Below are 72,089 nucleotides of genomic sequence, written 5' to 3'. Positions count from 1 at the left end.
GGCTAGTACTACATGCATTTATACTCGAATTTGGAATTACGATTGAGAATTTCATTACTTCGTCTAAAAAAAAGATTAATACATGTTGAAAAATGAACCACTCATACTAAAATAAAAGAGTTTGGCTCCTCTCTATTACTGGAGAAGCCAGTAAAACCTACGATGATGACACGTGTCATAAAAAATGGATGGTTTAGATTTAAAATTAGAATTATTTAATATTTAAAAAAATAAAAAACATAAGAAAATAGAGGGTCTCAGTAACATTCATCTATCTTTATCCTATCTGCACTACCCCAAAGAAAAAAAAGCGAAAATACAACCTAGAAATGAAGACAACTTCATCTATCTTTATTTATCTCCAAAAATAATAAACTTCATCTATCTTCAGAAACAATAAATTTCATCTATCTTCCTCTTCACTCCATTCACTCACATGTATGAAAGTCACATTTTCTCAAACACATTGCATTCATAAACCAACTTGTTAATTTACAAAGAATAAAAACATTCAAACTAAACAATATATATATAATACAAACAAGAATTTAATTTAGGGAAAATAAATAAATTCAAACTTAATCAACAAACAAACATAGAAAGATGTGACTCATACCATGAATTATACATGGCAAAATAGGCATTGCCCGCGGGCGCGCTCGCATAGCCCACATTTCTTTGCGGGCAGGACATACATTTTTTGTCCATTTGTCCGCTAAGTTTGCGGGCATTTCCGTTGGGTATGCAGGAGGCCCATAAATATAATTTAAGAAAAAAGTAAGAAACTTTTAAATAAGTTATGATGTAATATGATTTATATTCTCTAAAAAAATTGTAATCTAATGTAATTTGTTAAACTTCATATAAAATATCAAAAATTTGTTAATTTTTTATCTTCAACTACTTTATTTAATTTCATTTCATTTATTATATGTTTTTTTTTTAATTATTCAACAATGCCTGTGGGCCGCCCGTTAGCCCGTTTTAAAATGGGCAGGGCATTGATTTTGTCCGTTAAGCGAACGTGAGCATGCCAGCACCCGCATAAATTTTTGCGGGCACAGGCTAAATGGGTCGGGTGGCCTATTTTGTCATCTCTACCATGAATGGAGGGAGTTGGGTGCATATGGAGGAACATATTGACATTGTTTTTGTTTTCTCTTCATTCCTTGATTGTTCTTATGAAGATGAAATTTATGTTTTCGTTTTCTTTTTTTCATGGGTCATAATGAACGAACAGGGAGAAAATGCGACTCATACATGTGAATGAAGGGAGTGAAGATGAAGATAGATGAAGTTTATTGTTTCTGGAGATAGATGAAGGGAGTGAATATGAAGATAGATAAAGTTGTCTTCATTTCAGGGTTGTGTTTTCGTTTTCTCTCTGTTAGGGGTAGTGCAGATGAAGATAGATAAATGTTACTATTTCTAGAGTAAAACCCTTTATTTTCTTAGGTTTTATTTTTTAAAATATTAAATAATTCTAATATTAAATCTAAATCATTCGTTTTTTTATGACACATGTCATAATCCTAGGCCTCACTAGCCTCTCCACTCCAATAATGGAGAGGAAAACTCAAATAAAATAACAATAGTAACAATCCAATTTAAAATTTGAAGAGGATGGAATTAATGCGCTCTGCTACCCAAAAGCCCAAAACCCTTTGTGATGACAACCTCTTGGGGCTGCCTTTGTATTATGGATCGTTTTAGCTTGAACTTAGGTTTGAGAATGTGTGAATTCGGTTTGGTATTAAATTTGGGATTTTTGGGTAGGTCTTAGGTTAGGTTAGAGGTCTAAGTAGGCTAGGGTTTGTGTATGGATTGTGGGATTTATGGTTTCGCTTTAGGGAAGGTGTTTAGGGTTGGTTTGTTGTAGAGTTTGTGGATGTTTGACTTAGGTATGTGTATGGGGTTGATGATTTCGGTTGGGTATGAGTTCAATGATGGTGATCTCGGTTTTTAAGTGTTGGGAAGTATTTTGGGCAGATTGGTTAAGTGTTATTGAAGAATATGGAAAAGAATGGAAGGTGAGAAGCGCCACAAGCAAGACTGCTTGATAAGTTATGGAGTTCGCGCACAAGGGCTTGATAAGCTATGGAAGTCCGCCACAAGCAAGGATGCTTGATAAGAACAAGTATGGTGGTCACGGCCAACCTAGGTTTAGGAGAAGTGCTCTCAACTAAAACAATTCAAATTTACTCAAAATTCAACTTAACTTTTATTAATCCAATCTGAATGCATAAATAGGCAAAGTTGCCTTGGCTGAAAAGAAAATAGACTAAGTCCTAATTAACTTGAATAATTGAAATCCTAATTAAAACTTAGGCTAAAAATAAATATGAAATAATAATGTAACTCATAATTAAATCAAGTAGATAAGATCTTAAATAATGTAATTTGGATTGAATAGTCTCCACGGTTTAGAAGAAGATGGAGATGAGATGATTTCCTTCATTTAAGGAAGCTTGATTCGACTTTGGTGTTGGTGTTGTTGGCTTGGTTCCTTGCATTTGAGTTTGGCTGAAATTATGTGGAGATCTTGAGAAGATAATGTATAGATTAGGTTGTTGTGGCTGATTTGAAAATATTATATTTGTTGGCAGCAACAAATCTATCTTTTCTCAAATTCAAATTCAAATATATTTTTTCTCAAATTCAAATTCAAATCTATCTTCTTTCAAATTCCAATTCAAATATATCTTCTTTCAAATTCAAATTGCTAAAACAAACATATCTTCTTTTAAATTCATTTTCCCTCCATGCCTTATCTCTTTGTTTGCCTTAGAGATAAAGTGTTAACTGAATTGTCTTATGTCTTTGTTTGTCCTTATAGATAGAGTTCCTTACGTGTCTCCTTCCTTGAAATGATCATGTCTTGACTTCCATTTGCCCTAGCCATGTGAAAGGCTTACCCTTGAGCCTAAGTAAACTACTTGGTCATGAATATGGACCAATGTTACAAATAATTCCCAACTCATATTACATGAATTAAATACTAAAAATACTTGAATGAAAATAAACCTAAGACTATATGCGAATGGAATCTCATTTATTTGAATCAACGCAAATAAAATAAACAAAACTATGCTATAAATTCTTTGCAAGAACATGGCCTCCAAAAATCACATGTTGCCCCCCTTGGTTTACATCACTTTGGCGCTGATAACTTCACACAATCGCCTTGCCAGTTGCCAAAATCATTCATTTTCATAATGGATCAACTACCAAAAACGAGTATCTATTATAAACGTTACTATATCCTAAATTAGGGGTGAGCAAGACTCGACCCTATCCGCTCAACCGGCACGACCCGATCATGATCGGGTCCGAATAGAGTCGGGTCTGATCGGGTCTAGGGCCGAGTTCGGGTTCCAAAAATAGACCCAGTCAATATTTAGGGTCAGGTAGGGACCAAGCATGACGCAACCCGCCCCGCCCTAGGGTCACTCGCTCATCATGTTTGTATGTGTTTCTACTCAAATATGTATAGAGTAATGATACCATTTTGGTCGAAAGTATCATTTATTCTTTAATTTTTTCATAATATATACATGATTAATAATACATATATCATTTTATATATCAAACTACATATTCATAATAATAAATAATACTGAGAATTCTTTATCTAAAATGAGTATGCATTATATTTAATCGGGTCTAGGTCGGGTTTAAAGGCTGACTCAGTCACTATTTAGGGTCGGGTTTAAAGGCTGACTCAGTCGCTATTTAGGGTCGGGTTAGGTTCGGGTCTAGGGCTAAGTCCGGATTCAAAAAAGTGACATGACCAATATTTAGGACCGGATAAGAACAAGCTTTAACCCGTCCCAACCTTACACATGCTCACCCTTATTCTAAATCATGTCTCTTACAAAAAACTTTGAAGCAAAAACAGAAAAGATAGCTAATATTTAATTTTGGCAATGTAGCAATACTAGCAACACGAGCAATAGAGCAAGCATTGAAACAAGCATAAGTAGAATCTTCAGGAGTTTAAACAAAGACAATTACAAACGCACCGCGGTGTGGCTATCGATTGGTTGAGAGTGTGACATGTTTTATAGGGAGGATTTTCCTATCTTTAGAGTGGAACATAAATGTACTGAATTTATGAAGATGAGTGTATTTTCTAAGGGAAACTGAATCTTATTAAATAACTGATTCATATAGCATCAACCAAAATAACTATAATATTTGCTTCAGAGAGCTTTTCTGTTGTCCACAGCCCACAGGGTAGTACTGATTTGAACAGGATTTTTTCTTGGAAGAATATCCGTGATTCAAACCAAAAAAGAGTACCGGACAAAAACTAAGAGGTTATTAAACCAGGCTTGTCTAAACTAGTAAAAAAAGGTAAAAAAAAATTGTTTATAAAAACTACTTGTGTAGTTGTGTATATTTAAAAGTAAAAGTAGTTCTAATTAAAATTTAACATAAGTACTCCATAAATTCTTTAAACAGTGAAGTTTTAATAATTCTAATTTTAAATGATTATATCTCGAACAGTTGTTTCTATAAAATCATTATTTACAATTATTTATATTTTTGAAGTAATTGGTAAGATGGGGCTAAGGGGAGACTCAACTTACACGCATTCAAAATGCTTCACAGTCCATTTTGAGAAAACAGTAAGTTCCAGCTTTATACATATATATCTGGATTCTGGACCCACTGTCACAACTGTTTACCACTCATTTCTAGGCCACACTTCGAACGAAAATTAATATTTTATGCGGATTACACTCCTAGGTTAAAAGTTACAATCAGTGTCAGATTACTGTTAACAACCAATATCAATAAAACGTTAATGAAAATATGTGCAGCCAGGTGCAATTTCTCGATCCAGGAGCAGACCAGAAACTAGTCTTGATGAACATAACAAAAAATAATTGGTATAACTAATATATTAGCATGCAGTAGTTTACTCTACATAGATGGATATCTCTATTTGTTGAGTAAGGATCCATTAATAAAGAGATAAGTATCACATAATAACACATAAAAAGCAATATGTAATAATACTTTTATTCTTTTGTTTATCATGAAATCATATTTTTGTCACTAAAAACAATTATTTGTCTCTCCATTAATGGAGATTATCCTTGTTCCTATTTGTTTAGTAACATACCTCGGAAATTGAAAGAAGTGGAGTACTTGTTTGGTGCATCGGAATGAGATACTGCTGTCACTGCTTTTGGCCTGACTCCATGCTAATTTGCTTCCATATCTCTATACTCAATTAAACATGCAACGACATGATCATATGCTACACATGTTAAAATATGCTGCTTATCATGAATTAGAAGAAGCATGACAGCTGCTACTGCTATGGTATTAATTAATACTTGATATGGTTATTTTGCTTACTTTGTAATGGTATTATCTGTTGTCTCTTAGAGATATTGGTTAAAGAAGCAGTAAAAATAAGCTTTTAATAAAAATACACACATTATTCTCTAATGTATAGTAGTATAATAGAACACATGCTGAAGTATATAAGTTCCTAGTTGTGATTCTTTATCAAAATGGGTGATGCTACTCTTTCTTCTTCATTAGCCCGCTTGATTTTTCCTTGAATTTATTACGCGTTGTTATTTAGTTTGGGTATGACTTTGTGTTCAAACAATGTTATAATGCTCTATCATAAATTATGTTGGTGGGTCTGACTTTGTGTTGATATATATCTAAATGAGTTGGACTATCCTTATACTCATCTCAGTGAAATTGACTTGTAGAAAAAATGATGCTTATGTTCAAATCCACAAAAGTATGATTCGAAGGAGTTAATCAATTATCTGTGGTATCACTCAATCAGGCATGGAAAAGAATAACTTAGTTACTAATTGATGTACATGCAACTAGCCCAATGAGTAATACAAATTAAAAAACAAGTCTGGATAGGGATAAAGAGAGAGGAGAAACTTGTACTTAACCTGAAAGGACAGTAGCCACATTGTTAATCCACTTTCTGAAAAAATATGTTATGTTTAAAGTACTCATCATTTATACTTTTAACAAAATAAATTACTGTGTCCGTCGGATATCACATAAGAAACTGCATGTGTGGTATTAAACATAAGGATCTATGTCATAATGTCAATGTCTTGGAACTCATAATTTCCCTGGCAAGTAAAAAAGTACCAAGTGGGTCACCCAGCTATTAAATTCATATGCAACTATTTCAGATGTTTACTGTATCTAGGGTAAATTGTGGGAAAAGAATTAATACTTACAAAGGACTTGTAACATCAGCTACAGTAGTAGTGTACAGAAGCTTCACCTTTTTGACCCAAGCATGTACAATTAGGCTTTGACATGGATAAAGCAGTTTTGAAACATGGTTACAAATGGAGGCAACAGAAAGAAGGAGCTCCCTTCAGTCCAAGGCACTGAGAAAGAGGGTTTCAAAATTAATATCTCATTCTTCATTCACACAATTAATTAATGTATGAATGAGTCAACAGTTAATTTAGTAACCCCAATCTTTCTCATATGCATAAGTGGGCTGATGGAAGCTCCTTCACTCTCTTTCCTCCTCAATATGAGTAAGAACCCTGTATACTAGAACAATTTAGTAAACAAAAGATGGTCCTATAGATGATTATTTGACTCATACTTTACAAAGAAATGGGTTTGAATCTTGATCTAGATGTGAAAACTTTGTTGATAGAGAATTTATGATAAACTTTATAAAAGCTATCTAAGTTGTAAGATTTGCCAATATTTTGTTTAAAAAATATGCAATTTACACAAAAAATGCATGTCCATATTTGTCCTTCCTGAGATAGGCAGTGATGAGTTGATTGAGAATCAACTAACTAAATCAGTTCATATATAATAATGAAAATCAATCTTTGTATTCACAAATAATTTTGAAAATTCACACAATTTAGTATAGGAAATGTAACTATGTAGATATTTAGTACCGCATCAATTTAATTAAGGGTTTTGAATTTGTCAAAAGGGATGAGAATATTGACTTCAAATCAATGTAAAGAATAGGGGAGATTTTAATTTAAGCATGTTATATAATTTTGTCAAACAGATCAATGAAAACAAACCAGATGAGAAAATAAAGTACTCAAAAGTTAGAATCGTTTAGTCCTGATCTGAACACAAATCCGATGTTATAGCAAACTCAACTGATTAAACACTCATAATATTTAATATGAAAATGGAAATAAAGAGAAATAAACCAGATTCATACCAAACTTCCACAAGGGTAAAAAGTTTAAACAAGAAAAAAAAGGAGGATATGCAAAGGGGGAGAAGGAAATTAAATTAAACAAGGTGCGTCCGAAACCAGATTCATACCAAAGAAGCAAGAAAGAGAAAATATACACATGTCCTAATTTCCATGCATGTTCATGTTTAATTTCTCAGAAGGTATAATATATATATATATATATATATATATATATATTTTAATAAAAATTACCAATATAACCTATTAATTAGGATATAATCTAAAAATCCAACACCTAGAAAAATAAATATAACTTGTTGCTAGCACATATCACTATTAATTTTGAGAAGTATCTAGGGCTAGTGAAAAAGATGAAGAAAAATAGAAAATTGCCATGGTTCCCGCATGAAATAAAATAAAATAAAAAATAAAAAGAAGGAAAGATATATGGGAATGATAAAGCCTTGTATATTAAAGTTGGGATGAGAGAAGAGAAGATGATGTTGAAGTTGAGTAAATAGGAAGACCAAGCCTAGACCTAAATCTCAGAAATCGGGTTCTGCAACTGCCAGAAACCCTAATTGTGGTATGTTTTTATTGATACCTGCGCTGAACAGAAGGAAGACTCGGAGAGTTATAAAGAAATGATGAGAACTGTAAAGACGAAAAAGGACTTCCAGGTAGTAAATAAAGAGTGGGCAAGGAAGGGGAAAAGGAAAAAAAAAATTACTTTTTATGAGGGAGAAAAGCCTATGGAAGTATGGGCTTATATTTTATATCTTACACAATAGAGTGAGTATGAAGAGAATTAGGTATGAAAATACTTGTGTCTTACTCTATTATAAACGTTAATTGGATTATTTTATGAATCTAAATTAGATGTTAAACCTAAAAGTTATTCTAATTCTAATATTAGTTGGGTTAATTTTTGAATTCAAATCGAGTTTATAGCTGATGAAATATAATGTATTCTCATATGAGTAAATAATTTGATATATGAACTCATATATATATATATATAGTGACTTATATGAGAAGAATGCGTTATTATGATAAATGAGAATATTTAATATGGATTATCTTTTAATTCTAACTATTCATGATTGTTTATAAGTACGATCGAGCATAAGTCGGGTAAGGTTTGTCCTTTACCTGATCCTAAATGTTTGTAGGGTCATTTTTTTTTAACCTGGACTCGGTCCTAAACCTGAAGCTAACTCGAACCCAAATATCGACTACGACAACATCTCAACCTGAACCCGACCATAGACTCGATTAAATATAATGCATACCTCGTTTAGATAAAGTCTATCTTCTCAATACGTAACTTATTATTATTGATATCTAATTTGATATATGAAATTATATATGTATATATATTGTTAATCATGTATATATAATGAAAAATAGAGAATCAATGATATTTTTTATCGAAGAGATGTCATTTTTCTATACACTATTGAACATAAACACATACAAACATGATAAGTGAGTGACTATGGCACACATTGGGACGAGTCCTATTTGTCCCCTACCCGATCCTAAATATTGTCTGTGTCTAATTTTTAAATCTGAACTTAGTCCTTAACTCGATCATGGTCAAGCTAAACCGGATGATTAGGTAAGGACAAGTTCTGCTCACCCCTAGTTGTAAGACACATATTTATTGTTCAGACACTTTTATATGATAATTATTCTCACTTTTAAAAATTGTACTACCTTATAATAAAGATTAGGGAAAGTTTTCAAAAAAAAATTTATTTATTTTAAAATTTAACTAGAGTCACGTGAAGTGAGAACTATAAGTGACAAAAATAATATAAATAATTTAATAAAAATGTTAGTTGTAATTATTGAGAGAAAATCACAATAATGTTTTTTAGTAATACAATTTTTTATTCAAGTGTGTGTATATCATTCTCGACAGAAAAAAAATTAGGTTATTTATTCAAGGTTTTCTATTTTGATAAAATTACATTGGACGGACATGATGTCCCATGAGAATTACAGACAAGTGATCCAGATCTATAGTAATATTTTAGTGAAAGCTAGGAGCTAGGGAAAATGATATAAGTACCTATAAAAATAATATAGGAATTATTTTGCATTATTATAACTTATAAGGCAAGTGACGTGTGTTATATGGTATATTTTAATGTTACACTTTGTGATAAGTTATTTTTTTCTCATTTCTGACATATTATTTTTATTGTGATATAAGAGAATATATGAATTAATTTGATAATACATGACTATGTTCTGATAAATTGATGCTCTTTGAATTGAAGCAAGTGTGAGGCCACGGATACAGTTGGTGTACTTTGTGAATTGTGAGCGAAGGAATCTTGCAACAAGTCAATTATGCTTCAACGAAAAAAGTACGAATGACAGTGATGTTTGTAATTGTATCCGACAACTTAACCTCATTCTCCAAACTACTGTTCAAACGTGACATGCTCTCATCAATATCTTCAAACCACATCTTATGTTATTTTACAACAGAAATTATCTATGTAAAATAAATTTATTCTTTTATTCTTAATCAATGTTGGATTTATTCAAGTGTGAAGTCTCACATTGGATATGTAGGGAGGAATGAAAGAGTTTATAAGAAGGAAAGACTCATGAAACTAATGCCTTAAGGTTTTGGTTAAAGATATAGTGTCTCACTTTAATATATATTATCAAAATCTTATTAGTGGTAATGAGTTAGGCATAAAAAATGAAAAAATGAGGTAATATATTAACTATGATTAAATTTAGTTTATGTATTTAGGACATGCCTTAACAAATTTAAATTGAGTTAATGTGTAGACAACGAATTGTATGTGTTAAACTATTATTTTCAATACAGAGTTACTCTTTTTTATTCCTTAAATAATACCCTAAGACCACTTATTAGCATGGATAAGCCTAACTCTCTTTGATCATTTTGATCAGATTTTTTTTGGATGGTTTCACTTAAATTGAGTAATGTGATATAGTTTTTTTATACGTAAAACATTTCTGTTTTTTATTATTTCCGAGGATGAAAAAGGATAGATTTGCTAGGAAATCTAGAATTTTACAACAGAACTTTGATGGCAACCTTATTAGAAAGCAATTATGCAATTGGATGAACTTTCATGTAACTTCTTCAACATCTAATATCATACTAATATAAACTTTTTTACCAATAAAAAAATTAATATCTTTATTGTTTTTGCATCTTTGATCTTAACAACTGAAGTTAACAAATTCTTAATTAAATATGGAATTGTGTTTATCTTAATTGGTCATACTTTTGCATCTCATACAACCTTAAAATTATACTATTTAAATTTTGCTAATTAAAATGGAAATATATTGGAGACTTTTCCTTTATATATACACACGTTGTTGTTTTTGGAACGCAATGAGATGTAACGTGATGATTTGCTTTTTTTAGTATTTGTCTACTTTTGTACAGTAGAATGAAAGTAAACGGCATAATTGGCCTTTATATATAGTTAATTACTTAAAGTTAAAAATCTGGAAGGGAGAACTATTAGTATCATTGACAAATGAGTCATGTTTATACAATAATTTAACGTATATAAAGACAATTTTTTTTGTCTACTAATTGATATTATATTAAAGGTTTTTTTTGTTGGACAAGTAGTTACTCCCACTGTGATTGTTCTTAAGGATGTTCTTAACCGAATAAGAACGTTTTTATTCTGTTCTTCACTGTGTTGTTCTTATTTCTTGTGTTCTGTTCTTAAATAAGAACAAAAGTTGATAAATAATAATAATTTTTTTAGAAGAGAAGTATAATGAAAATGCACAATCAAAGAATAAATACACACAAATATATCTAGAAATATCAAGATATCCACAAACATTAAAAAATTATAACAATTTTTATTTATTAATAAACAAATAAGTAATTAATATTTTGTTATATTTATTATAAAATATAAAAGTGTGGATAGGTTGTGAGACCCAAATAAGAATAATGTTTGACATTGTAGAAAAAAGTAAATGTTATTCTTATTTTATAGAGAATTGTAGTAAATTATAAAATAATGTGTGAGACTCAACTATGGACATAAGTATTATTCTCCACTGTGGATGCTCTAATGATCTTAAAACTCCAACCCATCTTAACTCACCAACCCACCATCATATACCACATAAAAGATAAATAGTAGGTGTGTCTTGTAAATCATGATCCCAAATATATTGATTGATTAACGGGAAATTCAAATAATTTTAACTCATGATCAATGATCAGAATATAAGACTATTAAAACGAAATTGAAATCATGTAATTTCTTCTCAAGGTATTAATACAATAAATTGAGTTTCAGGCGAACAATTTCTTATCAAGCTGGGACTCAACTCAGCGGATTGCAAGCACTAACAAATAATTCCAGAAGATAATAAATAGCATCAAGTATTAAGTGTATATTGGTTGATAAAAAAATATATTTATTGACCAATTCATCATAAGAAAACAAATATGATTTAACACATAAATTATAAAGAATCAAGGGTTTTCCTCTTTTTTCATGCATCCTTTTTATATTATTTTTAATCATTAAGCATTTACTAATTAATCACTAATAAAATGTATAAACTTAAAAGGTGAAGGGTTTAAACCAAAAAAAGCTAACTTTTTTAAATCAATACTTATAAAATATGTATAAAAATAGGAATATATATAAGAGGGTGAAAATTTCATTTTTCATTATCATTATAAAGTTGGTGAGGGAAACCTATAATAATCATTGAGTCTTTGAACATGCATAATGCTATTGGTCATAGAACTAGTGGTTCTAATATGTGGAGGATGATATGGTTTGTTATTGTATAGTTTATCTGGATTATGAAGAATAATACCATTTCTCCGATAAGTCAATGAGTTTTATGCACATAATAATGGATCTCATTCAAGTCAGATGGTGGTCTTGATTTCAATCAAAAGTAGCTTCAACTTCTTTACTTTTTACTAATTGCATTGGTGAAATGACTCAATTGCTTGTATTTCTATATTATCTAAAAATATCAAATTATGATCTATACCTTATATTGAGTTACCACCTCTTATACTTCTCTAGTACATTTTTGCTTCACAAAAAAAATATTAAAACCCTCTTAACTAGTAAAATGAAAAAAAAAACGTTTTAACATATCCATGAGTGATCTTGCGGGACCCAATGCATGATGATATATATGTGGCATAGTGCTCTGGAATCATTCGAGTGCATTTCTACAATGTGTTTCCTTAGCTGGTTTGCATGGAATTTTCTAGTCTTATTCCTCATCATAAATAAAAAATACACTGACTTGTCATTATTAACCAAAGTGCATTGTGCATTGTCATTATTCCTGCCCTGTTCAGATGTAATGTTTATGTACAAATGTTGCTGATCAATCAAAAGAATATATACAAATGTTGTTGAGGATTGTAACTATTTCATCCTTGAATCACTTTCTGGTTCCTAGCAAAACGGTATATAACCATAAGATGCTGCCAATGTAATGAAGTAATGATTTTAAATTATGGTTGTGGTGATGGTTCCAACTGTATTGAGTTTATGTCAATTATTGTGAGCTATATACGCTTCAATTTTCTATACAATTTTACCCATTATAATTTTCTTATAATATTCTTCCGGTAAACCATCTAAATAATTTAGTAAAATAGGCTTAGGTAAAATAACTAATTCTTTATCATAATAGAGTTAATTTTTAATTCTTGTTGACTAAGGGTTAGTTTGAGAGTTGTATTTTGGAAGAGAGTGAAAGGAAGTAGAAGGTTTGTGAGTTATCTCACAAGTGTATTTCTTGTCTTTTCATTTCATTTCCCTTCAAAATCCAACTCTCGGACTAACCCTAAGTGTCTGTTTGTTTGTGAGTTGTGTATTAAAAGGGAAGAAAAAGAAAAGAAAAACTTCAAAATTATCTTATAACTATATTTTATGATTCTAAAGTTTTCCAATTCCCTCCAAAACCCACCTCACAAATGTAAAATTATCAAAACCCAACAACCTAAAACTCTTGGGAGAAATGAAGTAGGAAAAGAAAGAAAGAAAAGAAATAGTTGGGGATTCAAAAGGGTGATGATGGAGATTAGTAAATGAGTCAAGAAGCAGGACAAAAAGCCATAATACAAAAAATGAAATGAAGGTTGGCGCTTTTGGCGGGGGGGGGTCAAAAGTTTCAGTGATTGTAAGAGTTGAAAAAGAAGAGTCACTCAATATCATCTTCCACGTTACAACAACCTTATAGTGCCCAACAGCAGCCAGACCACATATACATATGGCTGCGTCATGCATCATTTTAATCCTCTCCATAATTTAATTAGAGTGTAATATCGATATATACTATAAGTGTAAAAATTTATACACAATCATTTTATTATCTACTATTCATTTATATTATTTTTGTTTTAAAGAGCCAATAATAATTAAAAATGGTCATAAATGATAGACTGATAGTCAGACAGTATAAAAACTCATACATACTTTTTCTCTCATTTAATTATTCATGACTTATTATTTAAACAACAAATTTTGAATATCATTTCACATAAGCAAATTTAAAAACACGTGCCATATTTCTTTTATGCGAATTTCAGCCATTAAGTTTTACAGAAAAGTTACGAGGAGAGAGAGACGTGCTAAAATATCTTTTTATCATTTATATTTTTTTAGAAGAAAAAAAAAGTATTGTTCTATCTTTCTAATATTATTCGAATTTTATTCTTTAGTTATAATGGTGTTAATCTCCATCTTCCATGGTTCTCAAACCTTAGAAGTATATAAGACTAAAATGACTTTTTAGAGGAACAAGATGGCACCTGATAATCATATAAAGGATCACTAGTATTTTTTTATTGAAAAACTTATAAATAAAAAAATTAATAGTTTAGATTCAATATGAAGGTAAAAGTTATATTTGTTTTCATTCTTCCCCTTGTCTTTATCTTAACTTGAGAATTACAATTAATCATTGCCCAATAACATTATTTTCCCCAATAGCGAAAACCATAATTGAAAATGAAAAGGAAAGATGTTATATTGTATCACAAAGTATGCTATTTTGTGTATAATTATTTATGATTGACTGAAAATAAATATATTTAAATTAAAATTTTAATAATTAATTATTTCTCTATAAAATGTTTAAACCTCTTTTAATCCTTTTTGGTGATCTTGCCCTTTGGTGGTGCCTTAGACAAGTTGTGAACAACTACACACTCAATAAGCTTTAACTTCTTCAGAATTTGTCTACACGTTACAATAATGTTTTTTGACATTATATGAATATTTATATATACTAACATGTTGTATACTGTATTTAAACATAAGTGTCATGTTCTATAATGTATTTAAACAATTCTACTTTAAATGTCCTTATCAATGTTAACAAAATGGGAAAAAACCAATGAAGAAAACTAAGAAGTTTAGGAAGCCCCTATGGAATAAAGATCAACTATCCTCATTTATTTTCTATCCAATAAAAAAATGTCACTTAAAAATTATAAAAATTAAATCTATTATTTTAATACTATTCATTAAAATTTTATTGACTAAAAACAGGAAGACAACATCTCTTTAGGACAGATGATCTCTATTTGCCCCCTACATCAGATAGAAGCACTGGCATATTCATTTTTTAAAACAATGTATTATTGATGTAAAATAATTAAAGGACTAAGTGGAGACAGTTAGTTAGAACAAAAATAATTGCTTAAATAAAATTCTGCTTCTTTCCCTCTAGTTTATCATCTTTGTATATATCAAGTTATCAACTACCACAAAAGTATATAATAAGTGTGTGTAATAGCACACAGACAAAACGCATCCAAATCCAAATTATTTGTAATAAGTAGCAATTTCAGCACTTGCAAATTTTAAGGCAAATTTTGAGATGAATTGCAAAAGGATGTAATAATATGAACAAGTTTGTGTTCAACATATTTCCCCAAGACATGAGGAATCTGGTTTGTATATGTGATACAAGAAAATAACTTGTAAGCTATATATGTTAGATGATTTCCTTCAAACTCATTTCTTAGGAACCTATTGATGAAAAATCTTTACCAAATCAGTGAGTACTAAACATGATACTTTTCAGGTAGAGGTTTGGCACAGAACTATGATCAAACCCAAAGAACATGAGTTTAAAACAATTGGAAAAGTAGACTTGTAGATCCATCTCCAAAGGTTTTCAGATCAGCTGGTCTTACCAATGCTCTACATAGTGGGCAAGTCCTTTCTCTCTCAAACCTGAAAGGAAAAAAAAGTGCTTTCTTTGGTCAAATGAGAAGTCATATATAGTAAATATGAAAATGAGCAAATTGGACTACAATATAAATGATACTTGTACAAGTTGAACATATCTCAATCACCTCATGTATACTTCTTTATATTAAACTTATTTAAACATTTCATGATTATCGAAGTCACAAGAATAGGATTTGCCATCTATTAAAAGTTCCACAGCAAGAGGAAACCATTGCTAAGAGTGCATTCTGTAGAAAATTCCATCAAGGCTTTTAACAAATACATGTTCATCCCTCACTAGTTTAAAGCAGAAAAGGGCTTTGATCAAAGAAGCCCGCGCCCACTCTTTCCCCCATACCCATTGTTACATTCCATATAATTATTATTACAGTTAATAATGTAATACTTAAACATGATCAGGTAGATCATAAAGAAAGAAACCAAGAACTATAGAAGGATTTTTTTCCCAGGACAGATTCTGGCACGAACAAGTATTTAAGTGTATAACAAACCAGGGTTTCAACTGTTGAAAGTTGTAAAAACACAAAATATTCATTAATTTTATGTATTCCATGGAAAGTTATTATACATTTAAAAAAAAGCAAAAATGTATTTTCATGTGCAAGAAAGATGCAAACCATTAGCCAAAATCAAAATATTCTTGAGAATTTTATATAACGTATAGGGAATTATTGAAAATTAGTAGTGGAAAGTGGGAACTTATGGGAAATACTCAGCTGATTTCTACTCTAACCGACACAATTATCTGCTGGCTTTCAGTTTACAGTATAAGAATAAAAGTTCTAAAGGAGGAATAAATTAAGAACTCACCATTCTGATACACACTCTTCGCAAAAAATGTGTTTACAGCGCAACAAGATGGGGGCATGCATCTTCTCTTGACATATAGCACATAGGTCACCAGCAGCATTAACCTGCATTTCAATAATTCAGAATCATATTTAATAGGATTTCCCAATGAATATCTTCAATAACAAATTAGCTTTTACATGGTTTTTCATCTTTAAATAGTTAAGACATTCTAAATAACAAAGCATTTTCTCACTGGGTGGGGAATGTAGTCTCCTAAACAGAAAGAAACCCTGTGAAAAAAGAATAGTTGAAAAAAAAGGACAGGACGCAGGATCCAATACAAAGGACAATTACATAGCATAATTAGCCCCATAATTTAAAGGAAAATATAAAGACTCTCAAAAGACCCCAAAAAGCTTAACCCGAAAAAGCATATATATAAATATAGTGGACCAACAAGTAATGGCTATGGATAGTGGAGGAAAAGCTATAAACAAATAAGAGCATACACAAAATTCACAAAAGATCTTATGTCCATCATTCCATTGTCATCTTTCAGGAATTTGAACACTTTGTTAAAATTTCAAGGACAAATATATCTTATAACATGATACCATAGCTTTATTCTCAGACTGACGAAACCTATTACTTGGACGAGAACAGTTAACTACACGCCCTTCTCTTATGCATCTGACATTTACATACCCAATTTCAATATATCTTATAAATACATATGCATTAAAAAAAGAGCACCTTCCAAACAACATAACATCACATAACAGCATCAAAACATTGTTATAAAGCAGAGATTAGTGTTATTTACAAATGTAAGATAATTGTTTTTATACTGAGACTGGAATATTACCTGTTCCATTGTGGCACAAACCCCATAGTTAACATCCTTTCTTGATAATGCTTTCATGGCAGAAAAAAAGCATTTAACCTAACAGGCACATAGAAGGTCAAAGAGAGTAGAATAATTTGGCGGCATAGACAATATCTTTAAATACATAACTAGGAAGGCAAATCTTAAATATAAAAATATACCTTCTCAACAAAAGAGGTTAGCTTGAAAGTTAAATACAACCCAGTTGTCAGTGACGAAAAGAGACTGCCATAATCCTTGTTCAGGAAAAACCGGTACCAAACTGGTGTTGGCAACATGGCACGATACAACAACAATGTGTACTCAATAAGAGTCAACATTTGAGCCTAGAAATAAGTTAGAAAATTTCAGATGCTGAAGCAATAAATGATACTAGAAAATTACATGATTGGTGTTTATGGAAGATATAAATCACCTGCCGACGGTAGTTATGACCTCTGCCATTTTTGTAATATATAAGCAGAAAACACTTGAGAGCCATTGCTGCTTGTCGCACCAATGTATCTGAGTCATTATATATTGTGACCATTAATACCAACAAAAGTTAGAAAGGTTGAAGGCCACAAAAGTAGAATATAAAGGGATAGATCAAGATGGAACATAAAGAACCAATCAAATAAGAGTCTAAGACAATAAAAACATATTGACATAGCTTAAAAGAGATACAGAAAGATACTTCTCATTATCAGCGTCAAACAAATGCTGAATCAAATAACTGGTGTTAAAAAATGTTTCCAAAACAATATTACAAACTACCAAAAAATAATGTTAACAACCAGTTTGGGTAAATATTGAGTATTTTATGGAACACTGAAAGGAACTCAATTATGCACATGCTGGAAGAATCAGATATTGGATCAATGCTGAAAACATAAATAATATCAAAATAGATTTAATTAAGAGAAACATTGAAACTAAACTGGCAACAGATTTTATTCCTCAATTCATGCGAGTATGTGATTTTACCAATTCTACTTAAAGTACGCATAATCACATATCTTTTAGAATAAGCTATTTCAAATTTCTGTAAGTGTGAATCTGAGACTCTCATTTGTGATAGAAGCACTTATTTAAATAGTATATCAGCAGGGCAGGAAGTGAGTGTACATCAGAACTTGATAGTTGAGATCATGGCTCTCAATTGCAATTCTATATCTAAAACACAATTTCAGACAACACCAACTTTTTCCCTTGGTTGTACTGATATGTAGATTACACAGGCGATTAAGAAATGCCAGCTGATATCATGCAAAGGAAACAAACTATTATCTTTATCCTGAAGCAAGTTAAATTCAATTATATCCTGCATTCCTGCCTGGTAATTAATTATAATGAATCCATTTCACAATACCCCATCCACACATTATAAACGATTTAAACGATACTGAGTTATGAAACAATAAAAAGAAAGGCTTCGAACTCATCATTGGTGATCAAACAAACAGCTGCAATATTAAGCATTTCACCTACACTGCATAATTATATTTGTAAGGTGCTTTCTATATTGATCATGTACTGCAGCCACATGTAAATCAGAGCAAACAAAATGTCCAGTTTAAATCCATTGTAACAATGTAATAAATGATCATCCATACATAAAATAAGTCCATACCATTAACCAAAATGATGAATATTGAATGCCAGAAAGGTGTTGCATTTGGAGGAATCATGACAAGCGGGTATAAAAGATCATCATTTCGATACCACCAGTAAATGCACATCACATGAAGCATGAAGGCAACTGAGATACCAGCAAGGATAGATACTCTCCTATCTCCCTGCAAAATAAAACATTAAAACTTGTGTCTGCGTCTATAATTTTTTCCGTATGAATGGGACAATGGGAGGGGTTTACAGAATAGAAACTTGATTTAGGAAAGGAAGTTTTAAAAAATTAGCAAAATCGGGGTAAGACCTTTAAAGCTGTCTGCCTCTTAACAATTTCATTTGACTTGAACATCACAGCTGATATCCAAATTGTGACAAAGAAACCTGCAAGTTCTTGGAAATGAATATCACCCAATAATATGGAAAGAATCAAAAGTACAAATTAAGAGGATACAGAAACTAAATTTAAGAAGCGATTAATCATGCACCTACTCAAGTACCCATAAGTCATAACAGAGATAGCGTTGCAAAAAATAAAAGACACGATCACAACTCACAAGGTGGATAGAAAGCATTGTTTTCTTAACTCCCTAACATAGTCTTTTACCTTTCTTACAATTAGCAAGTCTGCAATTTTCTTGCAAATGTGGAACACCGCCAAATGAAGAAAAAGTAAACAAAATAAAAGCACAACCCACATGATTCTCAAAAAAATAATGACAAAATATTTTCTTTTCCTCTACCCCCTGCCCTTCCCTCATGGATAACATGCAGTATTGTAAGCAGCGCCAACACTGTTTGGTCGGTATTAATGGATAACACTTAGCAAGGTAGCAAAACCAAAATGAATTAAAAATGACGGAAAGTAAATATATTATACTACTTTCATAGTTTTCATCACTCCCAGAAGCAAGCAATCTTTATTTGTCATACCGTTATTCCACCGAGCCCATTCCTTAACAACGAATAGTCAGGGCTCCAAACAAAACAGACAAACAAGTAATATGAATGCAAAGCTATTAAGAACATCATGAATAAAAACATACCAAAAAAATTAGATATGGGCTTGGTATGGTCATATCAACAAAGTCTAGCATATACAATATACATCAGAAACAATTCTCCCACTAATTTGGCAATGAACATACTAATAATAGTAAATAAAAACTAAACAAAGGGAAATGCTAAATGCATATGATTTCATTAGTACCCTGAGAGGAACTTATGAAGCCAAAATAGCCACCATGAACATAATATTACTGATCAGAAACAGCAATGGTTATACCTTGCAAATGCTGACGGATGAAAACAACAAACAGCAAGAGTGAGAAAGGAAGAATCTGCTCAATCCACTTCGCTATCTGCTGAATATCATACCTCTGATAGGATGACGACTCCCTACCGTTACTTTCTAACCCATTCCCAGTAGCATCCCCACCAACTTGTCCACTACCAGCTAATGACGAAGACGAAGAAACCCGAGGAACCCTCTGGGCAGCAGCAATTCCACCATGATCCTCACCACCACCGCTATCAACCAACCCAGGCATTCCATTTCTACCACTAACCACATCATCATAACCACCATAACCAACTTCTCCACGCCGATTCCATGACGACGATGAAGGAGTACGAGACCCTACCACATTGTGATCATTCTCTCCAGCTCCAATGATCCTTATTGCAACTTCACCAGCGCTATTCGTGCAGGGTGTTCCAACACCACCACCACCACCATCAAGTGATTGAGCTTGAAGCCGAGACCGTAACACCGAACCCGTAACTCCATTGTTGACAATTACAGCCTCAGAAGGAGGACCTGAGGTTATGATACCAGAGTGCTCCAACAAATAGGAAAGTGGAGAACGCAAAGTTCTCACAGAAGGCAAATTCACACCATACCAGTTTACAATGCCAGAACTGCTACCACTATTAGCATTGTTATCATTACTATTACTATTAACACCTCCAGAAGATGATGCTGATGATGAATTAGAAGAAATGGTAGCATATTGGTTTGAATTACGATCAAAAGTTTCCATCTTTTTCACAAAACGAAAAAACCCTAACCTTCAATCAATTAACCTTTCCTCTTTTTCTTCTATTTTATAAGTTTGGGTTTGAACACCAAAAAAAACGATTTTTCCCCAAAAAATAAGATTTTTTCGCACCGTGGTATGGGAATGAAGCTAATTGAATGAAGAGGGGATGTAAATAATGGACGGCGTTGAATGAAGAAAAGAAGGGTGCATTAGGTTATTTATCACCTGAGGGATCATACGAATTGGGGAAATTGAAGGAAAATTGAGAGGAATAGAAGAAGAATGAGAAAAGGGAAAAGAGTGAAGAGGGTTTTGAGCAAAATCAGGAACGGTGGAAGAAAATGAGAGGAAGGTGGTGATGATAATGGTGATAATGAATGGTAATGGTGATGGTGACGAAAGGAATATGAGAAAAAAATAAGTACGTGGGTTTTGGTTTATTTAATCTTCTCTCATACACACGGGAATGGTTGTAAGAGGACTTATCTGCTCATTCCATTATGTCTTAATTATGATCAGACTCAAAATAATTTTTACTATACGATGGAGTTTGAGTTTAAAAATTAGACATAATTAATATTTATGATAAGATAAATTCGTTTTATGATTAATTAGTCATGTTTATAAGTATTTCTCTTCAATTTTATACATAGTAATGATATATCTTTGATCGAAAGTATCATTAATTTGTTAATTTTTATTATATATACATAATTAATAATATATATAAATTATTTTATATGTCAATTTAATATTTATAATAATAAATAATATTAATAATTATTTAAAATGAGTATGTATTGTATTTAATCATATATATGGTTGAGTTCGAATTTTAAGATTGACCCAATCGACATTTAGGATCAGATTAGCTTCGAGCACGAGTTCAAAAAAATGACTTGAACAACATTTAAGCTCAATAAGGAAACAAACCTTACTCGGCCAAACATAGTCCATGCTTACCTCTAGGTTGTAATGTGTTCCGTTTAACTCAAACCCAATGGACTAAGTTATATATATAGAATTAATATTATATAATCCTACTAGTAAATGTTCCTAGTATAGAACATATCATTTTCAAATAAAGAAAATGTAGATGTATAAGTCAAAATATTATGTTATGCAAGCACCATAAAGGTTAAAGGATGTTTTAAATTTTAAAAAATAAGAATATAAAATATGAGATTAATAGGTATATATATTGTCACTTAAGAAATATGATTAAACAAATATTAGATTCCTATGTTCCCTCAAGTGACAAAGAAGATACACCAATCATTTTTCACTTTTTTTTAATACTAGTATTGGACCAGTACTTTGTGCATATTGATCCATATTCTTACTAGGGATGACAATAAAAACCACACCCGTGCGTACCTATCCAATCCAAACTCGAATTTTACGGGTTAAACTCGCTGTTATTGGGTTCGGGTTTGACCCGATGTTAATTTTTGGGTTCGGATTTACCCGATGTTAATTTTTGGGTTTGGTACATGTGATATCCTATTCCAAACTCGTCCCGGTTGTTGTTGTTGCAAACTTTCAGTTGCTGCACATGGTATGGTAAAATAGTGTGCTTGAATGATTCAAAGATTGGAAGTTCTATCCATCTTTTAAAAAACAGTGATTTGAACAACATCATTATCCATCACACGTTTCACTTTATCCCTTGTACTATCAAAACCATATTCAATGTTACAAGTCCTAGCATGGTTTTAGAGTCTCAAAAAACTCTGTTTATGATCACCTTGAGCAGCAAGTTAACGGTTCAGAAGTTTCATCTCATCATTGTCACACTATTGATGGGTAATGTAAATAACAACTTCAATCTGAATTTTAACCGGGGATGAATTGGTTAACTCGGGATGAATTGGTAGGTAAAAGAGTCTCTTATTAAGTCAGATTGTTTCAACTTACAAGTAAACATCTGAAGAATATTTACTATATTAAATCTAATCTATGCCATCATCATTGAGGCGTTTTATCCTCCTTCTTTCTGCCATCAGTTCAGTGTGCCAAACGTCAAGTTCTTCTAAACTTTCGGGTTCCCCATCAGGTTTGGGTTACCCGAAACCCGATCCGTCCTGATCCACCCCGATCCACCCCGTTGTCATTCCTAATTCTTACATTATCATGATATCTCAGAAGTTTGTGCAAAATTTTCATCTTGTTCATCTAATAATCATAAGGTGTGATTCAATGCATTTTTGCATGTTATTGTAATTGTCAAATATATTCTATTTGGGTTGAGAGATAAAGCAAATACAAGTAAGAGAATATGTGGAACAACATAACTAATTGATGGAAAAGAATGAAAGAATGTACAAAAGTTTCTTGTAGTTATTAATCAAGTGTTATAAAAATGATAAAATTAGAATATGGAAATTATGTCATAATGATTACCAATAGTTTTGATTTTATATACAACTAGCATGGCGACAGGCACGAAGTGCCTGCCGAACCATATTTTTACTATTTGGTATTAAGTATTTAAATTTTATATATTTATTTTGGTAAATCACAATATTTTTTATATTAAATATACTTTATATTATAATTTTTATTGAGTATACTTTATATTATATTTCTTTATCTTTATTTTAATTGCTAAATTAAGATGAAAGAGTAGTTAATATGTTGGAAGTAGTTACATATGATGATATAATTTTTTTTGTAGAAATTAAATAGTGTTAAGCGCAAAAATGATAAACAAAAATCACACCATGGTGATAGTTATATTATGTTTTCTCTTTATATATAGCATAAAAGCATAGATATAGATATATAGTTATATACAATATGAATACTATTTATACTTCTATACTAATATATAAAGCAAAAATATAAAATAACTATAAAATAATATCACAACTGTTCTTTAAATTTACATGTCTCTCAATATAAGTATATACTACTTTTTAACTGCATATCAATTCTTCAACCACTCTTTCATGTTTTATAAAATAATACCACTACTATGCATATAAATCGAAAATATGTTGTAACTAGCACCATGATGTAATTTATATATTCCTAGTTTATTTTTGTTATTTTTTAATTTATACAAAAAACTATATAATTATAAGTAGTCACTACAAAAAACATTAATTGTAAGTTAAAACTACATTTTTCATATTAAATTGGACATTCTAATAAAAAATTACAATTTAAGGTATATCTAATGAAAAATTATAATAAAAATGCACCAAATTCAAAAAAAAATCCAGACTATACAAAATAAAATGTATACAAATTGAATATTTAGTTGTATAAGATAAAAATATTGGTCAACAAGAAGTGTCTCTCAATATACTATGAAATTGGTCTTCCATAAAATAATGTTACAAGATATTATAACACGTGTATTTTGTTTTAATTTTGATTGTTGGGTAAATTTTAATTAATTTTATTTTTTATATTCGAATTATAATGTATATTTCATTTTAACTCTAATTTTTCTTTTCTTAAATATTTTGTATTTGACAGAAATTTCAATGCATTGCTACCATTTTCAGTATTATGGATGTGATTTATTTATTTGTCAATTAGTAATTTAACATTATATATACTAGCGTGTTGACATGCACTGTCGTGCCTGTCAACCCGCTTTCCTATCGTTTGTAATGTATAGTTTGTATTTTATAAATTCAAATATGATTTTTTGTGCTAAATTTACGGTTGAATTTGTTCAATTGATCTAATATTTAATTTTTAAATACACTTTTAAAATAAGAAGATAATAAAAATAAAATAAGAAAATAATATTATATGATTTTTTGGTAAAAATAAAAAGATATTGAGGGTAAATTAGGAAAACACAAATTACACCATGATGAGTGGTTATTTTGTGTTTTCCCTTTATTAATAGTATAGAAGTATAGATTAATAGTATAGATATAGATATAAACTTATTTCAGTAATTGATAAAGTTTAAGAGATAATTAAAAATAAAAAATAATATATGGTAACTACACATAAAAGATAGAAAGTTTATCAATTTTTATGCATTTTCCCATAAAAAAATCATCACGGGTTTCTTTCATTTATTTGAGTAGTGAATACTTGTTTATTTTCATTGTCAAGTTTAGATTGTTCACGTAACAAGATTTAAATTAAAAAGTATAAAGTTGAAGTTAATTTTAGTTACTACTTGAGTAATGTAAAATATAAATGATATTCATGTCTATTTGTAAGTTGAGTTTTAAAGAAAAAATATATGAAATATATAAAATATTTCATAGTCATCTAACATTATATTTTAATATTTCAAATTGTCTTTCTCCTTTTTTTAAAAACCAACTCATAAAAAGAGCATGAGTTGTTAGAACAAAAGTAGTAAGTGTAATTTTTTTCCTTCTCCTTTTATCCTTACATAGTATATATTATATATACATACGTGTATGATTTTAATCACACCACGATATTTTGAAGCACAAAGTCCATGTATTATCATCTAGGGCCTGCGAAATAGGACCTTATGGTTACAAATAATATTTGATCTTTTGGAACACAAAATCCATAAATTATGTAGGGCCTACAAAATACAATCTTATGGTTACAAATAATATTTGATTATCGTGGACTTCTAAATCAAGTAGCTGGTGACTAAGATATTCATTTTGCCTATCATGTATATGTTGGACAAAGCCAAACAATTAAAAAAAAATATCTTCATATAAATACAGCTATACCACCATAAGAAAAATAATACATGACAAAAGGTAAGAAATTTTGTTTGTTAGTAGTTAATTTATAAATGACATATGTCATTTCTTATAGTGTATGAGGATTGTTAGAAAGATTTTAAAGGAGAATATATAATTACTTTATTTCATTTATACATCACAAAATAAACATAAAATAGTAAAATTAAATAACAAAAAATATAAATAAAGAGGTCCATAACTTTCTATCATTTTCCATTCCGATCATAATCACAAAAGGAAACAAAGTAATGAGGGGCACATGCCATTATCTTTTTTCTTTATATAATTACTATTAAATCTAAAGGGAGAAAGCTACTTTTGTGAACAAAAAAAAAGAAGGAGAAAAATTGATTTAAAGTTGTGAAGTAAATGACATGAATGAAGTGGAACATCTTAGTATTTGGACTAACCAACATACATAGGCGACAGTGCAAATCACAATCCACATTTCACGCTCCTAACATGATAAGCCCCATAGGCTTTGACACTGCCATTTCAATTTCAGCAAAATAAAATCTCAGTGTATTTCATAAATGGCCTTCTTCATGTGATGGAAGTCAAGGAAAATAGGAACGGATTCTAGGATAATGCCACTGTTACAGCTAATTGCAAGTAATTCACTATTGCCTAATAAATAGGGGATCACCGGTGTGTCCCAAATCACTATCCCACCGATTAAAAAACAATATATAAATAAATAAATAAAATTTAAAAACAAAATATTATATTTTTATATTATTACTGGAAGCCTACTAGATGGAAACAAAATTTGAGAACAGGCCAAGGGACAGAGTATCAGCCTCCAATAAACAGTACTAGGAACATGTCCTAAATACTTTTTTAATTGTCTTCAAGGTTGCAGGAGACAGAATAAAAAAGAGTAGTTAATGTACTTTTGCGTTTAAATTAATGATTACCAACAAAATATTAGTTTAATAGTATAATATCTTATTATATAAAAAAAAACTAAAAAATTAGTTTCTTACTCATAAGTGAAAAATATTATATCTTAAAAAATAATATTTTATTTTTCTATTTTATCCTTCACTACATCTATATAATAATAGTGTCACTCATCATGTTTTTCGTCTTTTTTGTATATGTTGTATCCTATTGCAATCCTTTACATCCAACACCAATGTCACGACACTATTATCAACATTACAACTACATTCATGTCATCATTTTTTTTTATCAGCAATGTATTATATTAAATAAAGAAAGAATTAGGAGAACAAGTGGTGCTCCTATCCACAAACAACTTTACATATGCCAGTTCAAACAATTTGAAGGGTTCCACACCCAATCCATGAACGAGTAAGGGAATGGAGAAAATCTAGCAGAGAGAATGTTCCAAGAATGAAGTAGAATAACAAAAATTACCTCGTGAAGATGACAAGGGGAATGATAAAAAATAGCCTTATTCCTTGCCAACCAAAGAGACCACAAAGAGACAAACCAGATAGACATCCACTGATTATGATATGGTTTTCCTAATCGCATATAAGACCAATGAGATAGGAAGTTATTCCTAATTCCAGCTGGGAAGACAGAATTAAGTCCGAATCAGGAGAAAATAGATTGCCATACATCATAAGCGAAAGAGCAGGAAAAGAACAAATGATCAACAGATTCTTCCACCATTCCACATAATACACATCATGTTTGTACTTCATCCATCATAATACCTCTCCTAACCAAATTTAGGCGGGTTGGAACACCATCTACAGAGAACCTCCAAACAAAACATCTCAATTTTAGCGGAACATTGGATCCCCATACTTTTTTATAGAACCACGAATCGAAGTTATTATCCTCATTCAGCAGGGCCTTGTAACCACTTCTAACCGAGTAAGTTCCACCTTTTTCATGCACCCAAAGCTACCCATCAGCACTATCCTGCAGAATCCTGACATCCTTTAAAGAATTAAGAAGGGTACCAGCTAATAGAATATTCGAATAGAATATTCTGATACGATATTATTATGTTACGATTCACATAATAAGCAGTCATTATTTGTTGTAATCAGTTATTATTAGGTTGTAACTAGTCATTATTAACCTCTCACAATCCAGTATATTTATACCTATTTGATATGAATAAAATCTCAACGATTCCATTATCTTACATGGTATCAGCCTTTACCGATCCCTCTCTCTAAATGAATTTTTTTTTTCTTCCTTGAAGCACCATTGTTACCGTGTTGCTCACCGCCGCCGCCGATCACGAGAACTACAGTGTTCCTCGTCTTCTTTTGTATCGTGTCGCCGCCGTCGCACACCACACCACCATTCTCTGTTCGTGATCATATTTCCGCCTCCATTTCAAGACTCTGACACCACTCTCTATCTTTTCTCTGCAACCATGTCTGATTCAGAACGTACAACCAACGCTGCTACTAGTAATTCCAGCCAGCACACAGTTAACATGCTCTGAGGTTCGAAAACGGAGTTTCATCCCGCCCTTGCCGTCTCCAATATTAGGAATCACATTCCTATTATTCTTGAGATGGAGAAAGATCAATATGGTACTTGGGCTGAGCTTTTCCGCCTTCATGCTCGCTCACATCAAGTCCTACATCACATCATTCCATCTCCCGGAAAAGAACCACCAACTCCTACCGACGCCGACCATGAACAATGGGTCACTCTTGATGCAAGCGTTCTTCAATGGATTTATTCTACTATTTCTACCTATCTGTTGACAACTATTCTGGAACCTAATTCCACTGCCATGGAGGCATGGAATCTTTTGACAGATATTTTTCAGGATAATCAAAATGCTCGTGCTGTCACTCTTGAGCAAGAATTCTCCAACACCCGCATGGAAGATTTTCCCAACGTCTCTGCTTACTGTCAGCGTCTTAAGATGCTCTCTGACCAGTTGAGAAATGTTGGCTCTCCTGTTAACAATCATCGTCTGGTTCTTCAGCTGATATCAGGCCTTCCACAAGCATATCGTAGTGTTGCCACCTTGATTCGCCAGAGTAATCTTCTTCCTACATTTTATCAGGCTCGCTCCATGCTCACTTTGGAAGAAGCCGGTATGGCTAAAATGGCAAGCACAGGCTCTCATGCGGCTATGCACACTACTCATCAGCGACCTTCTGAAGACATCTCTCACCGTGGCAACCGTCGTCCTGACAACCACTCTCGTTCTCGTGGGAGGTAAGGCTGCGGAGGAGGGCGTGGTAACCGTAGTGGACCTCAGTCTGGAGCTCCCAATGCTCCTCCATCGTGGTCCTCTCCTCCTTGGCAGCAACAACAACAGTACCCAGCCTGGCAGCCATGGGGTTGGGCTCCACCACCATGGGCTTTGCCGCCGTGTCCGTATCCCACGTCCTAGTGGACACGTCCTACTGGTCCCCCGAAGCAGCCAGAAATTTTAGGACAACATCCTCAGGCATACGCAGCCACTACATCATCTCGGACACCGACAGACATTGAGGCGGCTATGCACACCATGTCTTTACACACTCCTGACAATCAGTGGTACATGGATACTGGTGCAACATCTCACACGGCAGCATCGCGAGGTAATCTCTCGTCTTATTTTCCTTTTAGTAATTCAAATCAGAAGGTTATTGTTGGCAGTGGTCATGGAATTCCAATTCACAGCACCGGACACACACAAATTACCATATCTCACCAACCCCTCAACCTAAACCATGTCCTGCATGCCCCGAAAATTATTAAAAATTTAATTTCTGTGAGACGACTCACCACTGACAACAATGTTTCTATTTCCTTTGACCCTTTTGGTTTTACTGTATCTGATTTTCAGACGGGGATCCCTCTCATGAGATGTGACAGTCATGGTGATTTATATCCAGTTACCACTCCTTCCACTTTTGTCGGTCTTACATCCAGTCTTTGGCATGGTCGCCTTGGTCATCCTGGCGTATCTGTTTTCAACTCCCTTCGCAATAATAAGTTCATATTATGTGAACCTTTTTCTGTTACTTGTGACTCTTGTGTTTTAGGAAAACAAGTTAAATTGCCATTTTTTAATTCTCAAACTACAACTTTGATGCCATTTGATATTTTGCATAGTGATGTGTGGACATCTCCAATTTTAAGTTCTGCTGGTCATAAATATTATGTCATATTTTTGGATGATTTTACAAATTTCTTGTGGTCTTTCCCAATTAGTAGAAAATCGCAAGTATTTGACATATTCAAATCACTTACAAAACTTATTCAAACACAATTTTTGCAGAACGTAAAATCTTTTCAATGTGACAATGGTGGTGAGTATAATAACGAGCTATTTCAACAATATTGCACTAATTATGGCCTTGTTTTTCGCTTCTCTTGTCCTCACACATCTTCTCAAAATGGGAAAGCGGAACGAAAAATAAGAACCATTAACAATATGATACGCACTATGCTAGCTCATTCTTCTGTTCCCACAACATTTTGGCATCATGCTCTTAATATGGCAACTTATCTCTTAAACATTCTTCCCTCTAAAACACTTCAAAATCAGTCACCAACACAGCTCTTATATCATCGTGATCCCATCTACACACATTTACGAGTTTTTGGTTGTCTGTGTTATCCCTTATCCCGTCACCTACCATACATAAGTTACAACCTCAACTCTACTCCGTGTGTCTTTTTGGGCTATCCACCGAATCATAGAGGTTACAAATGTTTTGATTTGTTGAATAGAAAATTAATAATTTCGAGGCATGTTATCTTTCATGAAACTCAATTTCCTTTCACCAAGATACACTCACCTTCACCTCACTCTTATAACTTTCTAGACAATGACCTACACCCGTACCTTATACATCAGTGGCAAAACCAAACCTCACCACCTGTTCCACATAACCAACCATCACCAACAACCACAAGTGACCAACCACTTTCCTCAATAAACCAACAACCCTCACCACCACTAATCCACCCACATTCTCCACCACCTACACGAACTATCACCACCCGTAGCATGAAAGGCATTGTCAAACCCCGTAAAATATTTAACTTATCAGTCTCACACTCCAACCACATCATCTCTCCCATACCCAAAAATCACAAACTGGCCTTATTAGACGCGAATTGGAAATCCGCAATGCAATCTGAATTTGATGCACTTATTAAAAATAAGACGTGGGATTTAGTTCCTCGTCCTTCTGATGCTAACCTTATTCGATGCATGTGGATTTTTAAACATAAGAAAAATTCTGATGGCTCCTTTGAGCGCTATAAGGCTCGTCTTGTATGTGATGGCAGGTCACAGGTTGCAGGTGTGGACTATGATGAGACTTTCAGTCCGGTGGTCAAACCCGCTACAATTAGAACGGTACTCACCATTGCTCTCTCTAAATCATGGCCCATTCATCAGTTGGATGTTCAAAATGCCTTTTTACATGGTGATCTTCATGGGACTGTTTACATGCATCAGCCATTGGGTTTCCGTAACTTACATCATCCAAATTACGTTTGTCGTTTGAAGAAGTCACTATATGGTCTCAAACAAGCACCTAGAGCATGGTACCAACGCTTTGCTGACTATGTAAAAACCATTGGTTTTCAACATAGCACATCAGACCACTCTCTCTTCATATATCGACAACACTCTGACATGGCTTACATTCTTCTTTATGTGGATGACATCATACTTATTAGCTCGACTCATGCCCTTCGCAAATCAATCATGTCACTCTTAGCATCAGAATTTGCAATGAAAGATCTGGGTCCCCTAAGTTATTTTTTGGGCATTGCTGTCTCTCGTCATCCTGGTGGCATTTTTCTCAGTCAAAGCACATATGCTTCTGAAATCATTGAACGTGCTGGAATGGCGGCCTGTAAATCATCTGCCACACCTATTGACACCAAGCAGAAACTCAGTACTTCATCTGCCACTCCTTATGAGAATCCCTCTCTTTATCGTAGTCTTGCAGGAGCCTTACAATATCTCACTTTCACTAGACCAGACATATCTTATGCAGTTCAACAAGTTTGCCTTCATATGCACAACCCTAACACAACACACATGCTTGCTCTCAAGCGCATTCTTCGATACGTTCAGGGTACCATACACTTTGGATTGCATTTATCACCATCCCCCATCACAAAGCTTGTCTCCTACACTGATGCTGATTGGGGTGGATGTCCCGACACCAGACGTTCCACATCTGGGTACTGTGTTTTTCTTGGCAACAATCTTATCTCTTGGTCTTCCAAAAGGCAACGCACTCTCTCTCGTTCTAGTGCTGAAGCCGAATATAGAGGTGTTGCTAATGTTGTCTCTGAGTCATGTTGGATTCGTAATCTATTACTAGAGCTTCATTTTCCTATTCCTAATGCAACTTTGTTGTATTGCGATAATGTTAGTGCCATTTATCTTTCTGGTAATCCTGTACAACACCAAAGTACCAAGCATATTGAAATGGACATTCATTTTGTACGGGAAAAAGTAGCCCGTGGTCAGGCACGCGTATTCCACGTTCCCTCTCGACAGCAGATCGCAGACATCTTCACGAAAGGACTTCCTCGTATTCTCTTTGATAAATTTCGGACCAGTCTCAGCGTCAGTGAACCTCCCGCTTCGACTGTGGGGGTGTGATAGAATATTCGAATAGAATATTCTGATACAATATTATTATGTTATGATTCACATAATAATCAGTCATTATTTGTTGTAATCAATTATTATTAGGTTGTAATTAGACATGATTAACCTCTCACAATCCTGTATATTTATACCTATTTGATATGAATAAAATCTCAACGATTCCATTATCTTACACCAGCTTCCTCTTTTTCCCAAGAAAACAAAAGTCTACACCATTCCAGATTCCAGCACCAAACATTATTCCTCCATTCTCCCAAAGAGCTAATATAAGCATTTTTGCCCAGAGCAACCTGAAATAACCTAGGGTAAATACTGTTAAAACTCACACCCCCAAACCACTTATCTTTCCAAAACGAAGTAAAGGAACCCGATCCGACTCTTCTGGTGACCCCCCATAAAACCAACATTTTTGAATCCCATTCTCTCTACTCTGCAGACTCCCCAGGTCTCTCCACCACACCGACCCCTTCCTGAAACACTCGTCCCTGTGAAAGTCCCCACTCGCCTCCACACCATATTTGGATCTCACTACTCTCACCCAAAAAGACTCGATTTCATGCAATAATCTCCACCTCCACTTTCCTAACAAAGCTAAATTAAACAGACACAAATTTTTTACCCCGAGGCCCCCTCTCTCCTTAGAACTACACACATTTTTCCAACTCGCCCAATGAATTCCTTTACTCACCTCACTCCTACCCCAAAGAAATATTCTCTGGATTTTATCAAGTTCGTGAATAACATAGATAAGAGCTTTATAAAAAGAGAATAAATGGATGGGTAAAGATGAAAGAACCGACTTCAGAAGAGTAACACGTCCAACAAAAGAAATAAGCTTTTGTTGCCAAAAAGAAAGCTTCTTCTTAAAGACTTCAATAACAGGACCCCAAGTAGAAATTCTTCTAGGATTAGCGCCAACAGGAATTCCATGGAACTTGAACGGCAAAGCACCAACACCACATAATAACTTATTAGCCGCCAACTGAACAATAACATTATCAGCTGTAATACCAATAAAGCTGCTCTTATGGAAGTTAATTTTTAAACCCGAAGTTAGCTCAAAACATTTCAAAATACAATTGGGTGCCAGAATATTATCCTCAGAAATTTCCCTAATAAGAAGGGTATCATCAACATACTGAAGGTGAGACACAATTACCTCATCCCTACCAACCGAGTACCCTTTGAAAATCCTCTGCGAAACCGTCGATCTCATAATGCCAGCGAGACCCTCGGCCACAATCAAGAATAAGAAAGGAGCAATTGGATCGCCTTGTCTAAGGCCTCGAGTCATGTTGAACTCAGCAGTTGGGCTCCCATTAACCAGAATAGTAGTGAAATTTGACTGAAGGCAACTTTTAATCCAAGTCCTCCACTTTAAACAAAAACCTATCCTCTCCATCATGTAAAGAAGAAAACTCCAATTAACACAGTCATAAGCCTTCTCAAAGTCCACTTTGAAAATAAAGCAATCACCATAATTTTTCTTTTTAGCCTGATCAATGACCTCATTAGCAATAACAACACCATCCATGATACATCTTCATTTAATAAAAGCAGATTGACAATCTGATATTATCAAGTGCATGACCTTTTTAATCCAATCTGTCAGCAATTTAGAAATAATCTTGTAGATACAACCAACCAAAGAGATGGGTCGATAATCACCAACACCCAGCAGACTTCCCATTTTTTGGATTAAAACAATGAAGGAAGAATTGCATCCTTTCGCAAGATTGCCAGAAATGAAGAAATCGTCCACCATAGCAAATACATCATTCTTCACACAATCCCAGAATTTTTTAATAAAGGTAAAATTATAACCATCAGGCCCAGGACTTTTCTCACCTTCACAACTCCAGACAGCTTCTTTAATCTCATCTTCCTTGAACCGGGCTATAAGATGGTTATTATCCTCCTCAGAAATTCGGTTGAATACAATCCCATCAAGAGGCGGCCTATTCCAATGATGTTCAGAAAATCTATCTTGAAAAAATGACCGAATATAATCTTTTACCTTTGTAGGTTCTTCAACCCACACCCCATCAATTAACATCCCAAGCATTTCATTGGATCTTCGTCTTCTATTAATAGATGCATGAAAATATTGAGTATTAAAGTCACCATCCCGAAGCCACCTCTGTCTAGATTTTTGTAACAAGAGACTATCTTTTTGGCTTGACAGCCGCCATATGTCCGCAGAAGCAATCCTCCTAGCCGCAATATCCTCACTGCTAAGAGCACAAGTGCTCCCTTTCCCATCAATAAAATTAATGATAGAGACTTTATTAGATATCTTCCTATTCAACGAACCAAACACATCTATATTCCAAATCTTCAAGGATCTCTTTAGACTCTTCAGTTTTTCTTTAAGGATATAAGAACCCCTACCAAATATCTCCAGACTACTCCATTCCTCTTCAATGAACTTACTAAATCTTGAATCTGATAACCAGCAGTAATTTGTTCTAAACAGTGAAGGACCCAAATCAGGCATGTCATTTTTTAGAAGGATAAGACAATGATCTGAGAAGGAGCGTTGTAAGCCTAGTTGGATAAGCTGACCCCAACAGTTCAACCAATTATTATTGACCAGAAACCTATCAAGCCTACTCATCGTCGAGCCATTTGAAAGAAACCAAGTGAATTTTGACCCAGCAAGAGGAAGATCAAATAATTCCAAGTCCTCGATAAACTTAGAGAACTCGGAACACTCCCTAGCAGCAAAATGAGCAGTAGAACCCACTCTTTCATCATTATTCACAATTGCATTGAAATACCCCACCACACACCACATGTCCCCCGAATGGTGCATCCAATCATTCTTTGCTTCTTCCCAAAAAGTCTCTTCCTAACCAGATCACAAGGACTATAAACATTCATAATATTAGCAATTTCACTATAAGAAGTCCACTTCCCTCTAACCGTCACAAAATTTGACCCAATCCGCACCTCATCTGATTCAAATTTAGCCTTATTCCAAAGAGAGATGATACCGCTCGAGAGACCAACCGCTGGTAAGAAAGCTCAACCAACATCATTGCTACCCCACAAAGACGCACAAAATTTAGAGTCCACACACTGCATTTTAGTTTCTTGAATACACACAAAATCAGGATTATGTTTGTGCACAAGAGACCTTATCTCCTTCTTTTTGAGCCGCCCACCCAATCCCCTAATATTAATGGAGATTATTAACATCAACTACTAAAGATCTCCGTCTAGATATTTGAAATTGCTTTTTATCCCTTTCCTCCATATCAACCAAAGATTTAATAATTTCTTCAGAATTTCCTTTCCCACATAAACCAATTTGTTGACCAATCTTCCAAACTTCCTCAGCTTCATCTCTGATACAGGACGGGCCAGCCACAGATCCATCCTTTCGACCATCCAGCGAGCCAGAATAATGGACGTCCTGAGATTCCATAGTATCAGGAAGGACTTTGGGCTCATTCATTGAACTTGGATCCAAGGGATTAATAATGGGGATGTCCCCAAGGTCAATGCAAAAACTGTTCCAATCAACAAGGGCTTGTTTATTTTTTTGTTTCTTGGAAATCTTCTGTTGTCAACTTTTTTTTAACGTCCAAAAACCCCTCTGCCACCTCTTCTATTTAATGGTGAAGCCGGATGTAGATCATCCTGAAAATCAGAATGCAGAAAAGGAGCATTACTAGAGGGGATATCCTTGCTTACCTGGTCTGCATCCACGCCTGACCCAATTACCTCAGCAGTTGTCACCAGTCCAGGGCTTCTCGGCTCAACCAGAACAGGGGCACAAGGATCCAACGAATTATCCATGGGATGGGGGGAATCATGCAGGTTGAAAATTGGTTCAGGTCCCACATCCAGCCCAATCTCAGGGGTATTAAATTAAGTGGCAGAACATGACTAGGCCCATGGTTTTTAGGATCTGAAACCATAAATGCATTGAGCATTCCCCCACATGAATTGGCACGTGAATCATGTCCATGAGGCAAAAAACATGCTTCACAATAATTACCATTCATAGTGCCATCACCTTGAGATTCCTCCACATCATTCAACCATTTTCCAATACTTCTCGGCCCACACCTAGCATTAATCTCAGCCGAAATCCCTTCTCTCTCCTTCTAGTCCCCACCACACCTATTAACTGCTTCAACCCCCTCACCCAATAACCTTTGGCATAGGGAAGGATTTAGTCAATAATGCATTAAATTCCCCTTTCTCCTCCACTGCGTCCCTTTCTTCTTCATCCTGCCTGAACTGATGGTCTTCTACCTCTAGTGAATCGGAAATCCACTCCGATGCAATCTCTGACATTCCATCTTCCTTCACTACCGACGAGTCCGAGACGAAAGAACTGTCCCAATATTATTTCTTACCAGGTGAGATCCCCACAAATCCTCCCAATTCTTCCCATACATTGACAACAAATTCCTTACCATCAATGATTACCTGGATAGGCTCCTCTATTTTGTGAGTTACCGAAGTTCTAATGCGGATTCTACAAGCCTCCATACTGACCTTCTGAGAAGTATTAACATCCACTGAAACTAGGTAGCCAAACTCCTTAGCAATGAGGTCGAAGAATTCCACTGACCAAGCATTAACCGGTATCCCGAAATACCTAATCCATACATCTCTACTAATCACCTTCGAATCAACAGCCCAAGGAGAGATGGATCGGAAAATAGATTGGAACCACTCTTCAACATCATTCAAAACTTCTTGGACACATTCACCATCAACATGGGCCAAAAGGATCCAGTCTGCCCCTAAAGGATGGGCAGTAATAGAAAAAATTCCTTCCTTCCTAAGAAGTTTAGGCACAGTGCAGGGATCAACATCTTCCACAGTTCTTCCAACCATACACTTCAGCGACCTCTCCATGTCCTCAGTGGACACTGAGAACTGAAGGACTTTCCTATTTTCCGAACACTACAAAGTTTTAGAAGGCCCAACTTTGGACACCCCTTGCTGAACATCCACTTTGATAGCGTCTATAGAGTGACCACCACGAACAACATCCACAAAGCTCCTGTCATCCTGAACATTCTGAGTAGATTTCACCTAGACAGTTTTCTGAGTCATGTTACGGCCACAAGAGCGACCACGATTCCTCTCAAACCTTGGCAAATTCGCAAATAGTTTCAGATTGCCAATCCATAATTTGTCCAAAGTTTTAGCCAATTGCTGGATATCTGTATTCCTCTCAAACTGGATGAACGCAAACCTCTGACCAGAGCTATTCCTCTTGAAAGGAATGTACACATCCCTTACACGACCCCATTTTAGAAAGAAATGTCATAGGTCAGAGGTCCTAATTAATGTAGATAGTGATGAGGTTTTCTTTACTCCTTCCCTCAAAAGTCGAGTGATAAGGTCGAGGTCTATTAGAAACAATGTTGTTGGCGTGAGGCCGGGGTCTATCAGAAGCGTTGTTGTTGGCGTGAGACCGAACAACTCGCATGAGAGCTCTCTTGGAAGTAGACGGAGACCTCCAGAGTTTACTCCCACTCACTCTCTCTCTCTGACTCTCCCTCTCCCTCTCTCTCTAGCATTTTTGTGTACAAATTAACACCGCCAATTGATACATTCATGTCATCATTATATGTTGTAAATATATTAAATATTGTTAGTTATTATTTCAATTATGAGGATGAAGTCTTACATTATGCAAAAAATGATCTAGTTAAATAACATATAAATAGTTTCACTCATATGCCTTAACCTTTTGGTAAAAAAATTATAAATATTACATTAGTAAAAACTGTAAATAATTCCAACTAATTAATTTCCCACTTCTAAGTATTAGACAAATAACATGTATGAACTTGTTGCAGACGAGGCTAGCTACTAACCTATTATCCTTTACCTACTTGGTACAACATGATATCTATAAATTAATATGAGAAAAAATATTTACTACACTTCTTCAGCTGTTTTTCTTCTCAGTTTGTTCCCATTTACCTTCATTTGAATTAGGGAATAGTGGTTCAATACTATTATTACTACTACCCCAATTAAACATAGCATCAGCCAAATCAGCCACAAGATAATCACCATCATATTTTGAGGCAAAGGGATCGGAGTTGGTAGTAACACCGCCACCACCGCGGAGGGTGCTCGGAATTGAAGTTGAGGATGGAGATAAGTGAGGGGACATGGTACTTTGAGTCATGTCCTTTGAGATATTCACTAATAGTGGATATGATGATGGTGCTGTTGAGGACATGTGACATGTATGTTCACCTCGGTATGTTACTTCAAATATGTTAGGATTGTGATCAACTCTTTGTATTAGTTTCTTCGCCTTGCAATCATATAGTTTATGGTGAGTGCACCTGTAGTAACCTCTGAAATAAAAGGAATAGAACATTTTAGGAAATTAACATATGTATTAATAGTATAGTTTTTATATTATTATTATGAGTTTTGAATTTAAGTAATACAAATGAATGTTAAAGTATTACTCCATAAATTTTAAACTCATTTTTGAGCTATACTTATCTGGATTATTACATGTTTGATTTGTAAGACATGACACACAAAGAAGAAAATGGATTATCTCAGTACCACATTAGATTATGACATGGGGCTTTAAAAAGATTTGAATGGTGTAGATTTTAAAACATTTTTAAACAAAAAATATTATAAATTATGAAATTAAATCTAGGTCTCACATTCTAGTATTGGATCCTCCAATATCAGAGAGGATCCCAGCCCACAAAGAAACATACACATTAGTTAATAGTCAACTACTGAATTTTCAGACTTGACCAAGAAATTAAATCACAGAAGAAAGGTCAATGATCTTCTCGATGGTTTCATTTTCAGATGGAAGACAAAGACAAAGGTATTCTACTTGCTTTGAACATTTCTTATCTTATTTTATATGCAACCTATATTATGATGCATATATGTATCTTAATTTGTTTCAATACTATATATTAAGTAGTATGCTTTTAAAGAGTCAAATTAGGATCATGCATCTATGGGTCCGTTTTAGTTGTTTCAATTGATTATGGCGAGTTGAGTTCATTAAATAAAAAAATTCTTACTAGAAAATTGTTAATTAAGTAATGACATGCACCTTGGGTACATGGAGCCAAGTATCTCTTTTTGGCCATATTTTCTCCAAGTGAAGCCATCTTCTGGTGGTAGCTCTGTATTTCCAACCTGTGGTGCTGGAACCATTATTGTTTTCTTCACTGAATCATTCTTCCTGCTGCTAATTAATGTAATAATAGATCCAATCATTAGGTCAATGTCCAAGAAATATAATGCTTTAAATTTGTAAAGAGAATTATATTAATGAATGGAATTGTGAAAAATATATAAGAGTACAACTTATCATAGTATAATTAATAGGAATCTAGTTTTGAGTCCTTCCTTTTTCGGTTACATTACTTGCATACCAATATTATTAATTAGTCGTCTACAAATAGTAAACTAAAGCTACCAAAAATCCAAAACACATAAAGCTTTTCACTTTTGTTTTCTTCTTTCTTTCAATTATTGTAAGAGAAATGAAGGGTATTAAGCCATGCATCTAGTCCAGAATTCATACTAGCTAGAGACAAAAAACAAGACAATCTCTTTTACATGTTTTTTCTGGCACTACCAAGATCATTTTCTCATTTTTTTGGATGAGAAACTAATTCTTTTAGTATGTAGTTGTCCCCCAACAAGAGTGGCGTCTAAGAATCAAACTTTTAATATTTTCATATTATTGAAATATAGCGGAGTCTTACACTAATAGATAAACAATTTGTTCATAGTATCTTTTACATTTGCATAAAACATCACATCATCACCCATTACCGTAAATGTTGTCATCATCACCGTCATGCCAAAAAATGCATACTATAAGATATATGTAATTCCAACAAATTTTTGTCATTTACATATCATATTTCCATATGGTGCATATCAAATATATATAAGATAAGAGTTTATGATGCTTTTATTTAATTCAACTTTCTTATTCTATTTGTCTGTAGACTATTAAATTAGTTACGTTAACCCATATAATCATCAACGAAAATCCATATAATCATCAACCAACTTAAGATTTTAGGAGTGTAAAGTTTGAAGAATTGGATATCCAATAACCCAACATCACAATAGGCTTTGATACTAAACTAGAAATAATTGAATCTATCTGCGTTTCAAAAGTAGCTTTTCTTGGGAGGGTTACAAATATTGTTGTGACTGGTTCTTTAGTTGTATATTTAACCAACATGCAACTTTATATTACTTCAGAATATACATGTCCACATTGTGAGTCTCAGATAAGCTCATTCAAGCTACATTACATTGTGAATCAATTAATGAAAATTATCCAAGTGAAAATTATATCAAAATAACGTGATACCTTTTTCGAGGTCGTGGTGTTGATGATGCTTCTATTCTCTGCACGTTTCCTTCAGACTTCGATCTCACATAACATTCCACATCCCTCTCACCTTTTTCACCAATCTTCAAGGTACCCTTATAACTTAACTTCTGAATATCAACACCACCTATGATCTTATTTTCATGCAAAGCCCTAACATGATCGAAAGATAATTGCTGCATTTGAAACATGTGATCCATATAACTTGTCAGCATTGAAGTTGTTGCATCATGAGTACTCAGCATTGGAACAAAGGAAGATGCTGTTTTTGTTCGGTCTTGTTGAGACATCATCATCAATAATAGCCTCTCTTTGGCACCATTGAATGCTTTCATTACATCATCAATGGACAAACATAGAATATGAAGAGGTTGGTTGGACATGTTTGGTAGTTCTAGTTCTAGGTTTCGTGCTAATCCAAAAGCATGTTTGATAGAATTTATGAACTCTTCCATGGTTACTAATTCTTCTTGCTTTGTGTTGCTTCCAATAGATTTGAATAAAATATAAATAATATCATATAAAAGGTTGTTAAGAACGAGTTTATTGGTAAGGTTCTAGTTGGTGGTGCTATCTTTTATAGGGAAGAAAGCACATACATGTTTCCATTTACACAGTACAATAGCGTGTAAGTTTTATAAAGTGATAGTATAATATTCACTATTTATATTTAATTATTATTGATTTTGAAAAATAAAAAATCAAATAAATGATAAATAATATAATAATTATGTATAAATTTTTAAATGGATATTGGACTAAAAAATTAATAACAATTGGAATTAATGTGAACTTCGATTGAAAATGAAGACTTAGTCTTTGGTATAAGCTAATTGGTAATTGGAATTTCAATTTAAGGAGACCCTTTTGCCCCATTGAAACCGTTTCTATTTTGGACCCCATATGATGACTTTTCAAGGTTTGACAAGGTTTGAAGTAGTGACCCATGTAGGAATTTTTCTTCTTCTGGTGCAAATGGGGATATATAATCTGGACGTAAAATAAGTGGTTAACACTACGTTCTGGAAATAATCTTTAAGTGAGGTTTGAAAGTAAGAATGTTTCTCCTCATAATTTAATATTAAAAGTGAGTCCAATATTATTACATTTTTCACAATTTTACATTATTGAATATGTTATTTTTTAAAACTTCAAAGAATATCACGTTTCTCATTTCAAATTCAGGAAAATATAAAAATATTCCTTCTTTAGTACTAGAGAAAAGTTGTTATTTCTCATATTGTTTTAAATAACAAAAATATTATTTTATTGTAATTAAAATAATAAATACATCATAACATATTATATATTTATTTCTCTAATATCAAAAATGATCTTTACTCATTTTATGTAAGGTAGAAGAGAAAATATTTCAACAAGATATATGGTGAAGAGTAATGACATTGAATAAGTTTTGTATATGGTCTTTATATTATCTATCATTCATATTTAATTATTATGCAATGTGGATGATATAATGGCCGTTTATAAATCTTTACAACTAGTCCAAAATTTATTTATTTTGTAAATGTCATGTTTCGTGAAAAATAAAATAACTATCATTGTGTTGAATAATTTATAATATTATGGATATGCAACTTAAAAGAACTACATGATTATTTCTCTAAGATAAATATTCAGCTGTTTATTTGAATATATTGTTTAAGTTTAGTCGATTTATTCTCTAGTTTTGATATGACCAAAATGATTGAGTTTGCAAAGTTTTATCTACCTGATTTTTTGTTTAACAAAATTGATGGTATTTGATAATTAACTTGAGACTTACATCATTGATATACATAGCAATATTGAATTTTCTTATTTGAAATGAATCAATTTATGGTAAGTTGGTTGAAAATGGAAGATACATTATTTATCTATTAGTTTATCTTCTTTTGAAGTTAGCAATACAACCATAAAAAGAATTCTTTTTTCAACTATGAAAATTGTAAAAATAGGTTGCATAATTGAATGAAATATAAATGTATGAATGATTGTCTAGTGACTTATATTTAGCGAATATTGCTCAACAACATTAACACTGAATTGATCATTAAATGATTTCAAAATTTGAAATCACATAGAAATTAATTATTTTAATTTTTGACATATATTGCATAAGTTGCCTCTGGGTCCTATATCTGATCTTGTCTATGATAGTAAAGTAGTATACACATAATATTAGTAACATAATGTGTTTGATATGTAATCATCTAGCTTTGACCATAATATTAAGAGTAAATTACACTGACAACCCCTGAGTTTTAGCAAAATTATACAAATCACTCCTCAATTTTTTACACCTGCACAACCCCTCCTCATTTTTATAATTTTATTACACTGACCACCCCTGAACGTGAAATAAGTGTAATCTTTTAAACAAAAAATATGATAAATACAATTTAGTTAATACTTATTTATCATTTTTGGTTCGTTACGATATAGTATAAGATCAATTTAAATAATATATCTTTGGAATTGTTGATGCATTTTGTAACAAACAATAATAAAGATACATTGATTTGTATATTATTTGGATTTATCTCCACATTATATCATGTTTTGTTTAACTTAATTACATTTATCACATTTTTTTGTTTAAAAGATTACATTTATTTCGTATGCATGGGGAATAATTTACTGGAATGATGCACCTTGAACGAAAAATTACGGTCTTAGTGCACCTTTTTGAAATATCACCAAATATGTTGCCAATTCCTGTAGGATTAATTTTCTTTTATCCCCCAAAATCGGCAATGGGATATTATTTTTTATTCGGGGGGGGGGAGTTTTAGTTTTTTTTTTTTTAATCCTCCCCCCTAAATCGGCAATGGGGGGTTTCATTTTTCTAATCATCCCCCAAAATCGGCAATGGAGGGGTAGTTTTACAAAGTTTAATTTTTTTTAATCACTCCCCCAAAGTCGGCAATTGGGGGAGTTTTATGTATTTTATTTATTTTCATCCTTCCCTAAGTTTGCAATGGGAGGTTCCTGTAATATTTTTGTTTAAAATATTGTAAAACTGCAACTCTAAAAACACACAAACTATCAATTTAAGACAATAATATATTACACTTGAATTTATTAAATCTCATAAAAGTTTAATGACGTCTGTGTGATGACGTGCCACATGGAGGTGGTTTTCTCCTTCTTGGCGGTTGAACTCTTAATTGTTGTTCATTCCGCTGCGAGATTCTCGCTCTTCCACGTGTCTCCAATTGTGGCTCCTCCTCATCTGAATCATCTTCATCTTCGTCAACATCCTCAACCACAACTTCATCAGCAGTATGTTGTATACCAAAAATGTTTGTAGACGGCATAGTAGGACGATAATATTGTTGAGAATCATATACCGAGAATGGTGTAGTTGAAGTAGTAGCAATTACTACCTTCTGAGCCGGTGTTACAAGTTATCCGCAATACTACCTTTGATAACTTGTTGACACTTGAAGCAACAATATTTTCTACTTTATGTATTAGAATTTGAAAATAATGATACTTTTTACTACAACAGCACTAAAAATACAAATAATTATAAAATTTGATTAAATCATTTAACTAAAAATATACATTCTCTTATTAAATCAATTTATGACTAGTGTATATTTGTACTACTTGTTCTAAAATGGTACTTTCTTATAATGTACATTCATAATTAATTTATATATATATATATAAATATAAAGATTTGGAGATGGATTTGATGAAAGAATTTATGAGCACCCTACCCTACTTTACATTTAACTCTATTTCCGATTGCTATGACTCACACATTAATGGTTTCATACTTTCTTTGTTCATTATGGTACGACATATATTCACATATCAGCTTTCTCCTTTTTATACTTCGTGTCATTAATCTTACATTCATTGCAAACTCTGATTTTCTTTTCACTGTCTTAACAGTTTTCCACCTTCCACGCCATTTTTCATTCATTCAACACCCAACAAACACGTTAGAGAAAGAGAGAGAAAAAAATACCGATGACCGGTGACGGTGGCGGCGGCGTTAGGCTCTGGTTCCGGTTCCGTCATTCTTTACTTGATCTGCATTCAAATGGGTCTTATAATTTGTTCACCATTTTCGTGATCTTATACCTCACGTGTTCAACCTCAATGACCCACGTGCATGCTTCGATTCATGATTATGAAAACGAAACCTTTATCCACCGTTCTAACTCTTTCTTCTTCCATGGCGGTAGTGAAGGTCTCTATGCTTCTCGTGTCCCATCCTTCAATGATACAGAAGACAATTCCCTTAATGGCAAATCCTTCATCAGGTATAGTTCACTTCTTTTAAAAATGGGTTCGTTTTCTTTTTCTTTTTTCTCATCTTTTTCCATGGAAAAAAATCGTTTTTTTATTTAGTTAGATGCCTCAATCGACTCATTTTTGTAATGGCATAGATATTTTTATTTGTTTCTAAGAATTCAAGAAGAAAACCTTAATCTCATTGTGCTCCACCAAAAATAAATGCACTAGCCAAGCGGCATGGTGGTGCATGTGTAGTAATCATGTGGTGTGCATCTCCCTCGACACAAAATGAAAATTGTAGAAAGAATTGCCACTTAGGAAGATAGAGACATGTTTTAAATTTGAATCTACAACCATCATAAAAGACATTATATAAAGTTTTGGTAGCCTCCAAAATCATGTTATGTAATTGTAGTTACATCAGTCACATTTGTTCTCATAATTGTTAAAAATATCAAGATTTTAAGAGTTTCTGAAATTGCAACGACTATTTAAAACCTTGTGGAATATGGAGATAAAAATTAACATCACATTAATCAATTCATAGTTTTGGGAAGGTTGCTTTTGAAATATGAATTAATTGTTTTATTTTTGTAAATCTATAAAACATTGAAACACAAAGGAATTAAAGAAAGGGAACCTATAGAAATGTAATTAAAGAAATATTATAAATGTTTGTTTTCATATTGTGCTATCGAAGATATTGATTTAAATAATCCATTTTTAACACTTGAATTGACAATCTTTTAAGTAAAGGAATGAACCACATTCTCTATATCTCTTGCACAATATTATGTGACAAGCAAGTAAAAAGTATTGAAACATTAGATTGATTACTATGCAAGTCTTACTCGAGAAACATATAGATGAAAATGATAGAATAAAAAGTATTGAAGTATGTGATACACTTATGACAATTATGATTATATCTGTTTTATCATAAAGTGTGTCACAACTAGTGCTATAATTATGTTTGGTCAATCGATTTAACCATCTCGATAGATTATTAGAGTTATGTTTCTTAACCATTCATAACGGATGACATGAGTGAGTGTAACACATTTGGTGGGACGTTAGATGTTATCAGACCATAGTCATTTTGAAGTATTGTTGCTACATAGACGATCACCTCTCTTTAGTTTATGAAATTTGATATTCATGGTTTCCATATGTAAGAAACAAGATGAAAAAAGTTATGCAATGTGTTCAACTAGGTTTGAGTCTATCACCTTTCGAAGAACAAAAAAATCTGCTGAAAACAAGAATACAATGCAGCAAAAGACAGGGTTGGTTGAAGCTATAATAGTTCAGGTGAAAGATAGGAATAACATTGGGGGAGCTTATCTGAACTCTGATGCTATATGCTGCACTCCTGAACATGCTGATAGTGGTTCTTGCAAAGTAGGAGAAGTTATTATTCGCCAAAACCCCGATGATCCGGGCGGGCCTAAACGCTTACAAACATTCTTTGAAGGAAAAAATGAAGAGACTAAAATGGTTCTTCAAACAGTTGATATAAGCAGTACTGGAATGTATTACCTCTATTTTATGTTTTGCGATCCTGAACTGAAAGACACCACTATCTCGGGAAGAACCGTATGGCGAAATCCAGATGGTTATCTACCAGGAAAGATGATGCCATTAATGACATTTTATGGCTTGATGTCTTTGGCATATCTTTTTCTTGGTCTGTTCTGGTTTCTCAGGTTTGTTCAATATTGGAAAGATATAATACATTTGCATTACCACATTACTGCTGTTATTGGCCTTGGCATGTGTGAAATGGCCTTATGGTATTTCGAGTATTCGAATTTCAACTCAACTGGAAGCAGGCCGATCGTGATCACGCTATGGGCCGTTACCTTCACCGCTGTCAAGAAGACAGTCTCGCGACTACTTATTCTGGTTGTTTCGATGGGTTATGGTGTCGTGCGCCCAACGCTTGGTGGTATAACCTCGAGAGTATATTTTCTTGGCGTTGCATATTTTGTGGCCTCAGAAGCACTTGAGCTAGTGGAACATCTGGGTAATATTAATGACTTCTCTGGAAAAGCAAGGCTTTTTCTGGTTCTGCCTGTTGCTCTGTTGGATGCATCCTTTATTCTTTGGACCTTTTCTTCATTATCTAAGACCCTGGAGAAGCTTCAGGTAACTTTGCATAAAATAATTCCCTCCATGATTGATATTATAGTTCATGCACGAGCATAAATATTGTCTTACTTGTTAGCTTGTGAGGAAGGTAACATTTCAATTTTCTATTATAAATGATTATGTCCATTTGCTTATTTTGTGCACAGATTCGGAAAAGTATGGCAAAACTTGAATTGTACAGGAAATTTACGAATTCTCTTGCAGTGACAGTGCTGCTTTCGGTTTTATGGATTGGCTATGAGGTAGTCTTGTTTCTTTATCACTTTCTTGCTACTAAATGAAGATATCAAGCCTACTTTCACTCTAGCTATCTGATTTATTTTATTTCAGTTGTACTTCAATGCATCTGACCCTTTAAGTGAACTGTGGAGAAGAGCTTGGATCATCCCAGCTTTCTGGACTTTGCTTGCTTACGTTATCCTGCTAGTGATATGCATTCTTTGGGCCCCTTCTCAAAATCCAACCAGGTATAGGCTACCTTTGTCAATGAAAATGATTTATGATAGAGTATTATGATGTCGTTCAATCTGTGTAGCCGACCCCACCTAATGAGATAAAGGCTTGGTTATTGTTGTTGTATAGGTAGCTTTGTTTTTTGTATGGACAGCTAAAACAAATGGGTGAAAGAAGAGAAAACATACAAAAGGATATATGCATTACTTGAGGAACGTTATAACTTAACCTTGAAGTTCTACCGAGCATTGATACTTCAAAATGGTTGTCATGTCAGTATCTGATGCGTATTATGTTGGATACTTGATACTTCTTAGATACCTTTCGTCTACATTTGTTTTAGTTATTTTACGATTTTTTATGTATCAATGTATATATCGAGTCGTATCCGTATCTGTGCTTCCTAGCTTGAAGTTCATTTTACTTGGAGTTTTTGCAGATATGCATACTCAGAGGAGACAGGGGATGACTTTGATGAAGAGGTTGTCAAACTGGCTGGAAGTGGAATTAAGGTGTCCGGGGATATGTCGATAATGCTCGAAAGGAAGGATAGAAAGGCATTAGTTGCTGCAGATCATCATGTATTTGGTGGACATGGAGAAGATAAAGAGGAGGACAAAAGAGAGTAATGGTCCTAGTTTCTCTATGTCACAATTCTTACACTTTTCACCTTCTATTCTTTGCAAAATTCACCTTCTAGTTTACTTTGGAGGGCATAGAATAAGGGTAAGTGTCTTAATGGAGAAGCAACAAAAGAGAGGAAAAGAAAGAGGCATAATTTGTTAAGATCATTCATTCAATTGCCTTTAACATCTAAGTTGAAGGTGATTCTATCAGTTTCCCAAGACTTTGATGTTCATAGCAACTAAAAAAACTAATTGGTTGACACAAATGCTTTGTAATAAGGGAACAGTTCATTGCCTTGGAGTTATATCTCATAATATGGTACAAGGAACTTGGACTAGTTTTGCTTACATTTTAATTTTTGATGTTCTATTGGGCATTGTTAAGGGAATATAGAAGCAAGAAAGAAAATGTTATCAGGACATTTTTTATTAACAAGTCTTTATGGAGAATAATATGTACCTGCAGTTAGTGAATGACATCTTATTAAACAAACAAATTAACCACAACAACCAACCCCTCCCGGAAAAAGATTTATATATAATCGTAAAGATTTATATATAATCAATATATTATTTATTATTTATTTGTATTATTTTTTTTGAAGAGTTAATAATAATATAATAGTAGTAAGTAAAATTCATATATATAATATTTTTGGTTCCATTCTTTATCCAACTTAGCCAAATTAATGAAAAGACATTTTTTTTCATTATTTATTCACATTTATTTTATTTGGTGAAAACGCTTGGTTGTCGTTAGTTCATTGTTGCCATCTTATGCAAAAATTGTACTAAATTTCAGTTTTAAACAGTATTTTTATTATGTCTGTGTCTATGAATACTATTATTCTATAAAAATATGAATTTAAATAGAAGCATGGACTTGGCCACTTGAGTAACTGGCATAACAATACACTACAAAATAATCCAAAGAAAAGGAATCTTTCTATTTCTAATTTGTGTCCCCTTGAAAGAGGTTGTTCAGTGTATATGTATCACATATTTTATTTTATTAATTAAAATTGATTTATAATAATATATATTACATTCATGTGATATAAAAGAATTTAAAAGAAAATTTTGTAGGAATAATCTCTAATACTATAAAGCAAAAGAGAAAGGTGCTAGCACAGTGAGTCTCAGCTAATAAAGATCTTCTAATCAGTGAAGCATTTTCTAAGAAATTGTTATTACTTATTAGCCCTCAAAGAATAGAAAAGGTTAACCGACACTGCCCTACCTATTGCCTTTTTTTTATCATAGCCTTATGTGATACCCTACCTGTCCTTATTAGGTCTAATAATTAACCTAAACTTACTATTTTTATTTATATAAAACGTATTTAATTAAACACATTTTCATCCATTTCTCTTGTCGTTTTACTCAGATGTCAATACCAAATTGAAGTAGTGCTGTATTCTGATGCACTGGATTGCAGTCCCCACAGCACTCAACCCATATAATAGAAGCTGTTATTCATTTAAAAAAGATAATAATATCATGTAAAACTTATATATAGTTAATACATTATTTTTTATTCATATTATTTATTATTTTTTAGAAAAATCAATAATGATTAAACATGAATAATAAATAATGTGTGAGTAACATATTTAAATATCATAGGGAAAAAATCTTCATACATTTTACTAAAACATATAACAAGTTTTATTCCTATTAATCTTATCCAAAATAATATTTATATATGACATGGAATCACCATAAAATCATAGAGAAAACAAAGATATAATATATGTGTACGACACATAATCATTAATATATGCCAAAAAAGATTTACACTCATCCACAAACTTCATTCTCATAAAAATATCACATGAAAATGAAACCTACCTCTTTTGGTGCATAGTTTATTTAATATACATGACTCTACACTATTGAACATCATAAGTGATTTAAAGTTATCATACTTGATCAATTGAAAATCAAAATAGGGTAAAGTGTGTGGTTTAGTAAATAAAACACCTAAGTTTTGCCTAAAATGTCAATGACAGGTGAGAGGGGAAGTTATGTGAAACTTTTGTTGTACATTGCCTTTTTTTCTTGTACATTGAAATGTGCAAGTATAAATTTGATACCTTATCACATAAAAGTTAGACTCTAAATAATTCTGGACAAATAAAATGGCAATTTAGTAAATAAAACCCAGACTGAGGTCAAGAGAAGGAATCACACTGGTCACTACGAACAACCCCTCCCACCAAGTTTCCTTAAGCTGCACTTTAGTATCAAACCACCCACTCTGTCTCCCTCTCTTCCACCTTCTCTATCCTCATAACCGTTTCAGACACTCTCCAACAAACTAGAGAGAGAGAGAGAGAAAATCTAGAGAGAGAAAAACAACTGACCTGCCTATGCCGAACCCCGAGTCTCACCGTAACCGCCCCCGGTCCAACTCCCGTCCCTCAACTTCACGAACCCCGGTCCAAAACCCGGTTCGAAATCCGGTTCGACCAAGAATTCCACTTCGACAGTTACTTCGTGTAGCATCAGTCGCAAGTGGAATCCAATTCGGTTGGGCCTTACAACTCTCTCTATTAACCCCATACGTTCAGCAACTTGGGATCCCTCACCAATGGGCTAGCATCATCTGGCTCTGTGGTCCGGTCTCTGGTCTATTTGTTCAACCTTTGGTGGGTCATATGAGTGATAAGTGTACTAGCCGGTTCGGTCGTCGTAGACCGTTTATTTTGGTTGGTGCTGTGTCAATCATTGTTGCTGTTGTTATTATCGGTTATGCTGCTGATATTGGGTGGTTGCTCGGTGATACTGAAGCTTTTCGACCGTGGGCGATAACTGTGTTTGTGATTGGGTTTTGGATTTTGGATGTTGCTAATAACGTTACTCAGGGTCCTTGTAGAGCTTTGCTCAGTGATCTAACTAGTGAGTGATTCTTGTTCTCGTTTTTTCTTTCTGGTTAAAATTGTTTTCTGTTTCGGAAAATTTGAAAACCTTTCAGGTGTGGACAGATCGTTGTGGCTATAGTTATTGTCGCGATAGAGTTTTGGCGACTCCCGGAACCTTTATCTGTGTGCGGATCCAGATTTAAAACCTTGTTTGTGGTTGTTAATTTGGAATCCCTACGTGCACTTTTCACTGTTTTTCTGGTGAAGTTATGAAACACAACTTTTGTTTCCTTTTTGAAAATTAGATTTGTTGTGTTTTTGAATTTTTTATAATTGCATTACAATTTTTGGTATAGACAACGATATCCTCAAAATAAGGAACTATCCCCTTTCAGTGTGTGGTTGACCTTCTTAACAAGTGTTGTTACTAGAATCGAACCTCCTATGATACCTATGGAACAACTAGATCAAGGTTTTGGTATAATTTCATTACATTGATGCAACTAATATGGTTTAACTACATGAGTTGACTTTGATCGTGGTGATACATCTTAATGTTATAGCATTAATTTTGCATATTTGTCGAGGAGTTGAATGGTTTACTGAACTATGACTACTATAAATTCATGAACATTTAATGTTGACCAGAATTTACTAAACTTGCTCCGGTGAAATGTTTACTAATTTGGAAAAGGTATTGTGTGCTTCTGGAATGGTGTACTTGTAGTCAACATAAAATAAAACTTGATAGCTCTTCCATTTAGGAAAGGAGCCCTTGTAAGTCCAAATTAATCTACAGAAGATCTCTTCTTGGCTGGGGTTCTGCATACTGAAGAGGCCTGACTCTGATACATACACTAATTCTCATGCCGCACATGCTGCATTGATACACCAACTAACATATTAGGTACATAGAATGTGCTGTCAGTTGACTCCATAAATTGTGAAATAAAGGAATGAAGAATCCAGCGTCAAATATTGGAGGATGTGAGGAAACACATTGATTGTATAGGGTTTTGGGCAATGGGCAGAAGACTTTCTTCAATCCCTTGTCTTTTAGATGGTAGGATGGGATAAAAGCACGAGGTGATGAAATTTTTTCTCTAAAAAAACTGAGTAAAAAGAGCCCATTTAAAAGGTGGGATTGAACCAGGTTAGTTTTTGCTTCCAATGTTACCAGAGGTCCTCAATCCAGAATCCAGATGATCTTCTGCTTGATATTCACTGCTGAATAAAGATCTAACTTAAATTATAAGGACACAGTAATTATCATCTATTTTCGTCATATCTTGCTTAAAATGCTCTGCCAAGATAACGTAAATGTGTGGATAAATTTTATGAGACATATATGCCTTTGTATGCCTCAATAATTGTATTTCTTACCTTAGACATGTAGCATGCTCATTTGGAAGAGATAGAGAAACTATGTTGCTCTGTGTGAACTCCGTCAACCCTCTGCCCACCCGAAAAAGAAAATGCACTATAAGAATAATGTTTTTATGTATGCTGTAATTCTTATGAAAATGAAAGTGCTCAATTTGGAAAGCAAAGTATACTTTTTTATTGATACCCCCCCTGTTCACTATTTTATGTAACTTTTTCTTCTTTGGAATGTTAGGCAGTGATCCTCGAAGGACACGTGTTGCAAATTCTTATTTCTCCTTGTGTATGGCTATTGGTAATATTCTTGGCTATGCAACTGGATCATACAGTGGTTGGTACAAGATTTTTACTTTCACACTTTCCCCTGCATGTACTATTAGTTGTGCAAATCTCAAGTCTGCTTTCTTTCTCGACATTGGTTTCATTGCGGTCACCACATATGTCAGCATCATGGCAGCTAATGAAGTGCCTCTAAATTCGGGTGGGGCTGCCCCTGCTGAAGAAGGGGGAGGGGAGTCCGGTGAAGCTTTCATGTGGGAGTTATTCGGGACAGTCAAATATTTTTCAACCCCTGTATGGATAATACTGTCTGTTACTGCTCTAACATGGCTTGGGTGGTTCCCATTTATCCTCTTTGATACCGATTGGATGGGTCGAGAGATTTATGGTGGTGATCCAAATGAAGGAGGCCTTAATTATGATACTGGGGTTAGATGGGGAGCGCTTGGTTTATTGCTTAATTCAGTTGTTCTTGGAATAACATCATTGTTCATGGAGAGGCTATGCAGGAAGCGGGGGGCTGGTTTTGTGTGGGGAATTGCAAATATCGTAATGACAGTATGTTTTCTTGCAATACTTGTAGTAACCTATGTGGCAAATAGCATTGGCTACGTAGGCAAAGATCTACCACCAGTTGGCATTGTGATAGCTGCATTGACAATCTTTACCATTCTTGGGTTTCCATTGGCGGTAAGTTGCTCTAACCTACTACTATAAGCATTCTGTTCCTTCCCTGCCAATATTGAAGGAAGCATTTGTTCTTATATCCATTAAGACATACTCAAATTTTCTATTGTTCTTAATTTCTTTTTGAAATCTTAGTGGCTCATAGATGTGAACTGTATTGATTGACTTGCTTTTGGCTTCGTATTCTCCTTAGCTTAAACTGACCTACATTGTATAACCTTTTTTTTTGTTTTGCCACAATCCTTGTGATACCTTTCAATTTGAGTAACATGATGTGTCTGAAATGTAAATTGGGAAATGTTACCATAAAAAGCAAAGCATTGAATTAATATATACTATTTGATAAAACTGCAGATCACTTACAGTGTTCCATATGCCTTAATTTCCACGCATATTGAGTCATTGGGACTTGGCCAAGGTGGGTTCTACTCATGCCCTTGTTTATTCTGTATTGGAGACGTCACTGTACAACTGTTTATATGAATCGTTGGTACTTGCAGGATTATCTATGGGTGTTCTAAATCTGGCAATAGTGTTCCCTCAGGTATTTCTTCTATAGAATTCTTTTTATTTATAATAAAATTTGAATCACCTTTATTTCATAGCCACCTAGTTGGTAGCATAATTTTAGATGTCCATTTGAACTCATTCAACTTCTATGATTTAAATATGTTATTTTTAATTGAAAGTAATTAGATATCTGGGTCTTGAGGTGAGTATGTGCAGGAACTCTATATAAAACGATTAATGTAATAAATAATTAGTTTATGCATAAATAAATTGTCATAAGCACATCAATTATAACATCTAGAATTTCACACTGTTCACATAATTTATAAAAGAGAGTATATAGTATTCCATAGGTTTGAGTGAAGAAACAACCCTTGTAACATGAATAGAATACTGTAGAACATTGATTTTGCCCTCTTAGGTTTGAGTGTCATGTACGTGGGTGCCTCCATGGGCATGTCACAGTTTTTGTAGAGGCTGGGCTTCATAGTTTTCATTTCTTCAACTTAATCTTCTCGCCTTTCATCATTTCGTTGCCACACAATTAAGAGTTGCCCAGTTTTATTTGATAATAGACATATTATTAGATAGGAGACTTCCTTCGAGAAACCTCAAGGGTGAGCACTAGATTTAGGCCATGAGCATATTTGTATGTCATGGAATATCTTAAGGAATATACCAGAAAAATGAGCACAAGCTAGCAGAGTCTTCCCTTCTTCACTCCTGATTAGAGCCTTTAAAATTAATCAAAAGGAATTGTTCCAAACATACTCTTAAGTCTTAAGTATATGTACATATCCAAAATGTATTTTTCCCAACATACTCTATGTATTTCTGAGGTAATGATGACTTGTGTAATATAAATAAAAAAACTTTTAAAAAGGAGTCTTCCTTGTGAACAGGATTTGTGTTTTTGGAGCTACTGACTTGTATATTTATCATTTTTTTACAGATGTTGGTGTCTGTAGGAAGTGGACCATGGGATCAGCTATTTGGTGGAGGAAACTCCCCGGCCTTTGCTGTGGCAGCTGTTGCAGCCCTTGTCAGCGGACTCCTAGCTCTCCTGGCTATTCCACAATCTGGTGGACGCAAGCCCCGAACCCATGCATGAGGTATCATGTTCTTTATGCTTTTGGCACTTATTTCTTTCACAGAGGGATTGTGAAAATGAGCAGGTGGCAATAATGTATAGATATTTGTTGTCCACGCATTTGATCGTACTGTTTTTCTTCCAAGCCTTCCTCTCCTCAATATTCCACATTCCCAAATTTTTTCTAATGAGTAAATGATTGTTTGGTTTTGCTTTAACTTTATTGGTCATTATTTAAAGTCAGTGACCTGATCTTTGAGTGGCTATTATTTTCTGAAGCATAAAAGCTTTGGGAACCTATTTCTTGTATATGATGATCCTGATAAGTGAGTGGTCTCTTTTAAAACAGCTAGAATGGTTGGCTACATAAACCATGAGAGACCTCTACAGGCAGTATAAAAGGGTGAATACTCTGATGTCTAAGGAACAAGTGTATAGCAGGCAATTCATATAGCATTTCATTTCCAACCATCCCAGATTTTCCGATGTAATCATAAAAGTTGTCGTCGCCAAATACAGATTGACACTATGTGCAATCTGTGGAGACATTTGTTATTGTAATTCAGTCTCATCTATGATGTTCCTTTATGGCTTAAATGCTGTGGGAAAGTAGTTGGGGCATCTTCTATAGGTTCTAAAGTTATTCTTGGGCAACATCCTTTTTCTTACCAGGAGGATGTGCTGCTGTTTATTGGGGAGCTATTCCACGTGAAAAAAATTTATTTTGAGGGAATGCTGATTGTGCATTAGTGCTTCAATAATGATGTACTGTGTAACCTTCTACATTTTTGTGATTTGTTTTAATGAAGTCAATGTTTTTGGTGGCAAACACTGAATTGTGAATTATGCATTTATGCTGATGGGAACCTTGAAGACAACTTGGCTTAATTAAATGTTCCTTTTTTAGGTTCACCATTTTTCTTTAAAAACAAAATCCTGAATGACACAGATTTGATTTAGAATGATTATTTAATACTTACAATTCATTTTTATACCTTATCCATTTTCATTAAATATCTGTTTTGCAAATTGAGTTTTGGAGAAATTTTTTTTGTATTGGGGTAAAGAATGCTTCAAAGTCATGAAATATATTTCTAAAAAACCTTTGAATTCTTCATCTTCACTTCATTTTCCTTCAAAATCCAATTTCTTTTTGCTCAATTGTATCACTCAATGACGATGTGTTTGATTTGATAGGAAGGGAGAGAAGAGAAGAGGAGGGGAAGGATTTTAATAAGCTCCCGTTTGATTAAAAAATTGGAGGGTGGAGAGGAAAAATAATGGAATCAAAATTCTTCATCTCCCATTTTGGTCTTATGATCTTGAAATGGGATATAAGAAAGAGGGGAAAATTACTAAAATAGTTTTCATCTTTCATGCCTCCTAGTCCTCACTATTTTCCTCTCCTCTCTTTAAAGAAAATATGAAAATATATTGTTAAGTGCATTTGAAAATGTCAACCTTTACAAAATAATGATATTTGGAGGGGGGAAGGTATGAGAAGATCAACTTTCATGTCACTTACACATACCTTAACACATATTACCTCACATTATTTTGATTAATTAAGACAGAGATGAATGTTATTTGTAACGAGGGAATATTCTGTACAAAATTTAGTTGCAAAAAAATATTAGTGTAATATCTGAGCTGACTGTGCGTAGTCAGTGCAAAGATTTATACACAATAATTATAACATCTGCAATTCATTTATATTATTTTTTTTTAAATTAATGATAATTGAAAATAAATTATGGATAATGACTTAACAATATATCAAATTCTTATACTATCAAATATATATCTTTTATTCAAAAATATATACACAAAGAGATGAAGACATTATAGTGGGATAGTGACTTAACCCATGATATGATATTCAGACAATGTAGTCCATGAATTTGTCATGAAAATTGTGGCAAACACGTACCCTGGAATCCTAGAAGCAAATATCTACCACATACACAGGCCCATACCTTTTTCACCTTATCCTTACCCCCTCAGGATCATATCTCTTTACCCCCTCAGGATCATATCTGCACTCTTAACTATATAAGTTACATAAGAACTGTGACTGAATTTGTAACTTTTTACACTAATGCACCCAATTAATCTCTTTTATTAAATGTTTTTTATAATTTTTATGAACTTTATGTTGGATCTATTCTATAAGAACTATAGTAACAGAAAAAGAAAAAAAAAATGTATGTATGAGTTTTATACACTGTCATTGTATCGTCACCATTGATTTTTTATTATTGTTGATTTTTCAGAAAGGTAACTCAAATGAACGGTAGATGATGAAATATATGTGTATAAATTTTTACATTGTCAGTGTATACATTTTACACTCCTATAGTAAATCCACCCAATAATAATAAAAACTCGGAGAGCAATGTTTAAAAAATATTTGGACTAGTGTTTCTTGGCCTTTAACAGTAAGCCCAATCTGTTAATTTGTGATTTTGTGAGACGCGTTCTAAGTGTGTGACTTCAAGTTTATGTGGTGTATTCATTTTCATTTTCTCCTTTTTTTTAAAGATCTCTAGTCTCATATTGAAAAATATTATTATTTATTTTTATATGAATAATTTATTAACTTTTGAATTCATTTAAATAAAGACTATCCATACACACCATGAAGGGTTAAATGACATGACTTTTAGACAAATTGAATAAATTAAATACCTCTGACGTATAATTTTCATTTACAGCTTTATTCCATGCCATTGCTGCTAAGGGTCGAAAGTCAGATCATAACATACCATATTTTGTCTTAAATAGACTCAGCCAATATAATATATAAGAGTCTGAGAGACTGATCTATTAGCTTACTTAAAAAAAATCAAAGTCTAGGTCTAACTTGTTTAAAACCTAGTGTGGTCTGTTAGTCTATTTAAAAGTCTATTATATTATATACTCTTGAAATATATTATCATGTCTACATTTAAATATGCTAATATTCTTACTTTTAATTATATTTTATAACCCTAACAATTAAATTATATTCTTATATACATTTATTAAAATTTGACATATATTATAATATTTATTATATTAAAATTGTATAATGTAAACATATTGCATAATATAACTAAATAGGTCGGTCTTTTGGATGGTATAAAGTCTGACCTATTAAAATAAATAAGTTTTTCAAAAAAACATAAATCTGATCTATTCACGAAAAAAACATAGTTTGACCTAACTTCTTATAAGTCAGATAATAGACTCCTGATAGACGGTCTGACTTGTTGCCTTAGACGTGTTGGAAGTGTATTCTGAATAGTTGATTGGGACAATTTGTGGGATGTGTAGTTTTCTTTGTTTTCATCAATTGTGTTTGGAGCTAATATTTAATCTCTTTTAAAATTGCTATTAAAATAAAGCTAGTATTTATGAACAAAATAAGTTTAATAAATTTGAATATTTGTGTGGTAAATGTCAGATCTCTGACCAGTAGTTATTTACTGACTGTGTTGAGGTGAGCCATTGTATATTTTTTTTGGGGTACAATAGAACCATTTTATATTTCCTTGGTACATAGAGATATGTAAAGTTCTTATTTATATAAGATAGATAACAAAATAAGTATATAAATAAAAACGTGGTTATTCTGCTTCATTTGATTGAGAGAAAAAAATAAGAAGAGAAAAATTAGTGAGAAAGAGAGTAAAAGAGAGAAAGATATGGATTTTAGTATTGTTTGGTTGCATAAAAAAAGAAGAGAAAGAAGTGATTTTTCTCACCAACTTTTGACTGGATAAAGATTTTTGTCCCAAATTATGTTTCAATCCATGTCAAGGATCAAATAAAATATTTTATGTCAATTAAAAAATTAAAAAATTATTATTTTTTGTTTTTGTTTCAATATTATTAGTGCAGGATTTAAATAATAGATATGAGTCTTTCTTCCTCTCCCATTTTCTCCTCACTTGGGAGAGAAGGAGTTGAGACCCTCTCCTTTTTTTTTTTCTCTCCCCTTAAACTTTCCTAAACCAAATGAGATAAAAATATATTTTTCCTCAACTTTTTTCCTCTCACTCTTTTTCTCTTCCATTTCTACTATTCTAAATGAAGGCTAATAAAAGTCTCTATTAAAGTGATGTACAATTTCACAAAAGATGGAGAAAATAGTCTTCATAGTCACATTTAAATAAATTACATGGCCTTTTAATTATATTTTTGGGTACATAAAACCGTTTTATATTTCCTTGGTACATAGAACCATTTTATATGATATGTAAAGTTCTTATTTATTTAACATAAATAACAAAAGTATATAAATAAAAGCGTCGTTGTTGTCAATACCTTAAGTCTTTATTAAAGTGATGCACAATTTCCTAAAAGATGGAAAAAATAGTTTTCATAGTCACATTTAAAAAAAATTACATGGCCTTTTAATTATTATTTTTAAAACCTTAATACTAATGTTTGACCTCTTTATAATAACTATGTTACAATGAGAGAGTAGAGATCATCTATCCATTCTCAGGAATATATTCATTCTCTATCCTAATAAATTATATTTTAACAAGTAATATAAAAATGTTATTTTTTATTTTTGAAAGTTTTCTTTTTCTTTTATTTATTTATTGCATTTCAAAAAGGAAATAAATATAGGTAAGTTATGTTCATAATGAATAGCTTATTGCATTTGACTGTGATTTTATGATGGTTATCCTCAAAGATTCTATTTTCCAAAATTTTCATCTCTAAATCTCAAACTAATCATATCCACTAAGTAGCGGAAAAGTATTATTTTATTTTTCTTTTCAAATATATAACAACTTTCCATTAAATTAAGATATAATATGACATAAAAAGTGAGAGCTGATCCTCATAAGTTATCCTCACCTCCCCAATTGGGTAGTACATATAGATAGGAATAACAACGATGTGGTCGGGGCTGAGTTTGTACATTCCCAAACCAAACTCGACATTCAAAAAGCTAAATTCAACAGAGTTGAAAATAAAGATATCATCCCCGAAAGTATGATATCATTTTCGTTTCATTTTTTTTCCTAGTATTTTTATTTTCTCTTGTATTATTTCATTTCTTTTATGTTTGAAGATCCAATAGTATATAAAATAAAATAAAAAATTAAAAAAATGGACACGTCATATAAATTTTAATTTTAAATTGAATTACATCACTTCAGGACACGAGTTCATATTATGGTTTTTGCTCTACCAAACTTGATCCCGAAAATTAAACTCGGATAAAACCTGAATCCGAACCCGAACCTAATCACATCAAATTTTCCATATTAATTTCGGATTCGGTTCGGACAGATACACACAAAGTTCGGTTTTCATTATCATCCATAAGTATTGATTCCAAATTAATTAATCTCTATTATGTCTATTGTGGTCCATAAAAGGATCAGAAATTAGAAGAGAGTAAGGATACTTAGATTTGGAATAAAAGGAGTGTGGATAAAACGTTTTCTCTATCAACCAATCAATACTCAAAGAAATCACAATATCTTTCAAATTCATCCAAACACCTTTCTTTTATTTCCCTTCTGCCACATCTCTTCTACCATTTCCACAACACCCAAACACTACACACAGAAAGAGAAAAAAAGTGTCAACTTTTCCCTCTCCTATTTCAATTCCATTTCCCTTCAATTATTTTACATTTACCAAATTCTAGGGTTACGATCATGGCTGTTTCAACCAGTTTCTCAGGTGCAAAGTTGGAAACTTTGTTGCTGAACAAATGTTATCCCTCTTCTTCAGCACGTTCAAATGCTACCCATTTATCGGTTTTTGGTAAAAACAGAAGGACAGTATCAGTGATTCAGAAAGGGGGAATTCGGTGTGATGCTTCTGGTTCTGATGTGTTGGGTGATTCAAGTAGTAATGCTACAACTGTCTCTGCTATTGAACAGCTTAAGACTTCTGCAGCTGATAGTAACTCCTTTTCTTACCTTACTTTTTTCATTTAATCATTCCATTAGTATCAAGCATGTGATTTTTTATTTAATTCCATTAGTATCAAGTGTATGCTTCATTTGCTTTGGTAGTTATGTTTTCTCATTCCCTTAATTGCATTGAAGTTTGCTGTTTTTTGATACAAAATGAGTAGTTAAAATGAATGAGGATGATGATCTACATTTAAGTGGTTGGGTTTTTCAGTACTTGTAGCAAAGTACTATACTTTTTCATGATGGTATTGTCATTCATACTCCAAATTACCAATCAATAGTAATTTTAGTTTTTTTTTATAATTTTACAAAACTGTTCTTGATTGATTAGTAGGAGCGTGAATAGGCATTTAGGAGTGGTAATAGTTTCGCTCTTTAACGATTGCTATTTTGAACTGTAAATTTGTAGTTCTAGAATGAAAACAGCATCTTGCATGTCAATAGTAAGGAGTGTTGTTATTCACAAAATTTTGATCGATAAACAATGATTTTGATCTATAAAATTTGTCTGTCACTTCTCATTAAATTAACTTACTTTTAAATACTTTATGCAATTCTTTTTAACAGGGTATACAAAGGAAAGGAGCAGTATTGTGGTTATTGGTCTCAGTGTGCATACTACACCTGTGGAAATGCGTGAAAAACTTGCCATTCCAGAAGCAGATTGGCCTAGAGCCATCGGAGAGCTTTGTGGTCTGAATCATATTGAAGAAGCAGCTGTCCTAAGCACCTGCAACCGAATGGAGATATATGTTGTTGCTCTGTCCCAGCACCGTGGTGTCAAAGAAGTCACGGAATGGATGTCAAAGGTAAGTTTACTCTCAAGTTCACTGCATGTTTGGACTGGTTTAATTTGTAGGGTTTTTTTAAAGCTGTTTGTAAAATTTGATTATAATGTATTTTAAATACAAAATAAGCTAATTCAAGCACACACTTCTCATATGATGTATTGATAGATATTGGAAACTTCTATTTTTCTTCACAGACAAGTGGAATCCCTGTTTCAGAACTTTGTCAGCATCGGTTTTTGCTTTACAACAAAGATGCCACACAGCATATTTTTGAAGTATCTGCAGGACTCGACTCTCTTGTATTGGGAGAAGGTCAAATCCTTGCCCAGGTTAGGCAAGTTGTTAAAGTTGGACAAGGAGTTAGTGGCTTTGGGAGGAACATCAGTGGGCTATTCAAGCATGCGATTACTGTCGGAAAGAGGGTTAGAGCTGAGACTAATATTGCTGCTGGGGCAGTTTCTGTCAGCTCAGCTGCTGTTGAATTGGCCTTGATGAAGCTACCTGAAACTTCAGATGGTAGTGCTAGGATGTTGGTTATTGGAGCTGGAAAGATGGGAAAGCTTGTTATCAAACATTTGGTGGCAAAGGGCTGTACAAAGATGGTGGTTGTCAATAGAACTGAAGAGAGAGTTGCTGCAATTCGTGAAGAACTAAAAGATGTTGAGATAATCTACAAACCCCTGTCTGAAATGCTCAACTGTGTTGGTGAGGCCGATGTAGTATTCACCGGTACAGCATCAGAAAACCCATTATTCTTGAAAGATCATGTTAAGGACCTTCCTCCTGCGAGTCAAGGTGTTGGAGGCCACCGCCTTTTCATTGATATCTCAGTTCCACGCAATGTAGGTTCATGTGTCTCAGATCTCGAGTCTGTGCGAGTTTACAATGTTGATGACCTTAAAGAGGTTGTAGCTGCTAATAAAGAGGACCGGTTAAGAAAAGCAATGGAAGCTCAAGCAATCATTGGTGAAGAATCAAAACAATTCGAAGCTTGGAGGGACTCGCTGGAAACTGTTCCTACCATTAAGAAACTGAGGGCCTATGCTGAAAGAGTCAGGGTTGCTGAGTTTGAAAAATGCTTAGGTAAAATGGGTGACGATATTCCAAAGAAGACGCACAGAGCTGTTGATGATCTTAGCCGAGGCATTGTGAATAAGATGCTTCATGGTCCAATGCAACACTTAAGGTGTGATGGGAGTGATAGCAGGACTCTAACTGAGACCCTTGAAAACATGCATGCTTTGAATAGAATGTTCAGCCTTGAGACTGAAATATCTGTTTTGGAGCAGAAGGTTCGAGCCAAGGTGGAACAAAATCGTAGTGAGGCTTGACATCAACTTCATTCATAGCACTCATTCATTACTCTGTTCAGGAAAGAGGGAAAACTTCCACCCTCTTAGAATTAAGAGTCATGTAATCTTCAGTTGCATGGTTGAAACAGTAGAAGTCTTCAGAAGGAGCTTCAAAAGATTGTTATGTTTCATTGTTTTTGCCCAACTCTTTCATTTGGCCTTTCTGGTCAGGTATATTTACACCATGTTCTTCCATGATTATTTGGGTTTGTAGTTTCTACAATACATGATAGAGGCATTATGGTCATCTTTGTATTTATAATAACGAATAATCTATGCCTAAAATTTGTTCCCTGTATGGCAAAGGTTAATTGTATATTTCATTGAGTTTCTAATTTGAGTATACTGAAGCTGCTCACTTATTTATCTTTATTCATTCTACAAAAACAGCAATGATGTTTGAAAGTGATCACCTCTTACAAATTACTCAAATTCTATAACAGCTCTTTGCCAACATCCAAGCCCAGTAAAACCTTCTGGTTCTCTCACAAACTCAAGTGATACAACTAAGTAAAAGTGTGATCTTGATTCCATGTTCTAGAATCTCAATAGTCAATTGAGATTCCTAGGCCCACAAGTGTAATAGAATCGTAGTTCAATCACACCCTCCAACTATAATTATAAGGCAAGGGGAGACACAGGTAAAAAGTTTCTAATTTCCTACTATATACCATCTATATGAAAGGAACTAATACCTTTTCGGGTTGTGTGACTGCCTCTCCCAATAAGTGTCGCTCTCAAGAATCAAATCATTGACTATTTGATCATCTAAGATCTAGCAGAGTATACCACTCGACCAACACATTGTTAGTTCTATATGAATGTCTTATTCTCTTATACTCACGCACCGAGCTGATCTTTTTTATCATCTTTATATGAATGACTGACATTGGGCTCAAAGGGATTTACTATACAAGGTATTTAGACAGGACATAGTATAGAGAAAACAGTGGTCCTGATGGGATACTAAATCTCTCATTCCATCATTATGGTTGTTTTCTCTTGTGGGGTTTTGGTGTTATTTTCAGTTGGATTCGTTTCTAGTGGGAGCTATCACCCAACAATATTATTTAAACACCAAAGTGGGACACTTGGTCATTCTATATTTATATGATGATATACATTGACTAGGAATGACAATATAAAATATGAAATCATGGTACCCACCCGAAATTAAATGGAATCTCTGCTTTGAGTTTACATGCCTCATATCCTAAAGTAACTTACGTGAGAACAATTGTTATTATGAGAAATGAGAACACTTAATATAAATTATTAGATCTTATTTGAATGATTAAAATTAAAAGAACTGATCATGCGACTAATAAGTAATAACTAACTTTTAATCTTAACCATCTACATATGGTTCTAAGGCCCAAATTTATTGTCTCCAATTTTTAGCTTTACATTTAAATCTTTTTTGGAGTCTCCAGCTAGAATAGTATTAGCTGTAAAAAACATCCACTCTGATCATCTCTTAAATTTGCTTGATAAACACACCCAAGATCAACATGTAAACAAGGATAGACTCAATATTAACCATTTGTATTACCTTATCATGGTGTAACTCCTCAACATAAATTATATCAGAGGGATGTAGAATGATGGGTTCAAGGTAATGACATCAGTCTTGGTTTCTTAGATTTAAAAGGAACAAATAAAAGTGTCCTTGCACTAGGGAGGGGTAAAAAAAGAAGGGAAAAAAAGGAAGGTTGATACTTCAAACATTTTCTTCCAATTCTTGCACACAAAAAAATGGGCTCTAGATTTTGCACATTCTGGCACCTTGAGTGAACTTGGTAGATCATTTCACTTAGCACAAAGCTATCAAAGACCTGTTATATGTATATATGTGAACTACCCTATATTGTGAAAAAGCTTTGGCTTCAAATCACAAACTCTCTTTAATTGCCACTACAAAAATCACTTGGTGCTTCCTTCTGCACATGGATTGTGATGCTTTCATCTCTTGGTGGCTGACGTGGACATGCCATGGCTATGAATTTTGGGACCTCATCCCCTGGCATTAGCACAGGCAAGCTCTGAGCATGTTCCTGCTTCATTACCTGTTTACCAAAAACACCATACAAATCAATTTTATTAACATTTTATATACTTTATGATAATTTAATTTTCATTTCCATTCAAAATCTCACACTAGCGTCTAATCATATTTTATCAAATTATTATAAAAATGACAATTTAAGAGTTTTTATAGTGTTTTTGTATAATCAATCATTCATATTTAATAATTATTAACTTTTAAATATAAGTAATACAAATGAATGATAGATAATACATCAACTATGTATAAATTTTTAGACTAACATTGCATATATAATATACTCTTCAAAAATAGTTTGACTACCACAATTACTGCCATATTTCAAATTTTTTAATGATGTTCAACACATGACCAAATGAAACCTTATTCAGTGTCTGAATTCTCTCTCTATATATACATGCATGTATATATAACTATAATTTCCTTCTGAATTCTAAAACATAAATAATTGGCCTTTTGGTATTGAACAAAAGAAGTGATTACCTTAACAGGGAAATCTAGTTTTTGGTGATAGGAAGTTAAGTCTTGCTGCATCAGTTGAACCTGAGAGTTGTTAAATGTAGAAAATCCAAAGAAATATTGTAGCTTGTTCCAATGTAAGCAACAACAGAAGAAACCAACAAGGAATATAAAAGAGGCAAAAAGAAGGGCCAATCCCAGTGGAAAACTAATAGATATCCTGCTTGCTGCAGTGTCTTGAAGCTCCATTTCTCTTCTCTTCTTTAGTGTAATTTGTCTTCTTCTTTTTTCAAATTAATGAATGAATGAAACCATAGAGTATTTAAATAAGAAATACATGGGGTACCTTAAAGTTTAAATTGCTTAATTTGATGGCTGATAATGCCTCTTACTTAATGCTGTGTGGGATGTGGATGGTGACATATTAATCATTGAGGTTGATGTGAGTCAGTGTTGGCCTAGTTGAAGCCATGTTATGAATACTTTCCCCATGTTGAAATGGTGAATCCATTCTCTTACTAGTATAATATGATAATTATACTATACATGTAAATAAATCGGTTAAAAATGATTAAAATTGGAAGAAAAAAATACATATCAAAATAAGTCAAATTGTACTGTACATACTAATCAAAATTAGTTTGTCTCTGAAAAACTTATATTTTTCAAAATGATATATTAAAAATTCAAATTTTGAACTTGTTTATTTGTAATATGGTGAAACATTAAATCATTTCAATAATTAAATTATATATTTGCAAGTAATAATATTTATATTTATAAATTTAGTATTTTTTTTTTTAGTGAACTAGTTAATCACCAAATCATACTCTTATGTGTATGATAATGGTAGTGAACTATCGATAAAGGGGACTTTACATTTTGTACGGATAGAAAACGGTTTTACACTACTACTTATGGAAAATGCAATGAAGTCCCTTGTGTACTTATAGAATCTGTCAATATTTCATGATTGTAATTAGTTCAGTTATATACATTCCATTATTATGTTCTTGAAAAGTTAAGACTTTTAACAGCTGAGAAAAAGTATCAATATTATTACCATCATTGTTGAAGTTCCACTTAGTAACAACACCATTGCAAGTGCTTAATATTTTCCTCCTGAGGCCAAGTATCTTAACAATATGGGCAAGCTTTCCTTAATGTTGAAGTTTCTAGAATATGCGGATCTACATGAAAGCAAAACACTTTTGAATGATTAAGTTTGCCTCCTAAATGGGACACTCATGGTCAAACAAAGAGATTCAAATCCACTAGTAGTTAAAGAAAAGCAATAAAGAAGAAATAAAAGTTGAATCTAATATTTATGTAATATTAGTGGGTGTATATTTATATACTCACTATATCATCCATCATTTATTTGTATTATTTTTATCTAAGAGTCAATAATAATTAAATATAAATGTTAAATGATACAATTACAATATAAAATATTCTTATACTATTAGTAGATACATCAATTTCTCATGAAGTTTATTATAGATACATGACTCGGATTGCATTTTAGTATTTGATGTAAAGTGTTGTTGTTTTTTTGTAAAAAGAATGAGAGGAATAATTCAACTCCAATTTAAATTTAAACTATGTTTAAGAAAATGTGGTAAAAGATGTGAGATTTACTTTGGAATAAAAGGTTCTCAAGTCATGAGGGTAGTAGCACACAAATGTGGATGGAGAATAAACGGTTTTGTATTATGTAGGTATTTTAAAGATTTGCTTCAACGTTCTGGGTAATAATAGATTTACCCTATGTTAGTCCAGTGTTACTATGCGATTTTGATTCAAATACGTTTTGAAGTTTTTCAAATTTTAATTAAATAATTTCTCAAGTTTCCTGTAAATAAAGTGGCACGGAATATAGCTCATTAATTAAATTGTAAAGATGAACTTTGGGTGAGAAGAATACGTGAATACAGCAGTGGATGAATAAGTTTGATTGGACAGGAAGTCTGGGTAAGATTTTATGAGTATATGAGTTGGAGTTCGGATGAAGGTAGGTCTGGACTTGCTAGTGGAGACATCTGAAAAGGTTCTCGAGATGATCAAGTCAGTAACACTAAAGAGGTAGTGCCCATGAGCAACAAATATGATATGAGAAGTAAGTAGAGAATAATAATGACAAGTGATGAGTTCTAAATGATACTTCCTGTTGGAGGGAGACTCCTATTTATAGTGGTTGATATGGATGATGTGGTTTTGGATGGTACCGTTGGCATGCCCGACCATCTAGGTTTGTCGGGGACTGCTTTCCCTGTAACGCGGCTTTGGCAGGGCCGTACTCTATGCACAGTTAACTGCATGTGTGACATGACAGTACATTGTTGGCAGCGTGTCAAACGGGAAGTGATCCCAACTTCAACCTGAGATGTCTGGTGTAAGGAGAACGACTCTGACCAAGCCCTTTAATTAGTTATGTCTAGTCTTTACTCAACTAAATAGGAGACCATCCCGACCAGTTAGGTCGACCGGATAATCAAGATGGAACAATCAGCATATGAGAAATGCAAGAACCCGTAACATCAGCAGAATTCTGCATCTCATGATCCAAACAACAGAATCGAATTCCAATTCTTTATATCATCCAAATATAGAACCACAATTTCAAATCAATTCCTATTTGACGAAATTGGAACAATTCCAATTACACAGGTCAAATAGACATTGATTAATAGATGTTACCCAAATTTTTTTACTAATGTATTTATAATTTATATTCTCGTCAATACTACTATTTTTCATCAAAATTCTTGTTTTTTTATCACACGATGCTTACTCTCAAAGCACGAGATTTATATTTATGCAACGAAATTCTCTTTAGCTTGGGAGGAATACATTTCTATTATGTATAACAATTCAAATCACCGTTCATTCACCTTAATTACTTGAATTAAATTTATAGTTTGTTAAGTTTATTCAAGTGTGAAGTTCCACATTGGATATGCAGGGAGGAGTGAAAGATTTTATAGGAAGGAAAAGTTAATGGAACTAATGCCTTAAGGGTTTGGTTCAAGACGTGGTGTCTCACCTGTGACTCTTGTTCTCGTTACTCTAGTTCATCAATAGAAACAAGTTAAGCTTGTACACGACAATTTATGAATATGCAGATGCACTATGGCAAGGATGGGTCATGTTAGTGAAAGAGGTCTAGCCGAGTTGGCCAAGCAAGGATTACTATGTGGTCAACAAAAGGCACGTTGGATTATGTACATTCTGACTTGTGGGGTCCTTCCCAAGTACCTTTCAAACAATGGAAAACCTTGATTGAAAAGCAAATTGGGTAAAGAAGGAAAACTTGATGCAAGAGCATTGAGATGCATTTTTCTTGGATATCCTGATGGTGTAAAAGGACATAATTTATGGTGGCTAGAGAAAAGAAAATGTATTATTAGTAGGGATGTTACTTTTAATGGAGCTGAAATGCTAAAGCCTCATAAAGAGTCTTCAAGTGAAAACAAAGACCCTAGTATCTCGGAGAAGGTGGAGTTTGAGGTGGAGTTTGAGGTGGAGCCAACGAAGGAAAATACATTTGATCAAGAAGAAGAAGTTCATGATGCATCTACTAGTAGTGATGTATCCCAATTGCAACATTATCAGTTGGCTAGGGATAGGCAAAGGAGACATATAAAACCTCCTGAGAAATATGGTTATGCTGATCTGGTGTCTTATGCTCTAAATGTTGCTGATGATATCAGCAATTGTGAGCCACAATCATATGAAGAAGCTATCAACAATAAAGAAGCTTCCAAATGGATTTCTGCCATGAGAGAGGAAATTGAGTCTCTTCATAAGAATCATACTTGGGTTCTTGAGAAACGACCAAAGTCTCAAAAGGTTGTTGGATGCAAATGGGTCTTCAAGAAGAAGATGCAAGATTCAAAGCGCGGTTAGTGGCCAAAGGTTTTACACAAAGAAAAGGAATTAATTTCAATGAAGTTTTCTCCCCGATGGTAAAACATAGCTCTATTCACATCCTACTTGCCATTGTAGCTCAATTTGATATGGAACTTGAGCAACTAGATGTCAAAACAGCATTCTTGCATGGTGAGTTGGAGGAACAAATTTATATGAAACAACCTGAAGGATTTGAAGTTCAAGGGAAGGAAGATCATGTTTGCTTACTGAAGAAATCCTTATATGGCTTAAAACAATCTTCTAGACAGTGGTATCGACGGTTTGACACCTTCATGCTCGAAAATGGCTATTGTAGAAGTGAGCATGATAGTTGTGTCTACTACAAGAAGCTGGCAAATAAGTCATTTATCTATCTCCTTCTTTATGTTGATGACATGTTGATCGCATGTAAGAACATGTCAGAAATAAAAGGCTTAAAAGCTCAATTGAGCTCAGAGTTTGAAATGAAGGACTTAGGAGCTGGAAGGAAAATTCTAGGAATGGAGATTCAGAGAGATAGAAAAGAAGGGACGCTCTTTCTATCACAAAAGAAGTATATTGAGAAAGTGTTGGAACGATTTGGCATGCAAAATGCTAAACCAGTCACTACTCCATTGGCGTCTCATTTCAAACTTTCAATGGCCTTGTGTCCACAAACTGAGGGCGAAAATGAGGAGATGTCAAGTGTACCTTATGCTAGTACAGTCAGCAGTCTTATGTATGTCATGGTATGCACTAGATCGGATATTGCACAAGTAGTAAGTGTGGTAAGTAGGTATTTGGCAAGTCCTGGTAAAGTTTTGTAGAAGGTTGTGAAGTGGATTATGCGCTACCTAAAGAGTACCACAGATATTGGCTTATTGTATGGAAAAGTCAAAGATGTTGGAAGTAAGTTCATCGGATATGTTGACTCAGATTTATGCCGGAGATCTGGATAAGCGAAGATTACTCACTGGATATGTCTTTACACTGTGTGGTTGTACTATTAGTTGGAAAGCAACACTACAATCAATTGTTGCTTTGTCTACAACTGAAGTGGAGTACATCACAGTAACAAAAGCTGTAAAAAGCCATTTGGGAGAAAGGTCTAATTGAAGAGTTGGGTATACAACTAGAAGAAACAACCATCTACTGTGATAGTTAAAGTGCTATACATCTCACAAAAAATTCAATGTATCATGAAAGAACTAAACATATTGATGTTCGGATGCACTTTATCAGAGATATCATTGAGAAAGGAATTGTTAAAGTGGAGAAAATACCCAGTGCAAATAATCCTGCTGACATGATGACGAAGCCAGTTCCAACAACAAAGTTCAGACATTGTCTGGACTTGATTGATGTCCAGAATCTCTAGTGGGCATGAAGAAGAGCAACATGAAAATAGTTATGATAGTCTTTTAGCCAAGGTGGAGATTTGTTAAATATTGGCTTAAAAGAAAAAGAGAACGAATGATGTGGCAAAAGAAGTGGCTATGATGAAACCTTCTTGTGGCCAAGTAAAATGAGTGGCTATAGTGTAACCTTTTTTGTAGCCAATGAGAAGAAGAGGTTGTGGTGAAGCATCTTTGTTTTTGGCCATAGGATCCTCAAGGCTTTGGCTATAAATAGGAATGCTCCAAGCCATTGTAAGACACACCAATATTCTAGTCTTAGTGCATATTCTCTCTTTTTCTCTTGTTCTAATATTGTGAGGAATATTTTAGTGTTTAAGATATACTTGAGTGAGAGTGATATTGAGTGTACTTGGGTTTTGGGAAGTGAGTGAAACACTTGAGTGAACTTGTAATTCTCTTTTATCATAGTGATAATATCATTGTTGCTCTGCAACCATGGACGTAGGCAAATTGCTGAACCACGTTAATTTCTCGGTGTCATTTTCTCTATTATATTTTCTCCATGAGTCTTTCGCTACAACAAACTGGTATCAAAGCCTTAAGGTTTATTCAAGTGTGAAGTCCCACATTGGATATGCGGGGAGGAGTGAAAGAGTTTATAAGAAGGAAAGGCCCATGAGACTAATGCCTTAAGGTTTTTGGTTCAAGACGTGGTGTCTCACATTGGATATGCGGGGAGGAGTGAAAGAGTTTATAGCAGTCTGGTCCAACATAGTTTATATCTATTTTTCCTGTCATTTTGTATAATAATCTAAGATACTTATTTATGGTAAGGTAGGCATGTCTACAATTTTCAGTTGTAAACTATGATAATCATTGCCTCTGCTTAAACTTATATTTCATATATATTACTTCTACTTAAATAAAAGTCATCTACTTTAAAAGTTTATCTCCACATATTTAATTTCTCATTTATTTCCTCTAGACTCTCCTCATATAACAATATCATCTACATCAAAATATTATCTGCATAAAAAAATATATTGTGACACTTACTTTTGGATATTTTCAACAAGTATATCCAAGGCAAAAGTAAAAGATAGGAACTCAAAAAAAAAAAAAGTTTTAGGGCCCCACTTTGTGTTTTCATACTAGTCATAATTCTACAACTCATATATTTAATTACTAGAAATATAACACAATTTTTTTTATGGTATTATCATAATATTTTTCTAAGCACCTTATCATATGTCTATTTTAAATCGACGAAAGTTACATATACATATTTTTATTCTTTTTTGTCTCTTCATCAATATTACCTCCTTAACCTAAAACAAATTAATTTTTAGTAGAATGAGTCTACTCTCTTATTAATTTCTCCTCAATTACCTTACCCTGATAGTTTATCTTTTGAATTTAATCTTTATATTTTGTGCAAATTTACATAACTCCACTATTCCTAACTTGAATTACATGGA

General features: G+C 33.3%; 7 protein-coding genes across 8 annotated transcripts; 4 read left to right on the top strand and 3 right to left on the bottom strand.

The window, feature by feature from the left end:
- LOC109338637 (RING finger and transmembrane domain-containing protein 1-like) lies at positions 15,105–21,197 on the bottom strand. The gene is made up of 8 exons (XM_019575913.1): positions 20,037–21,197; positions 19,059–19,135; positions 18,756–18,921; positions 17,559–17,647; positions 17,305–17,469; positions 17,123–17,200; positions 16,276–16,379; positions 15,105–15,447 (listed from the first exon to the last, which is right to left on the bottom strand). Exons 1-8 carry the CDS (start codon positions 20,791–20,793, stop codon positions 15,342–15,344), a joined length of 1,542 nt encoding a protein of 513 aa, XP_019431458.1. The 5' UTR covers positions 20,794–21,197; the 3' UTR covers positions 15,105–15,341.
- Positions 28,234–28,888, top strand: LOC109328161. Its single transcript, XM_019561484.1, has 2 exons — positions 28,234–28,667; positions 28,759–28,888. The coding sequence occupies exons 1-2, from the start codon at positions 28,234–28,236 to the stop codon at positions 28,886–28,888; spliced, it is 564 nt and encodes a 187-aa protein (XP_019417029.1).
- LOC109328133 (WRKY transcription factor 55-like) lies at positions 38,006–40,974 on the bottom strand. Its single transcript, XM_019561439.1, has 3 exons — positions 40,448–40,974; positions 39,164–39,301; positions 38,006–38,426 (listed from the first exon to the last, which is right to left on the bottom strand). The coding sequence occupies exons 1-3, from the start codon at positions 40,921–40,923 to the stop codon at positions 38,006–38,008; spliced, it is 1,035 nt and encodes a 344-aa protein (XP_019416984.1). The 5' UTR covers positions 40,924–40,974.
- On the top strand, positions 44,331–48,453 carry LOC109338627 (transmembrane protein 87B-like). The gene is made up of 5 exons (XM_019575902.1): positions 44,331–44,748; positions 45,937–46,870; positions 47,020–47,115; positions 47,204–47,340; positions 47,766–48,453. The coding sequence occupies exons 1-5, from the start codon at positions 44,453–44,455 to the stop codon at positions 47,953–47,955; spliced, it is 1,653 nt and encodes a 550-aa protein (XP_019431447.1). The 5' UTR covers positions 44,331–44,452; the 3' UTR covers positions 47,956–48,453.
- LOC109338613 (sucrose transport protein SUC4-like) lies at positions 50,150–55,573 on the top strand. 2 transcript variants are annotated; one of them, XM_019575896.1, is made up of 6 exons: positions 50,150–50,853; positions 52,435–53,168; positions 53,520–53,583; positions 53,666–53,709; positions 54,628–54,787; positions 55,441–55,573. In XM_019575896.1, exons 1-5 carry the CDS (start codon positions 50,325–50,327, stop codon positions 54,784–54,786), a joined length of 1,530 nt encoding a protein of 509 aa, XP_019431441.1. In that variant the 5' UTR covers positions 50,150–50,324; the 3' UTR covers position 54,787; positions 55,441–55,573. The 2 variants fall into 2 exon arrangements, with proteins under 2 accessions (XP_019431441.1, XP_019431436.1); XM_019575891.1 differs by having other exon boundaries at positions 50,151–50,853; positions 55,115–55,573.
- Positions 60,188–63,183, top strand: LOC109338605 (glutamyl-tRNA reductase 1, chloroplastic-like). Its single transcript, XM_019575884.1, has 3 exons — positions 60,188–60,681; positions 61,263–61,504; positions 61,681–63,183. Exons 1-3 carry the CDS (start codon positions 60,432–60,434, stop codon positions 62,815–62,817), a joined length of 1,629 nt encoding a protein of 542 aa, XP_019431429.1. The 5' UTR covers positions 60,188–60,431; the 3' UTR covers positions 62,818–63,183.
- On the bottom strand, positions 64,363–65,670 carry LOC109338599 (uncharacterized protein At5g65660-like). The gene is made up of 2 exons (XM_019575875.1): positions 65,387–65,670; positions 64,363–64,904 (listed from the first exon to the last, which is right to left on the bottom strand). Exons 1-2 carry the CDS (start codon positions 65,609–65,611, stop codon positions 64,743–64,745), a joined length of 387 nt encoding a protein of 128 aa, XP_019431420.1. The 5' UTR covers positions 65,612–65,670; the 3' UTR covers positions 64,363–64,742.

The sequence above is a fragment of the Lupinus angustifolius genome, chromosome LG02 (genome assembly GCF_001865875.1).
Source record: "Lupinus angustifolius cultivar Tanjil chromosome LG02, LupAngTanjil_v1.0, whole genome shotgun sequence".
Taxonomy (NCBI): Eukaryota; Viridiplantae; Streptophyta; class Magnoliopsida; order Fabales; family Fabaceae; genus Lupinus; species Lupinus angustifolius.
Note: the sequence above shows the minus strand (reverse complement) of the source record. Positions and strands in the feature narration are given on the sequence as shown.

Coding starts and splice junctions, on each gene's coding strand:
- LOC109338637 (XM_019575913.1), bottom strand. CDS start 20,793: ATGGAAACTTTTGATCGTAATTCAAACCAATATGCTACCATTTCTTCT. Junction 18,922..19,058: donor AGAGGCAGACAGCTTTAAAG/GTCTTACCCCGA, acceptor TTTATTTTGCAG/GGAGATAGGAGAGTATCTAT. Junction 16,380..17,122: donor TTTGTGCCACAATGGAACAG/GTAATATTCCAG, acceptor ATTGAAATGCAG/GTTAATGCTGCTGGTGACCT.
- LOC109328133 (XM_019561439.1), bottom strand. CDS start 40,923: ATGGAAGAGTTCATAAATTCTATCAAACATGCTTTTGGATTAGCACGA. Junction 39,302..40,447: donor ACACCACGACCTCGAAAAAG/GTATCACGTTAT, acceptor TACATTAATTAG/CAGCAGGAAGAATGATTCAG. Junction 38,427..39,163: donor CTTGGCTCCATGTACCCAAG/GTGCATGTCATT, acceptor CTTTTATTTCAG/AGGTTACTACAGGTGCACTC.
- LOC109338605 (XM_019575884.1), top strand. CDS start 60,432: ATGGCTGTTTCAACCAGTTTCTCAGGTGCAAAGTTGGAAACTTTGTTG. Junction 60,682..61,262: donor TAAGACTTCTGCAGCTGATA/GTAACTCCTTTT, acceptor TCTTTTTAACAG/GGTATACAAAGGAAAGGAGC. Junction 61,505..61,680: donor TCACGGAATGGATGTCAAAG/GTAAGTTTACTC, acceptor TTTTCTTCACAG/ACAAGTGGAATCCCTGTTTC.
- LOC109328161 (XM_019561484.1), top strand. CDS start 28,234: ATGGAGGCATGGAATCTTTTGACAGATATTTTTCAGGATAATCAAAAT. Junction 28,668..28,758: donor CACTCTCGTTCTCGTGGGAG/GTAAGGCTGCGG, acceptor CCTCCTTGGCAG/CAACAACAACAGTACCCAGC.
- LOC109338627 (XM_019575902.1), top strand. CDS start 44,453: ATGACCGGTGACGGTGGCGGCGGCGTTAGGCTCTGGTTCCGGTTCCGT. Junction 44,749..45,936: donor AATGGCAAATCCTTCATCAG/GTATAGTTCACT, acceptor GTGTTCAACTAG/GTTTGAGTCTATCACCTTTC. Junction 46,871..47,019: donor AGACCCTGGAGAAGCTTCAG/GTAACTTTGCAT, acceptor TTTTGTGCACAG/ATTCGGAAAAGTATGGCAAA.
- LOC109338599 (XM_019575875.1), bottom strand. CDS start 65,611: ATGGAGCTTCAAGACACTGCAGCAAGCAGGATATCTATTAGTTTTCCA. Junction 64,905..65,386: donor AACTAGATTTCCCTGTTAAG/GTAATCACTTCT, acceptor TTTGGTAAACAG/GTAATGAAGCAGGAACATGC.
- LOC109338613 (XM_019575896.1), top strand. CDS start 50,325: ATGCCGAACCCCGAGTCTCACCGTAACCGCCCCCGGTCCAACTCCCGT. Junction 53,169..53,519: donor TTCTTGGGTTTCCATTGGCG/GTAAGTTGCTCT, acceptor ATAAAACTGCAG/ATCACTTACAGTGTTCCATA. Junction 53,584..53,665: donor GTCATTGGGACTTGGCCAAG/GTGGGTTCTACT, acceptor TGGTACTTGCAG/GATTATCTATGGGTGTTCTA.